The following is a 71,688-nucleotide window of genomic DNA, read 5'->3' as shown; positions in this document are numbered from 1 at the left end:
CCGCTGGGGAGCAGTGCAAGCTGGGCTTGAGCAGGTGCTTGGATCCTGAGGCTACACTGCTGAGCACAGTGTTGCATGATGTTGGGGTTTGGGTTTCTAGGGTCTGCCCTTAGGTTCCTGGAGAGCGGACCACAACGCCCCTAACTTGTATCAGTAGATGCTATTTTGTCAGCACACCCACCTGCCCAGGAACTGTGGTCATCAACAGAAATAGGGGGCTCTTGAGTGCTTAGATCCGAACCCCAAAGTACCATTTGAGGAACTGCCCCATGTTTGTGTCCGACAAACACCGAGATTCTGATATCCACCAGGGCCTGGTGGCCAGGTGTGCAGAGTCTCTCCCTTGTCATATACATTAATCATTTTCCCGCCTGTCTTGCCCCTCATCATGAACATAAGCAATGTTAGTGGTGTCTAACGTAACAGTATAGTTTATAGGTAACAGAAAATTCAGGGGGGATTGGTGACTGGACTAGAAGAGGAATCCACACGGCCCAGAGACAAGGCAGTGACGAGTGGAGAGGGCAGTGTGTCCTCATTCGTATAAGGTTGCTTCCTGCGAGGCAGAAACATGGGGCGCAGTGATCTAGTCACTTGGGAGGTTACATATGGGTGGTCTGGATGCTGAGGAATTAAAGGGGTGGGCTGGGCTGGGTCATGTCTGTGTCTCCCACTTCCAGCGGTTCTCAACTTGTGGGTCGCAACCCCTGAAAATACATCCTGCATATCAGATATTTACATTACGGTTCATAACAGTAGCAAAATTACGGTTATGAAGTAGCAACGAAAATAATTTTATGGTTGGGGTCACCACAACATGAGGAACTGTATTAAAGGGTCGCGGCCTTAGGAAGGTTAAGAACCACTGCCTAGACCAGTGATGGCGAACCTATGACACACGTGTCAGAGGTGACACGCAAACTCATTTTTTTGGTTGATTTTTCTTTGTTAAATGGCATTTAAATATATAAGATAAATATCAAAAATATACGTCTTTGTTTTACTATGGTTTCAAATATCAAAAAATTTCTATATGTGACACGGCACCAGAGTTAAGTTAGGGCTTTTCAAAATGCCGACACGCCGAGCTCGAAAGGTTCGCCATCACTGGCCTAGACTGTGGGGGTTGCAAGTCTGAAAACTATGTTCCTAGACTGTCTTGTCCTGCTACCCGTTAGGTTCTGCCAATGAGAGGCAATGGTTGGAGATAGGAAGGGGGTATGGGAGAAGCTTTTGGGGGCGGGAGGATGGGGTATCTGGTAGCAGCCCTCTCTGTCGCAGTGGTAGCAGGGGGGCAGCGGTGACAGCAGCAGCAGCTGGTGAGTGTGGGCTCTCAGTAACTGCTTCCTTTTTGTTTCCTGCAGGTACCAAACTGTAGGTGTCCTGACCTTCCACCTCTGTTCCTACAGCAACTCCAACTCCTGTATCACTAAAGCTCTGTGCTCAACTCCCTCTGTTGAAAATGTTTACAGTGGTTTCTGTTTGGTACATGGGAAACTGGCTGACAGATCTCATCCTCTCGTTTGCTTTTTGTGCTCAGTTCTTGGGTTTCAAGATCGACCCATGTTGCAGCATCTGTGCTAGGTCTGTCCCTCCTCCTCCTCCTCCTCCCCCTCCTTCTTTTTCTAAGGACTTGTTTTCTTTAATATATTTTTTATTGATTTTTTTACAGAGAGGAAGGGAGAGGGATAGAGAATTAGAAACATCGATCAGCTGCCTCCTGCTGGGGGTGTGCCTGCAACCAAGGTACATGCACTTGACCGGAATCAAACCTGGGACCTTTCAGTCCGCAGGCTGATGCTCTATCCACTGAGCCAAACCGGTCAGGGCTAGGTCTGTCACTTCTAACTGCGGGGTATCAAAGGGTGTGCATCGACCACATTGCACCTGCCCCATCCCCAGGGTTGGCACCCAGAGGGCCACCCCACATGCTGTGTTAAATATTCTCACACCTGCCCCCCTTCTAAACCTGTGTGAAGATTTCTCTGCAATAAAAGTATATACTCAGGAGTGAAGTTGTTTTGCCAAAGATCACAGGTATGACGACTGCATTTGACTAGGTACTGTGAGACTGTGCTCCTAAATAGCTGCACCTCCCCCAATATCCTTCTACATATGCCATTTTGTAACTATTTCTCCCACTTTACATAAGACAAAAAATGTAAACCGTTTCCACTGCGGTAAATGAAGGTATGAACTATAATCAGCTCCTATTGAAACAACTCAAACCATGTTTAGGATAAAGCTTCTGGAACGAGACTGAAAATCCCAGCGCTACCGTGCACTAGCTGTGTGACCGTGGGACAGTGGCTTAATGTCTCTGTGCTTCAGGCCACCCATTTAAAAACGGAATAATAATAGCACCTACCTCATGGATGGTATGAGAATTAAATGAGATCACGCACACAGAGCGCTCAGATGTTTCCTGGCATTTAGCAGGAAGCCAAGGAACGTTGGCCATTATTGTTGGGTATTTAGGTAATTTCCTTTTATTGCTATTTTGCTATTTCTCAACAATGTTTCCATGGGGTTTATGCTTCTATTATTATTATTATTATTATTATTATTATAGGCCCAGTGCATGAATTTTGTGCACTGGTGGGTTGGGGGGGTATCTCACAGCCCGGCCTCTGCCCTCTTGGGGGATGTCTGACTGGCAGTTGGACATCCTTAGTGCTGCCACGGAGGCGGGAGAGGGTCCCGCCACCACCGCTGTGCTCGCCAGCCGTGAGACCAGCGCAGGTCTTCTGGCTGAGCAGCGCTCCCCCTGCAGGAGTGCACTGACCACCAGGGGGCAGCACCTGCATTGAGTGTCTGCCTGCTGGTGGTCAGTGTGCATCATAGCAACTGGTTGCTTCGCCGTTTGGTCAATTTGCATATTAGCCTTTGATTATATAGGATTATTATTATTATTATTGTTGTAAAAGACACATAGCATTACATTTACCACTCATGTTGGGGATTCCCAGCAGCCTGCCTGACTGCTGCGCAGGAGCTCGGCGGCAGTGCCAGCCTGCGCCTGACAGCCTTTAACTTGGGACACCTGCTCTCCATAGAACCACAGGCCCGCCCCAGGCCGTATGATCAAGGCCAGTGGATGGGCAAGCCCTTCCTCTGAATTCCTATTTCTGCAGATCCAAGGTCTTCCCCAGGGTTTCCCTGGGATTGATGAGACTCAGAGATCCAACTTCAGGTCGGGCAGGGGAGTACCTGTGCATCGAATCCCAGGGCTTTGCCAGTTTGTGCGGACCTGTGCAATGATGCCACCTCTCCGGACCATTGTGGCCTCACCTGTGAAATGAATGCTGGCCTCCAGACTCATCAGCAGTGTGGTGTGAGTAAGCCTTCATTCCCCTTGGGGCTTCAGTTTTGCTGTCTGTGAAGTGGGGGACATCACATACCTTTACAGGGTTATCGTGAGGACTGGTGAGGTTTGCAAATTGCTTGGCCCAGTGCCTGGTAGAGATTTTTATTCAGTTTCAATGCTGAATGTTCCGTCTGCCTGATCCTGTAAGTGCCCTGTGCATTCTGACTGGTTGGCATCCAACCTGCACACTGAACGTAAGGCCCCCAGCGCCCTCATGCTTGTGTCCCAGAGTCCTTCGGAGTCTGTACATCCTCTGTGGGATGCCCTGTGGGAACACCAGGCTGCCTTCTGTCCCTGCCCTGAGGCTGAGACCAAACCCAGGCTCGGCTGCCAGCCACTGGAAAGCCAGTAAGTGAGAGACATGGGCTGGCGGGAGGGGAGTGGGTTTCATCAAGAGCCAGCAGCCTGAGAAGATGGCGGGCGAACGTCACAAAGCTGGTCTTAGCAATTTGACAGGGGCAAGGGTGTTGTTATTCCTCACCTGAGGGCATTTTTTTGGACATTTTTTCCATTGATTTTTAGAGAGAGTGGAGGGGAGAGAGGAAGAGGAAGGGAGGAGAGAAAGACAGGGAGAGAGAGAGAGAGAGAGAGAGAGAGAGAGAGAGAGAGAGAGAGACATCAATTGGTTGCCTCCTGCAAATGCCCTGACTGGAACTGGGGATGGAACTTGCAACCCAGGTATGTATTGGTGCCCTTGACTGGGAATCGAACTCGAGACCTTTTGGTGCACGGCCCAAGCTCTGTCCACGAAGCCACACCTGGCCAGGGCAGAGCAGGGGGTTTTATAACGAGGGGGGAGGAAGAAACAGAAACAGACCAAAGGACTCCAAAGGAGGGGGTTGATATCCCACTATTGAGGGGACTGCGTGCAAACCAGCACAGTCTGCTCAGGTAACGGGTCGAAGGTCGGCAAACCTCCCAGAGCCGGCATGTCTGGAGGTCGGAGTCTGCTGCTTCTGAAGTGAGTTCCTAGAATTCTTAGGCCAACAGGCTGCTTGTCTGCGGCCACGTACTAACGGGCCATTATTTACAGGAACAATGTGGAAAGAATGGCGAGTGGGTCGCAAGGCCACAGACTCGGGTCCCCGTAGAAACTTCTTCCTCCTTCTCGGTCCCTCGTTCCATCCTATCTTTATTTCTCACCCTCGGAAGGCAACCTTTTCCCTCTCCCACACACACGATGGAGACATTGCCTCTGCCCGCATCCTCCAGGGCCCCCCAGGGCTGTCTACACTTTTCACTTTCTTTGTCACTCCCTTTGGCTCAAAAAACCTACTGGAGGATTTCAGCTCCAACATGTAAAGATCCTAGAAACCATTTCTCTCATCCTTACAAGGGGAAAGCTGAGCCGACTGACAGATGCAGAGGGCAGAAAATCAGTAATTACATGTTCTGAACACACTGTACTCAAGCTCACACAGAATACTCACCGTGTCTGCGTCCCCCCACATTCGTAGGTTGAAGCCCTAGTCCCGTGCGACTGTATTTGGAGTTGGGGTCTCTAAGGAAGTAATTAAGGTTAAATGAGGTCATACCAGCGGGGCCCTGATCTGATACACTTTGTGTCCTCATCACGTAGAGGGCACGTGAGCACACGGCAAGGAGACGGCGGTGGGCAGGCCCAGGGAGGGCCCACACCAGACACGTACCCGCGGGCACTTTGATCTTGGGCTTCCAGTCTCCGGAACTGTGAGAAAATAAATTCCTTTTTTCTAAAGCACTACACCTATGACATTTTGTTATAACAGCCCACGCAGGCTAAGACACCAAGACACATTCTGGGCAATAAAACACACCATAACAAATGGAAAGAAAATAGATACCGTACCAAGGGCAGTTTAAGATGATAATGGGATTGGAAAGAGCCAGCAAAATGCGAGGTCTCTGGAGCTTACGCTCACTGACTTCAGGCAAATCTGCTTCTGCTGTTGACCCCACTTCAGGCAAGAATGGTCAGCCCACCTGGGGTGGGTAGCCCCTGCAAACCTCTCTCTCTCTCTCTCTCTCTCTCTGGCTGTGGGGATCTAATGAGGCAGCTGACCCGGCCTCCGGGGCCCAGCCAAGGCTGTGACCTGGTAACAGAGATGTCTCTAGCCAGGGATGAGGGGAAGTGGAAATGGGGCTCATAGGTGGTCCTGGGGAGGCATCAGAGTCCTTCCTCTGGCCTTGGGGGCCCCAGGCTGGCAGGTGCACGAGCCCTTTATTGGGTTAAAGAGATGATGTCATCTCCACTGGCCTTTGGCACTTCTTTGAGTCCGCAGGCGAGTGTCCACTCAGCCTCAGAGTGGCAACAACATCGGACCAGACTGGAGGACATTCCCAGGGTCGACCATTGGCAGCTGTGCTGTGGCCTCTAGTTGAGATATAATTCACGTACCATATACTTTCTTATTCATGTTAGAATGTACAATTCAATGGTAGTATTATCATAGAGTTGTGCATTCATTCATCATAACAGTTAATTAGAACATTTTCATCAATAAAAAACAACAACATCACAACACTCAGCACCTTTCAGGCATCACTCCCAAGCTCTCCGTCACCTCCAGCCCTGGGAAGCATTCATCTTTTTGTCTCTCTGGATTTGCCTGTTCCAGACATTTCACATAAATGGAATCACACGATACGTGGTCCTTTTTGACTGGTGCCTTTTACTTTACATATGTTCGTCCACGCTGTATCAGTACTCCATTCTTCATGGCAATATAATAGTTCATTGTATGGCTGTACCATATGTTATTTGCCGGTTCATCACTTGATAGAATTTGGGTTGTTTCTGTGTTCTGGTTATCATGAATATTGCTGCTATCAATATTTGTACAGTTTTATGTGGACACCTTTTCATTTCTTTGGGGTATACAGTTGGAATAGAATTGCTGATCATATGGGAATTCTCTGTTTAGTCATTTGAGACACTGCCAGGTTGTTTTAAAAACCAACGGCACCATTTTATATTCTGCAGCACACTAAAAATATATATATTTCTGGCCAATCTGACCAAAAATAGGTATAATTTTGTAAACTATCATTTACACAGCGCAGTTATTGATATGTTGACTGTTGTCATTTTTTAAAAAATATATTTTATTGATTTTTTTACAGAGAGGAAGGGAGAGGGATAGAGAGTTAGAAACATTGATGAGAGAGAAACATCAGCTGCCTCCTGCACACCCCCTACTGGGGATGTGCCTGCAACCAAGGTACATGCCCTTGGCCAGAATCGAACCCGGGACTCTTCAGTCCGCAGGCCGACGCTCTATCCACTGAGCCAAACCAATCAGGGCATTGTTGTCATTTTTTACGTGACAGCCTAAAGGAAAAGAGGTCAGGGCCCCTGATTAAATAGTCAAGTTTGCATGTTTTACACATTCTTGCAGCACACTGATCAAAATCGCTGCCTTAGGGCAATTTCCAGACATTTGACATTCTTTAATAATGTCAAACAGTTTTGCTTGTTTTACTGGGGAGGGGCTATGGAGCTTCTCATGCTTTCAAGTGGAACCAAAGAATTTTTTTTAACATAAAAGTGGTCTTATAAATTATTAAGAACAAGATAAACACCCCCCACACACACACACACACAACATGTGCAAAGAGCAATGGGCAGTATACTTTAGAAAAACTAGAAATGGTCCATTGACATAAAATATATTGAGCTTCAAAAATATTTGAGACAAAGATATTTAACTCAAAAGAATGTATCATTTCTCTGTTACCAAATTGTCGACAAAGAGAAGTAACAATACACAGGATTGTCAAGGCCATGTATAAACAGACATTTTCCTACCTAGTTGAGGAGGGTATTAATTACAATAACTATTTTGGAGGGCAATTTGATAATATATACCAAGATATTTTAAAACTATCACTTTAAAAATTACTGGAAATTTACCTTAGGAAAATTATCTAACAAGAACTCAAAATATATATAAAAATTAATACAATCCAATTGTCTTTTCTTAGGGGATTGGTTGAACAAATTATGGTGTATGCAAACAAAGCTATGAAAATGATTAGGTAGATCTCAATGAATTAACATGTATATTAAAGGTGGGGGTTATATCAGAGAAGTATGGCCCATATGATTCCCTTGGGAAAATCTACTCTCTGTAATCACTCTGTCTAGGTTATATGTATGGCCCTAGCTGGCTTGGCTCAGGGGATAGAGCGTCGGCCTGCAGACTGAAGGGCCCGGGGTTGATTCCGATCAAGGGCACATGTCCCGGTTTTTGGGCTCAATCCCCAGCAGGGGGTGTGCACAAGGCTGCCGATCAATGATTCTCTCTCATTATTGATGTTTCTATCTCTCTCTCCCTTTCCCTTCCTCTCTGAAATCAATAAAAACATATTTAAAAAAATAAATTATATGCATGCACATGCATAGAAAAACACCCTCAGAGGGTATATCTGCAGGGGTGGGCGAACTTTTTGACTCGAGGGCCACAATGGGTTCTTAAACTGGACCGGAGGGCCGGAACAAAAGCATGGATGGAGTGTTTGTGTGAACTAATATAAATTCAAAGTAAACATCATTACATAAAAGGGTACGGTCTTTTTTTTTTTTTAGTTTTATTCATTTCAAAGGGGCCGGATCTGGCCCGTGGGCCGTAGTTTGCCCACGGCTGGACTAGAGGGTACCTCCGGGTAGGAGAACACGGGTGATTTTCATTTCCTTACTTTTGTCTTTCTGTGAGAATATATGTTTAAATGTATATCCAGTGACATGTATTGTTTTAACCACAAAGAAAACCCACCAGTAGTGTTTCTTTCTGACGGCAGGCCAAGGAGCTGGGCCTGAGGGTGGGCAGAAGGCAGCCGGGGAAGTCGGTGTCCAGGCAGAGCGGGGCCTGCAGGGTCTGTGGGACTCCATGCCTTTGGAGCCTCACTCTCCCAAGCCATCCATTTAACAAGTGACAGGCTGGACGTAGGAGACACTGCAGAGGGAGGACCCACCTGGCCTGCCAGCAGGGGGACGGGACTGGGTCGTGGAGCCGGGGAGACGCTGCCCGTCAGAAAGAGCTGTTCTGTGTCTGCGCCAGGCAGGGCCCAGCATCGCTGCCCTCGGAGTCCGAGGTTGGGCTCAGTGGGTAGCAGGGGAGGAGGCAACGTCCTGGAGGCGGATACCTGGGCTGGGGCTCTGGGGACGACGGGAGGCCCCCTGCAGACCGGGGTATGAGGATTAAAAGGGGCAGTAACAAGGCGGGTAGTTTGACCCACAGGAGTGGCTGAACTCCCAGGAGAGATGATAGCAAGCAGGGGAGAAAGAAGAAAACGGGACCAAGGGCAGAGGCAGGGGAGGAGGGAGGGAGCCCGCAGAGAAGGGGTCAGGCCGAGTGCAGGAAGGAGGGAGCGCCCAGCAGCCAAGGGGGACCTGGCCCCAGGGCTGAGGCTGCCGCGCCCCCGGCACACTCCTGGGGGCACACTCCGCACCAACACTAGGTGGCACTGTGCCCACTCTAATGGCCACTCCTTCTAGCCTGGGCCATTCCCATTTTGTTAAGGAGAAACCCACGTGTGCGGAGGCAGGCCCTGCAAATGCCCTGTTTAACAGAGAGAAGCCCAGAGAGGGCAGTGGCTTCCCCAGAGCATGCATGGGGGTCATGGCAGAGGCAGGTCCACCTCCTCGCCTCCTGGTTCCCGTCTCAGGGCCTCTCTCCGTCACCCCCAGAGACAAATCCAGAAAAATGCTGGCAGGATCCCGAACAAAGGAAGCCTGGTGGTCCCAAGGCCCACCAGACCGAGCCTCCAGCACCACCCTCGCTTCGGTCTTGCGCAGGGAATCACCTTCCTTGTTTTAACCCATTCGTCGCACCCCCCATTCTCTCCCCACCGGCAGCCACCGGGATGTTTCTCAGTGCCAGCCGGACCAGATCACTCCCGCATCACACCCCCAGCCGGCCCAGATCACTCCCCCATTCACACCCCCAGCTGGGCCAGATCACTCCCCCAATCACACTCCCAGCCGGCCCAGGTCACTCCCCCAATCACACCCCCAGCCGGCCCAGATCACTCCCCCAATCACACCCCCAGCCGGACCAGATCACTCCCCCATTCACACCCCCGTGGCTCCCAAAAGCTCTTTGCCCTGGCATTTCCCTGAGCCCGGCCTGGGGGCTGTCCCTCTGGAAGCCACGCCTGAGCCATCTGAGCCGTCTTGCCTTTTGGGTTCGGCCTGACAAAGCTGGTCATACTGGGTCACCTCGCAAACTCTCCTCCCGCTCTGAGTGGAGGAGGACCTTCATGAATAGAGCCACAGCTGTCTGTTAATTATTCACCTTACTAACCATAGACAAGAGGTTTTCTTACAGACCCTGGGAAACTGAAGGGTGAAACAAGGCTGTAAAAAGATAACTCTCTATCTCTCTCCCTTCCTCTCTGTAAAAAATCAATAAAATATATTTAAAAAAAAAAAAAAGATAAGATGCCTTGATGGGTCCATGACTCAGAAAAGAAATACATGTGGAGAGCAGACCAAGGACAGGACATGCTTTGATCTGGTTGCTGCACCTGGACTCTGACCCCCTCCGGGAGTTTGCCACGGAAACGCTGACCGTTCTGAGGTCCCAGGAACGGGCTGAGCTGTTTGTAACATCATAGAAGATTAGCCACTTGTTATCAGACTTTGAGCTCCTGAAAGCTGACTGCAGACTCTGCCCGCCCCTTTCCCTGTTACACTTGTAGCTCACAGCTGCAGGTAGCTAGCTTCTCCCTCGTGTGTATATAACCAGCCAACTGGCAAGGGAGGGGTCAGAGCAGATTTCTGTGGGTGACCTGCTGCTCTCCCATTCTGCTGGCAGTATTGTAATAAACGCTCATATATGATTCAACCCTGTCTCTGCTTCATTGGCTCAAGTGGTGACAGACAGCCCAGGCCCCTTGGTGGTCTGGTTACAGCTCCACCCCCCAGCCCCTCTAACCCCTCTTATCCCCACGGCACACTCCCCTTTGCTCTAACACCTTCCAGCCTCATGTTTACTTCTCTTCTCCTCTATCCTGAGCTGCAGGCGGGAGGTAGAACGGGCCCATTTTGGTAGCAGCCTGTCCGTCGGGGTCCAGTGGTGGCTCTCGGACTAAGAACAGCTGTGCTGGCTGAGCAGGAGGGCAGCTGGTGCCGGTGTCACAGGCCAGTGTCTTTGGGACAGCCCTACCGGGTACGGCGACGTGGCCACGTGTGTCTGTCTGGCACTGTGGGCAGAGCATCAGCGTTTGGACACATGGCGTTCGGAACAGAATGTCTGCCAGGTGGTCAGGCAGAGCCACGGAGCGAGTCCTGCCCCAGGGCCCCCCTGTTAGCCTCACGCCCCCGTTCGGAGACCTGGCATGTCTGTTCTCTAACGCGTTTGAGGACAGAGCATCACGGGGCTGGAGCTCAGTTCCAAGTTCTGGAAAATGAGGGGGTGCATCTGGAGCAGGTGGGCCCAGCCTGGCCTCTGTCCTGAGCTGGTCAGAGCTCCCCCAGAGTTGGGACCTACAGACCCCTGAGCCAGACAAGGAGGCAACGTTCCGGGACCCACAAAGCTGAAGGTGGAGCAGCGCCCCAGCACGGCACCCCTGTTGGCGCAGCTGGATCACAGAACCAACACTTCAGAACGTTTCCCTCTCCTCTCTCTCGTACAACGCAGCTGCATCGGTGCGTCAACTGAGGTTCGTCAAAAAGGCTAAATAAAGGAAAAATGATCTAAAATAAGCCTCTCTTCATTCCATTTCATATTTCAACTAGAGGCCCGGTGGACAATATTCGTGCACTCAGGAGCGTCCCTCAGCCTGGCCTGTGCCCTTTAGCACTCCGGAAGCCCTTGGGGGATGCCTGACTGTGGGGAGCGGGCCTAAGCCACAGTCGGACATGCTTAGCACTGCCGCAGAGGCAGGAGAGGCTCCCGCCACCGCTGCTGCACTCGCCAGCCCTCAGCCCGGCTTGTGGCTGAGCATCGCTCCCCCTTTGGGAGCTCACTGACCACCAGGGGACAGCTCCTGCATTGAGCGTCTGTTCCCTGGTGGTCAGTGTGTGTCATAGCGACTGGTCGTTTTGCTGTTCGGTCAATTTGTATATTACCCTTTTATTATACAGGATGCCGAGTAATATTTTAAATCTTACCTTTTTTCAGGAGTGTTCGACATTGGACAAAAGGAAGGGGCATCCTCTGTCTGCAGGAAGTTCTGACGTCCGACAAATTGGAACAAGGCAGTGGTCCTCGCCCCAGGCCAGCCTCTCCCGCCTGCAGCCCATCTTGCCGTCTTCCTAAAGAGGAAGGATGCTTCTTGTTGGAGGGAAGCTGAACCCGTGTTCACGCTCCCGCACGGAAGCAGGGGTGGAATGGGCAGAGGGAAAGGAAGGGAGAAAGCCAGGACGAGCTCTGGATGGAGGGCAGTCTGGGGAAAATTCTGGAAACTTTGAGGTAGCTCAGGCTGCGATGGAAGTGGTCAGAAGAATCTCTCCTAAAAGTGACTCCAAAGGTCTCTGAATCAACACTTTAAAAGCACACACAGCCATAGCGGGTTTGGCTCAGTGGACAGAAAGTCAGCCTGCCGACTGAAGGGTCCTGGGTTCGATTCAGGTCAGGGGCACACGCCTGGGTTGCAGGCTCGATCCCCAGTAGGGGGCGTGCAGGAGGCAGCCCATCAATGATCCTCTCATCATTGATGTTTCTATCTCTCAAAATATATTTTTTAAAAAAGTAAATAATAAAATAAACACACACACAACATAGGTCACCAGAAATTAGCATAGAAAACAACAAGTAAGGGCGCTATATCATCCAAAGTAAACATCAGAATACTGACCTGCTGACTGGACAGTGTACTTGGAACCGAGACTGCCACCCCTTCCAGACGAGGGGTGCCGGCTAACGGGCATGAACCCTAAAAGGAAATGCTTGTCTGTGAAGAAGAGGTTGCACCAGATGGTTCCTCATTCCCTGTCCATCTTCCGTGTGACCGGCGGTGGAGAGTAGGAGAGGTTAGCAAGAGGACAGGGTGTCCCCTCGGACCTCTCCTTGGCCCCTGGGGGTCATGGTGCGCCCACCCCTGCTCCTACACTCAGCTCAGGTCTGCAGAGACAGGTGACACAGGTCAGCCACAGGCCAAAGACGGGGAGGGCACGCCGCTGCTGTGACGTTCCTCTCAACCTTTCGTTTCGGACAAGACTCTTGGTTTAGATGAGAATCTAGTTTTGCTTGTTCGGTGTCATGTGTGTGTGTGTGTGTGTGTGTGTGTGTGTGCCCCTGCACACGCATGTGTTGAATCTCCCTCATTCTTCACACTGAACGCTTCACTGGAAGAGAAAGCAGCTCCAAAACACAGCCTGTCAGCAGGTATTCCCTCCACCAATGTTTTAAAGACAGGGCTGCATACTTCACAATGATCAGCTCTTCAGCATCCCCCTCTTTTAAAAATCGTTTTTATTGAATAAACTATGTATAGCAAAACAACAACAACAAATCAGACAAATGGATGCCGCAGTGATATGTTAAATTCCGCATAAGAAACTCGCTGACGGCCTTGAATATAAAACAGAGCCTTGAATGCAGGAGCTACCGTTACAGTCTGAAACCCCAACCCTCCCTGGGGATCTTGGCAGGTCTTTTGTGTTTGAGGACCCAATCTCAATGTGTGAGTGTGTGTGTGTGTGCATGTGTGTGTTGGGGGGTGGGGGTCTCCACACCTCCAGCAAGCAGCGCTCAGACACCAGCAGGGTGGCAGAGAATTCAACTCAATTCTGACACTATCTACCCAGGGTAGCGCCAGCTTCCACAGGGTGAGGGCTCCGTCCTACAAGACTCCCCCCCGCCCCCCCCCGTGTCAGATGCTAATTCCAAGGCCAGGCTTGTACTTCTGACCAATGGGCTACACGCTGGAGGTTCCAAGGACTCCCCCCAGCTCAGGATGCCAACCACACATCCAGGTTGTCGCCCGCACTCCTGACGGACTGCTCTCTATCCGAGGTTCCCAAGATCCTCTCCTTGGGTTCAGTTAACTTACTAATTGAAGAGTGGCTCCCAGAACCAGAGAAACATGTTACTAGGCCACTGGCTTATTGTGCAAGGATGTAACTCGGGAACAGCCAGAGGGAAGAGAGGCATGAGGCAAGGCATGGGGCAAGGGTGCAGTTCTTCTCTGTCTCTCCCATGCAGTGCTCCTGCATCTCCACATACTCACCAACTGGAAGCTCTCTGAACCCCATCTTTTTAGGGGCTTCATTACATAGGCATGATACAACCATTAACCATTGGCAACTGATTCAATCTCCAGCCCCTCTGCCCTCCCCAGAGGTTGGGGGTGGGAGTGAAAGTTCCAACCCTCTAATCACACGTTTGGCTCCATTGGCAACCAGCCCCCATCCTTAGATGAGTTCCAAAAGTCATTGTTAGCATAGCAACAGAAACTTTTATCACTCTCACTACTTAGGAAATTCCATGGGTTTGGGGGGCTCTGTGCCAGAAAAGGGAGGAAGACCAAATAAATATCCTATATAATAAAGAGGTAATATGCAAATTGACTGCCACACCCTCGCATAAGATGGCCGCCCCCATGTGGTCAAAGATGGCCACCACAAGATGGCCAGCAGGGGAGGGCAGTTGTGGGCGATCAGGCCAGCAGGGGAGGGCAGTTAGGGGTGACTGGGCCTGCAGGGGAGGGAGGGCAGTTGGGGGGGACCAGGCCTGCAGGGGAGGGCAGTTGGGGGCGACTGGGTCAGCAGGGGAGGGCAGTTGGGGGCAACTGGGCTGGCAAGGGAGGGCAGTTGAGGGCAACCGGGCTGGCAGGGGAGGGCTGTTGGGGGCAACCGGCCAGCAGGGGAGGGCAGTTGAGGGTGATCGAGCCGGCAGTGGAGCAGTCAGGCGTCAATCAGGCTGGCAGGGGAGTGGTTAGGTGATGATCTGGCTGGCAGGCAGAAGCCATTAGGGGCAATCAGGCAGGCAGGCGAGCAGTTGGTAGCCAGCAGTCCCGGATCGTGAGAGGGATCTGATTGGAGAGGATGCAGGCTGGGCTGAGGGACAACCCCCCCAACCACCCCCATTGCACGAATTTCATGCACTGAGCCTCTAGTTTCTTATAAATTACAACACAGCAGGTCTTTGAAAAGATAAGGTACACACCTATTTTGGATACTTTAGCAATAAGTTTTTTTTTCCCCTCAAAATGTATGGATAATATATACAGCCATTAAACAGGCCTGTTCACCTTTTGGCATATTCTTTTAAAATATCATTTAAACCACTAGGACAATCACACACAGGAAAAAGTGGCTGTGTTCATTTATTGCTTTAGTTACCTGTATTCTGTTCCTCTTAGCAAAAGACACGCTTCACCCAGCTTCGAGATCCAAGAGCTCTCCATGATAGTCAAGCTTAGACTATCAGCTGCCCATCCTTAAATTCCATTGAAGACAGCAAATGAAATCAAAACATATTTAATACCTACAATAGGCGATGGCTTGTTATAAGTTCTATAGATGGAATAAAGTATAAAATCCTTTTGGGAGAGTTTATAACTTGGTTATAGATGTACTCTCAAATTCTCATTGCTGTAAGGCTGATGGCCAAGTTCTTCTCACCCCAAATGAGCTTGCCTGATAGCATATCTTTTTTTTAAAAATACATTTTATTGATTTTTTACAGAGAGGAAGGTAGAGGGATAGAGAGTTAGAAACATCGATGAGAGAGAAACATCGATCAGCTGCCTCCTGCACACCTCCTACTGGGGATGTGCCCGCAACCAAGGTACATGCCCTTGACCGGAATCGAACCTGGGACCTCTCAGTCCTCAGGCCAACGCTCTATCCACTGAGCCAAACCGGTCAGGGCCTGATAGCCTATCTTGATATGTTATGGGTCACGACTTGTGTATTTGACTATTGTTCTTTTTTATTGTTGTTGTGAATCCTCCCCGATGATATTTTTTAACATTGATTTTTAGACAGAGTGAAGGGAGGGGAGAGACAGAGAGAGAGAAACATAGATGTGAGAGAAACACATAGATTGGTTGCCTCCCACACATGCCCGGACCAGGGCCAGGGATGGAGCCTGCAACCGAGGTACGTGCCCTTGACCAGAATCAAACCCATGAACCTTCAGTCTGCAGGTCGACACGCTATCCACTGAGCCAGACCGGCCAGGGCTAACTGCTGTTCTTAATTGCCCTTAACTGGCCCTCGCTGCACGTGCTCTGTCCTCAGTCACCGTCACATTCATGTCTGGGAACGTAGAGTGCTCTTTTCAAATCAAGGATCTAACTCACCGTTTTTAATATCAATTTCTCTTGGAACTGGTTTTCTTCAATAAGTCAAAAAACACCAGGCAGGTAACAGAAGGTAGTGGAAACATTGCTCCTTTAGAAGCTACAGACTTTTAGGGTACAGTTACTAGCATTGCTGCTATGCGGTGTCAACTGAAAAGTCAGTTTCTCTAATATTTACATTTTCTGAAGATTCCCTGCCTTACATCCTCATCGGCACAAAGGCTACAGCGGCTACACCGGCCAAGTCTTGGATAGCAGGCGGCCTGACACCAATGCAGCCCTTGCCACCTCGCTTCTTCCAGACAGAAGGACCTTCACGAACGTGTCTCCCTCCCCACGGGCCGTCTGGACACAGCTCCCTGGGAAATCTGTGCTTGAAAAGGTTAGAACTAAATTTCCTAGCACGCCATTTATTTACCCTTGTTGCACCACAGCCGACCACTGTGGGTGCTCTTCTTCTTGCTAAATGGGCTGAAATTTAATATTGGAAATTAGTCCAATCTAATCATTTCACTAATGAAGGTCAAACTACTCAGACTGTAATTTCCTTTGGGGGAACATTAATTTCTAGTCAATAAAATTTGAGTGTGTTTGCTTAATGAATAGTTCTCCTTCCCAATATACTTCAGTCTTATATTGAGTGTTGGTTGTAGGCAAATCCAGATAAATGCCATGTTTTGAGAAGACAAATCCATCGATGTCTAAAGAGAACTTGGGCAGTGGGAAAGGAGAGAACAGACCCAGAGGGTTGGGCCAGGTGCCTTGCCCCCAGGGGGGCCTGTTTTGGGGAGGGGGGTGCTCCAGGCACTGGGTCTGCTTCCCTTGTTGTCTGTGTCCTGGGCTGAGAGCTGAGTGTTGGTCACGGAGGGTCAGTGCCTGTGAAGAGGGCATTGGTCACACGGGCGGAAAACACGGCCCTTTGAGGGAGGTTTTGCTGTCGTGCGTGTGAGTGACAGCAAGCCCAGGGTCACGTGGTTCTTGCTCGCTACCCAAGCATACTAACGCGAGCACTTCACTCTGCGGGGAATCTGGCTACGTCCCAGGTACCGTTCCTTTCCTCCTTCTCCTTGGACACAATGAAGTGTCCCAGGCGACCTCGGGCGCCGTAAGCCTGACGAGGAGGAGGAGGAGGAGGAGGAGGAGGAGGAGGAGGAGGAGGAGGAGGAGGAGGAGTCACCGTTTCTCAATCTTCCTCCCACGCTGGTCTGAACGTTTCTCGGGACAATAAGGCAAATGCGACAGTCCCGTTGCCATCAAGTCCCAGAGCGCTGGAGACCGAGGCGGCTAAGACAACATGGTCCTTGGTTTTAGAAATCTTTAATAACGGGGGAGACTGAGGTGTGACCACTAATTTGCTATTTCTCTTACAGGGAAGCCTGCCCACCCCACAAACCGACGGACAGCTGATGGCCATGAGGTTCAACACGAGCAGTCCGGTCCAAAGCTGGTTTGACAGCTCAACTGATGGGTCCAACAGGTGATGAGACACCCGTACCCCCCAGTTCTGTGGAAAAAGACATTGTCAAGGCCTTATTAATACATTCTTTGGAAATGGAAAAAAAATCAGTGTGACACAAAAGGAGCAATGAAGCAGGCATGGTCACACCTCGAAAAATATGACGTTGTCTAGATCCCAAATTAGCTTTTCCCTAAAAACATGAGCTATATCATTGGGAGGTGCCCATCCCAGGGACACAGCCTTTTTCTAAGGCTGGCCTAGGTTTCTGGAGAGACTACGCTTTCTGTAGGAGGAAAAAACCCACAAAATAAAGACAAAATAAAACCTAAAGTTCACTGGTATTTTCTGTGGCTCAAAGTTCCAGCAAGAAGTATGTTACGCCCTCGCCGGTGTGGCTTGGTTGGCTGGGCGTTGTCCTGTGCACCGAAAGGTCACCGGTTCGATTCCCGGTCAGGGCTCGTGCCAGGATGTGGGCTCGATCCTCAGTTGGGGCCTGTGCAGGAGGCAGCTGACCAGTTTTGCTCTTATATTAATGTTTCTCTCTCTCTCCCTTTCTCTCGGTAAAAAAATTACACACAGAAGAGCTGTCACAGGACAGCTGTGGACCGTCTGAGTCTCCATCTTAAAATCTCAAGTCATTTAACTGGGGAGAATTCAAAAGCATTCTCTCTTAAATAAACAGTACCTTATACAGCGGAAAGCAAAATCAATGGGAAATGGTAAGACACGAAGCCAGAGAACTATTATTTTGTTGCGCCTGCTCATCTGAGCCAGCCCAGAGCCCCGGGGAGCCAAAGGGAGTCTGCTGCAGCGCCACAACCTGGCTCCGACCTGCACAGGCTGCGAGGCGGCAGGTACGGAAGAAATCAGAGTGCGCGGGAGCCCATGCTGCATGGGAGCTGCAGACACAGGCGAGAACCGAGATCTGAGAGAGAGGCAGCAGCAGGAGCCAGGAGAGGGAGGGCGGAGGCGCAGGAGGGAGGATGGAGGCGCAGGAGAGGGCGGAGGCTCAGGAGAGGGACGACAGAGGCGCAGGAGGGAGGATGGAGGAGAGGGAGGACGGAGGCACAGGAGGGAGGACGGAGGCACAGGAGAGGCAGGACGGAGGCACAGGAGGGAGGGCAGAGGCACAGGAGGGAGGACGGAGGCGCAGGAGGGAGGACGGAGGCGCAGGAGGGAGGACGGAGGAGAGGGAGGGCGGAGGCGCAGGAGGGAGGACGGAGGCGCAGGAGGGAGGGCGGAGGAGAGGGAGGGCGGAGGCGCAGGAGGGAGGACGGAGGAGAGGGAGGGCGGAGGCGCAGGAGGGAGGACGGAGGAGAGGGAGGGCGGAGGCGCAGGAGGGAGGACGGAGGCGCAGGAGAGGCAGGACGGAGGCACAGGAGGGAGGACGGAGGCGCAGGAGGGAGGGCGGAGGCGCAGGAGGGAGGACGGAGGCGCAGGAGGGAGGACGGAGGCGCAGGAGGGAGGACGGAGGCACAGGAGGGAGGACGGAGGCGCAGGAGAGGCAGGACGGAGGCGCAGGAGGGAGGACGGAGGCGCAGGAGGGAGGACGGAGGCGCAGGAGGGAGGGCGGAGGCACAGGAGGGAGGGCGGAGGCACAGGAGGGAGGGCGGAGGAGAGGGAGGACGGAGGCGCAGGAGGGAGGACGGAGGCGCAGGAGGGAGGGCGGAGGCGCAGGAGGCAGGACGGAGGCGCAGGAGGGAGGACGGAGGCGCAGGAGGGAGGGCGGAGGCACAGGAGGGAGGGCGGAGGCGCAGGAGGGAGGACGGAGGCGCAGGAGAGGCAGGATGGAGGCGCAGGAGGGAGGACGGAGGCGCAGGAGAGGCAGGATGGAGGCGCAGGAGGGAGGACGGAGGCGCAGGAGGGAGGGCGGAGGCGCAGGAGGGAGGACGGAGGCGCAGGAGGGAGGACGGAGGCGCAGGAGGGAGGACGGAGGCGCAGGAGGGAGGACGGAGGAGAGGGAGGGCGGAGGCGCAGGAGGCAGGACGGAGGCGCAGGAGGGAGGACGGAGGCGCAGGAGGGAGGACGGAGGCGCAGGAGGGAGGACGGAGGCGCAGGAGGGAGGACGGAGGCGCAGGAGGGAGGACGGAGGAGAGGGAGGGAGGAGGCGCAGGAGGGAGGGCGGAGGAGAGGGAGGGCGGAGGCGCAGGAGGGAGGACGGAGGAGAGGGAGGGCGGAGGCGCAGGAGGGAGGACGGAGGCGCAGGAGGGAGGGCGGAGGAGAGGGAGGGCGGAGGCGCAGGAGGGAGGACGGAGGCGCAGGAGGGAGGGCGGAGGCGCAGGAGGGAGGACGGAGGCGCAGGAGGGAGGGCGGAGGCACAGGAGGGAGGACGGAGGAGAGGGAGGGCGGAGGCGCAGGAGGGAGGACGGAGGCGCAGGAGGGAGGACGGAGGCGCAGGAGGGAGGGCGGAGGCGCAGGAGGGAGGGCGGAGGCGCAGGAGGGAGGACGGAGGCGCAGGAGGGAGGGCGGAGGCACAGGAGGGAGGGCGGAGGCACAGGAGGGAGGGCGGAGGCACAGGAGGGAGGACGGAGGCGCAGGAGGGAGGACGGAGGCACAGGAGGGAGGGCGGAGGCGCAGGAGGGAGGACGGAGGCGCAGGAGGGAGGGCGGAGGCGCAGGAGGGAGGGCGGAGGAGAGGGAGGACGGAGGCGCAGGAGGGAGGACGGAGGCGCAGGAGGGAGGACGGAGGCGCAGGAGGGAGGGCGGAGGCGCAGGAGGGAGGACGGAGGCGCAGGAGGGAGGACGGAGGCGCAGGAGGGAGGACGGAGGAGAGGGAGGGCGGAGGCGCAGGAGGGAGGACGGAGGAGAGGGAGGGCGGAGGCGCAGGAGGGAGGACGGAGGAGAGGGAGGGCGGAGGCGCAGGAGGGAGGACGGAGGCGCAGGAGGGAGGACGGAGGAGAGGGAGGGCGGAGGCGCAGGAGGGAGGACGGAGGAGAGGGAGGGCGGAGGCGCAGGAGGGAGGACGGAGGCGCAGGAGGGAGGGCGGAGGCGCAGGAGGGAGGACGGAGGCGCAGGAGGGAGGACGGAGGAGAGGGAGGGCGGAGGCGCAGGAGGGAGGACGGAGGCGCAGGAGGGAGGACGGAGGAGAGGGAGGGCGGAGGCGCAGGAGGGAGGACGGAGGCGCAGGAGGGAGGACGGAGGAGAGGGAGGGCGGAGGCGCAGGAGGGAGGACGGAGGAGAGGGAGGGCGGAGGCGCAGGAGGGAGGACGGAGGCGCAGGAGGGAGGGCGGAGGCGCAGGAGGGAGGACGGAGGCGCAGGAGGGAGGGCGGAGGCACAGGAGGGAGGGCGGAGGAGAGGGAGGACGGAGGCGCAGGAGAGGCAGGACGGAGGCGCAGGAGGGAGGACGGAGGCGCAGGAGGGAGGGCGGAGGCGCAGGAGGGAGGACGGAGGCGCAGGAGGGAGGACGGAGGAGAGGGAGGGCGGAGGCGCAGGAGGGAGGACGGAGGCGCAGGAGGGAGGACGGAGGAGAGGGAGGACGGAGGCGCAGGAGGGAGGACGGAGGCGCAGGAGGGAGGACGGAGGCACAGGAGGGAGGACGGAGGTGCAGGAGGGAGGACGGAGGCGCAGGAGGGAGGACGGAGGCCCAGGAGGGAGGGCGGAGGCGCAGGAGGGAGGACGGAGGCGCAGGAGGGAGGGCGGAGGCGCAGGAGGGAGGACAGAAGTGCAGGAGGGAGGGCGGAGGCGCAGGAGGGAGGACGGAGGCGCAGGAGGGAGGGCGGAGGCGCAGGAGGGAGGACGGAGGCGCAGGAGGGAGGACAGAAGTGCAGGAGGGAGGACGGAGGCGCAGGAGGGAGGACAGAAGTGCAGGAGGGAGGGCGGAGGCCCAGGAGGGAGGACAGAAGTGCAGGAGGGAGGACGGAGGCGCAGGAGGGAGGACGGAGGCGCAGGAGGGAGGGCGGAGGTGCAGGAGGGAGGACGGAGGCGCAGGAGGGAGGACAGAAGTGCAGGAGGGAGGGCGGAGGCGCAGGAGGGAGGACGGAGGCGCAGGAGGGAGGGCGGAGGCGCAGGAGGGAGGACGGAGGCGCAGGAGGGAGGGCGGAGGCGCAGGAGGGTGGACGGAGGCGCAGGAGGGAGGGCGGAGGCGCAGGAGGGTGGACGGAGGCGCAGGAGGGAGGGCGGAGGCGCAGGAGGGAGGACGGAGGCGCAGGAGGGAGGGCGGAGGCGCAGGAGGGAGGACGGAGGCGCAGGAGGGAGGACAGAAGTGCAGGAGGGAGGACGGAGGCGCACGAGGGAGGACAGAAGTGCAGGAGGGAGGACGGAGGCCCAGGAGGGAGGACAGAAGTGCAGGAGGGAGGACGGAGGCGCAGGAGGGAGGACAGAAGTGCAGGAGGGAGGGCGGAGGCGCAGGAGGGAGGACGGAGGCGCAGGAGGGAGGGCGGAGGCGCAGGAGGGAGTGCGGAGGCGCAGGAGGGAGGACGGAGGCGCAGGAGGGAGGGCGGAGGCGCAGGAGGGAGGACGGAGGCACAGGAGGGAGGGCGGAGGCGCAGGAGGGAGGGCGGAGGCGCAGGAGGGTGGACGGAGGCGCAGGAGGGAGGGCGGAGGCGCAGGAGGGAGGGCGGAGGCGCAGGAGGGAGGGCGGAGGCGCAGGAGGGAGGACGGAGGCGCAGGAGGGAGGACGGAGGCGCAGGAGGGAGGACGGAGGCACAGGAGGGAGGACGGAGGCGCAGAAGAGGCAGGATGGAGGAGAGGGAGGGCGGAGGCGCAGGAGGGAGGACGGAGGCGCAGGAGGGAGGACGGAGGCGCAGGAGGGAGGACGGAGGCACAGGAGGGAGGACGGAGGTGCAGGAGGGAGGGCGGAGGCGCAGGAGGGAGGACGGAGGCGCAGGAGGGAGGGCGGAGGCGCAGGAGGGAGTGCGGAGGCGCAGGAGGGAGGACGGAGGCGCAGGAGGGAGGGCGGAGGCGCAGGAGGGAGGACGGAGGCACAGGAGGGAGGGCGGAGGCGCAGGAGGGAGGGCGGAGGCGCAGGAGGGTGGACGGAGGCGCAGGAGGGAGGGCGGAGGCGCAGGAGGGAGGGCGGAGGCGCAGGAGGGAGGGCGGAGGCGCAGGAGGGAGGACGGAGGCGCAGGAGGGAGGACGGAGGCGCAGGAGGGAGGACGGAGGCACAGGAGGGAGGACGGAGGCGCAGAAGAGGCAGGATGGAGGAGAGGGAGGGCGGAGGCGCAGGAGGGAGGACGGAGGCGCAGGAGGGAGGACGGAGGCGCAGGAGGGAGGACGGAGGCGCAGGAGGGAGGGCGGAGGCACAGGAGGGAGGACGGAGGCGCAGAAGAGGCAGGATGGAGGAGAGGGAGGGCGGAGGCGCAGCAGCTGTCTCACACTAAGACTGGAGCAATTAAGATACAAGAGCTTCACAAGCCTGTCCTCTGGGAGAAGCCACGACCCACCATCTTTCCGGAAGAGCTTGCAGCTGCCTGAGGCGAAGCCCCTCACAGGAGCAGGCAGCCTCCACCCTCGGCCTCTCACTGCCGGCATCCACAGGGAGGTGTCCCTCTAGCACAGTGGTTCTCAACCTTCTGGCCCTTTAAATACAGTTCCTCATGTTGTGACCCAACCATAAAATTATTTTCGTTTTTACTTCATAACTGTAATGTTGCTACTGTTATGAATTGTAATGTAAATATCTGATATGCAGGATGGTCTTAGGTGACCACTGTGAAAGGGTCGTTCGCCCGCCAAAGGGGTCGCGACCCACAGGTTGAGAACCGCTGCTCTAGCAGCATCCAGAAAGGACATTTCCGGTAGACTTAGAGACTTCTAATAAAAAGGCACTCAAATTAACTAGACTGTGAGAACTTGAAAACTTTTATTCTTTTTCCTCCTGACCAGCACACTGCCTGGTACATACTGCCGGGCAGGCATTCAAAAAAAATTTTTTTTTAAATAGGCAATTTATAATACTGGGAGAATGTCATTTTAGTGTTTCAGAAAACGCGTTATTCTTGGAAAGGGCTTGTTCTCTTACGACTCTGGGAAACAGAGGTTTTGTCCTAACTCTTGGAAGCCTCCTGGGAAGGACAGCGTAACACCTTGGGTGGACATGGAAGTGCTCTGGAAGGGCCCTTAAAAACTCTCAAGAAATTCAAAGTTGTCCTAATTGCAGGGAAGACGGGGGCCTCTGCAGCCCAGGGCGATGTGCAGTGCCGCCAGGACACGGGAAATGTCTTGTGACTCTCCCTGACCGGGACCTGCAGACAGCCCCCCTGCTGATCCCCGCAGGTCGCCTGGCGGGAGGCGGACCAGCGGAGGGGCTGTCAACGTCTCCACCCGCCCAGGCCAGAGCGTTAGCTCCTGAGCACGCCCTCCTGACAGGGCCTCTGACCTCGTCCCAGGTGTCGGGGTAACAAGAACCAGAACCAGGTGTGCAGGGCTCTCCTCAAAGGCTGACTCCCCTCTCCTTCCACGGACTGCCTGGTATTCCGTGTGCACTACACTTGGCAGCGTTCTTACAAATTAAATAACGTTCTTAAACTATAGTAAAACATCATTACACCCAGTTCTCTTCAAAAAGTCTTTCCAATTCAATTCCCAAAATTAACTTACAAAATTTTGTGCAAAAACACCAACCTCAAATAAATACGGGGGTGGGGATGGAGGGGCAAGGGGAGGAGTGGGAAGAGCGAAACTGGTTTTCGTCTTTTAAATTAAAAGTTAAAAACACCAGCTGCATCTGCAAGTATTTGTAGGAGAAATGCCCCAAGAAGGCCAAGAAAAGCGGCCCTCCGCGTCCGAGGTGCATTTCCGGTGAGGTGGTCTGTGTTCAGAACTCGCAGTGGATGCCCCCGCTGAGGTCCTTCACCACGCCCTCCTTGACCAGCTTCAGCAGCAGCCTGGTCTCCGTCGTCACGTTGTGCATGGTCTGGAAGTTCATGGCGGCCATGCAGAGATTGTCGAAGTAATGCAAAGGCGTTCTGGGCTGGCTGAGGTCATAGCCAAAGCCGGCCAAGCTGACTTCATCACACAGGTGTGTGGCTAAGACAACGGCAATGACGCCAATCGTGGGGACGTTCTGGAAAAGAAAAAAGGCCCCACAGGCTGAGCGCAATTCGCTGCTCCCCACGTAGCACGCACGCTGTGCCAAGTAATAACGGCGGCGATTTTAAACATCCCACAATTTCAGCCTGCAGTTTATTTCACACCCTGTATGACAGCAACTTTGCAGAGTGCCCTCTCGCACTCTGGGACCCCTCAGGGGATGTTGGAGAGCCGGTTTCGGCCCGATCTCTGCAGGCCAACCCAAGGGACCCCACCTGCTGGAGGTACCCAGCTCACTCCGCAGACGCCCTTAGAGCTCAGGTGCCACCCCAGGTGCGGCCGGCCGGGGAGGGACCCCAGGAGGTTGGCTCCAGGGCGTGTCTGGCCCGTCTTGCCCAGTCCCGCCCCACCGGCCACCTTCTACTTAATTTCCTTTCAATATGCATGAATCCGTGCACCAGGTCACTAGTCCTAAATAAGATCTCAGTGACCTAAGTGCTAATGTGCTGACTATACTAAAGAGATGAGTCACCAGGGGCAACCAATGCACACTGAGGAGCCCTGAGTCAGGGTGCAGAGTGGTGAATGTAGACTCAGCTTCTCATCGTGGCCTAGGTTTCCCCACTGGAAAATGCCTCTGTGTACACAGCCGAGCCTCAGTGAAACATGTACAGAGGTCACCCCTCAAACGCAGACAAGAATCGTTAACTCTCAGTAGAAAAAAAAATACCTTATCTCGGCCCCAGAACCTGGACTGCGGCTCTGAATACTGAAGGATGTCAAAGGCAGTCTCTTTGATAATAACTGGATTCAAAATCCTGAAATGTTTTGGCTGTAATGGGATTTTTTCTGCCACCTGCTTCCAAAAGAAGAGTCGTACCCAAAATGGCTGAGGAAAGGAAACAAGAAGCAGTCATTAAGGATACATAATAGTCATCGATCAGTGGAGGGGGGCACGCATCCCCCGATAACCGGGCCAAACCGTGGTCGTGACCCCTGGCGGGCACGCGTTCTGCGGCAAACTCACAGCTGTCTGCAAAGTCACTCTCTCAAACAAACACCCAACTCCAAAGGACCTGGTGTTCGAAGGTGGCATTGGACAAAGAGAGAAGCCACAGACCCAGCTCTTGTGTGGGGAAGAAACTGCTTAGGGAATGACCAGAGGAGGTACAGCCTTTGTAGGATCAAAAGCCACCATTTTGCCCAGGGAAGACTAAGCACACAGCACCAATTCAAGGGTACTAAGTGCTGTGAGTGCCGGCTCTGTCAGGCCCTCACCCAGGGTCCTCTCTCCCTCCACTCACTCCTTTTCCCAGTCCCGTGAAGTCTCTTGGAAACTGACTGAGTCATTTCGTATGAGCTTCATGTCCCAACTAGAACAACTTCTATTCCACAGAAAGCCCGGAAGACCACGATAACCCGCACAGAATCAAGCGCCGGAGATACAAGTCTCCACCACAGGAAGCTTCCGTGAAAGGTCTCATAGCCCTGGATGTCCTATAGCTTGTGTGGACCGCTGGTCCGTGCAAGTGAATATGAATGCACTCGCACTCCACGCCAGCTGGCCTCTGACGTTCATTTCAGCACAGTGGGAGGGACTAGAGAGTGGTGTGATTGATCACCATAAAGACAAGAAGACCACGACCCAGACCCGGTGAGGCCCAGACCCGGTGAGGCCGTCTCCTCCACACCCGCCCTCTGGAATGCTGGGAATTTACTCCTGTGAATTTGCACCACCCATCAAAGCAGTCTGGGAGAAGCTCATTGAGAATACGCCCCCGAGGTTTTATGTACATTCTTTTCAATATCCCCAATAATGGTTTACATTAACCCAGGTAAACCTAATTTCTAGAAAAAGCCAAAAGCCACGTAAGTTCCAGTCTAGTGAATCCATTGGGTCATCAACCTTAGTGATAACCGTTTTTGTCCAAAACTTGATATTCCCATTAAGTAACGATCTTGACCTCCACCTGTGAATCGATCATGTTCTGAAAGCCATTTCCAGCAAGGAGTTCTGAGGGGTTTCCACAGAGGGAGAGGTTATTTAAAACACAACACGGAAGTGAAAGTATGCATTCCACCGAGTCTGCTGAAAAGTAAAAACCTGCATCACAATTAGAGACCCCAAAGACACATCTGGAGGCTGGATTTCCATGCTTACCAGGGTTTCATTCTTTACCATTGCCTGCAGCCAGTTGAAGTCAACACTCTTAAATAAAACAGCCACAAACAAGTCAGTGGAATAATATTCGAAGTCAGACAGTGGGGCACCCTCTGGATAAGTCATCCTTATAGTAGTTTTATTTCCAACATGCTCTGAATATCCCTCAACAGGTGCACTGTTTAACCTATTAACACAAAGGACAAGATAAAGAGACAAAGCAAGCCATTAGCTACCTTATCACACCACAAAAGAATTCCCTCCTGTGTTCTCTGCACTTTTTTAGGCCTGGGAACGGGTAGTGGTTGGGGCCCGGGTGTCCCTTCCAGCAGCCTCCCTGCCCCCACAGGTCCACCCTTTCCAGGTGCCAGATGCATGCAGCCCTCCTTGCCCTGTGAGAGGTGCCCCGTGAGGGATGCCCCCAGCTCATCTCTGAATGCCAGGCAATTCGCTCTCATCCCGCCATTTCCAGGCAATTCAAACAGAGTATATTTTGGGCTTTTTCTGGGCACTGTTTCCTTGAAAGCCTCCCATTGTGCTCAGATACCAGTGTCTCTTGTCAGAATTTCCAAAAGGCAGAGAGGAAAACCTAGAAACCAGGGCCAGGCAGACACGGCGACAGTTACATATGGACAGGGCTGAACGGGGGTGGGCCATGGGCCTAGGTGCAGCCTGGTCGTAAAGCAAAGCAAGGATTTGGGACACGAACAACTGTTCGATCAGTGAAGGCTTTGCCAGGGTGGCTGCTGGGGAGAGAAGTCTAAGAATTCTTCCCAAAGCAATACTACTGCTCACACTGTCATTCAGTTTTGTAGTGTGTTTGGTTTTTGGCCTGTACTACGTCCCCTGCATCTAACATTTCTCTTCTATTCCACTTCCTCTTCTAAATCTCAGACACCTACCTCTGGATTATTAAAAGATATTATTAGACAGGACAACACAATGGAAGACATGAGCCTAGACCAGCTATGTTTTCCTTTTTTTCCCTGGTCCCCCACCCCCTTCCTTTTCTTTTTTAAAATAAAGGACATTAGGAAACTGGTGGAATGTGAATCAAGACTGCAAATAAGGTGTGATGTATCGGTGCTAGCTTCCTGATTCTGAATAATGCTCTGTGCTTCTGTAATAGAATGTCCTTGTTCTTGGGAAACACATACTAAAGTACTTAGGGGTAAGGGAGCTAGATGTTTGCAACGAACTCTGAAAGGGTTCGGAGAAGAATAATCGCATATGTAAAGAGAACATGCCATAGCCAATGTGGTGAAGTGTTACCAAAGGGGAATCTGGGAGAAGGGTGAACGGGAGTTCTGTGCACTATTTTTGCAACGTTTCTGTTAAGTTTAGAATCACTTTCAGTCTAAAAGTTACTCCCCAGCCCTGGCTGGTGGGGCTCGATTGGTTGAGTGTCATCCTGGGCTGACTCAATTCCCAGTCAGGGCACATACCTAGGTTGTGAGTTCAACCCCCAGTTGGGGTGTGTGCGGGAGGCAACAGATGGATGTTTCTTTCGTACATAGCTGTCTCTCTTTCCCTCTCCCTTCCTCTCTCTCTAAAATCAATTAAAAAACATTAAAAGTTACTCCCCCAAAGCTTCTCCCTCGTAATTATGCTAAGTCATCCTTTCTCTGGCCCTAAGGCTCAGTGGCCTCCCAGTGCCTATGCAAGAAGTCCACGCTCACCAGGCTGACGCCCGCCATCACCAGGCACCTTCCCAGCCCCCTTCCTGCTCTCCCAGGGCCTCTTCTTCCTCCTCCTGCCCAGTGAGGCTCCTCACCCAGATCCCTCTGCCTGCCCTCCTCCTCCCTGAAGAGCCAGATACTGCTGCTCTCCTGCTGGAGGCCGCCCCTTCCTCCACATCTCTTCTCCGGTTTCTTACCTCCTCTATCAGCACCCCTGGTTTCTTACCTCCTTCCCCATTTCCCAGTCCTGCACCATTCGATGGGCACAGGGTCCTGTTTGCCTCCCCCAGCGCTGCCTGTTGAAGGCCAGGGTTGAGGTTCTGGAAGCCTCAAAACCCTGCATGTGGAATGCTGGTGCCTGGCATGGACCCGGGGCCCTATGGTGCCCTCATTTCTGACACTGGCCAACTGTGTTGGTTTCAGCGAGGACTGGGATGTCTAAAGCACATGACACACACTGTCACATAGACATCAGCCAGCGAAAGGCAGTGACGTGTCTGCCCTCACCCCAGCCTGCACACTCCTGCTGCACACCATCCTGCCTTCTGCTCACGGGGGCCTACGGGACCCCTTTCGACCTAAGACTTGGTTCTTAACTTTTTTCTTCTCTCCCTTAGAACTTAAAAATGTCTGGTTCTTGCCTACCACACCTTTTACCCTTGCCCTTTTCTCCTTAGCCCCCACATTCCTGCACATCCCCCCCCGCCTCAATCTGATGCTAATATTTACTGAGCATTTACCATAGGCCTGCCACTATTCTAAGTACTCTAAACCCACTCATGCCTTTGACCTTCACAGTAACCCGCTCAGGGATGTGCCATCACCGCCTCCACTTACAGATGAGGAAACGAAGGCACAATACAGTCAGGACCCTTGCCCGAGACCTCGGCCGCCGGGATAAAGGCAGTGTGTGTACACGCTATTGCTTTTAGTTCAAAGTATCTGAACTAACCAGAGATTTCTCTCAACGGGTCTATTTTCTTAAGCAGTTCCACTACTGCCTCAGACCCCAGATTAGAAATCTTGGTGTCCCCTGCCAGAAAATCCTGTAATTCACTTTTCCAATATACCTCATATTTGATCTTTAAAAAATGTATTTTTTTAATCGATTTCAGAGAGGAAGGGAGAAGGAGAGAGAGATATAGACATCGATGATGAGAAAGAATCACCAATTGGCTGCCTCCTGCATGCCCCCCATGTGCCCTGATTGGGAATCGAACTGTGGCTTCCTGATTTATAGGTTGACATTCAACTGCTGAGCCAGGCTGCTCGGGCTATTTGATCTCTAGCCTCTATTTCTTCTTTCTCCATCTCACACCCGGCCCCACACTGCTCGCCCTGATTGCAGCCTCCAAACCCAGGCTCCCGCCCTATTGTCTCCTGCCTTCAGTCAAATCCACATCCTCCTCTCGATGAGTTTAATTAAGACCCAACTTTCATCATGCTCCCTGTTTTGCACACCCTTAAGATATAGACAATTCACTGGAGTATATCAAGAGCCTTAAAAACCATTCAAGTATCGTTAACTCAACAATTCTAGGGATTCTTGGAATTATGTCCAAGGAAATAAATCAGATATGTACATAAAGACACACGCATGAGAATGTGCAAAGCATTTTCACAATCACAAGGAAACTGGAGATGTTCTAAGTGCCCAGCAATGGGAGGGTGGCTAAGTAACGTACGATACCTCATTTAAAGGAACAGTAAACGGTCAAGTTAGTTTCCCCAAGACAGAGAATGACCTCAGAAACTATTCATTCATACCATGATGTTAAAAAAGCAAAACACTTCATAAGAATATAAATGCACTCATTAATATGTATATAGAGCAAAAGTGAAAAAAACACAGCCAATTAGCAGTGGTTGGTTTTTGTGCCATGAGTGGCATTTTCTTCCTTATATTTTCCTGTATTTTTAAATCTTCAAGAATAAACGTATTTTACTTTTATAATCAGAAAGCCTCTTAGCCAGCTACGCCAAGAAGAATCCAGGCAGGCTCCTTACAGCCTGTTGTGTGTTTTCCACAGCCCAGCCAGCGGCCTGCAGGGCGCACCCACACCAGCCCAGCTCCCAGGCCAGGCACCCCACCCACTCAGGCTCCCGTCCTCCTGGCCTCGCCTGGCACAGTCTTCCTCCTTTGCTGGCTTAGCTGAACCTCCCCATCCTCCTACACCTCACCTCTCCTGAAAAGCGTTTTGTCAAACTGGGTCAGTACTGCACAGTTAGGAGCATCTAATCACATCATGTTTTTGTTTTGGTTTCTTCAACAGTCAACTCCCCCGATGGCAGCGGGGGCGTGCAGGGGACCAACAGCAGTGAGCCAGCTCTGGAGGAGGAAGGTTGGTCTAAACCAGTGGTTCTCAACCTTCCTAATGCCGCGACCCTTCAATACAGTTCCTCATGTTGTGGTGACCCCAATTTCATTGTTACAAATTGAACATAATTAAAGCATAGTGATTAATCACAAAAACAATATGTAATTATGTATGTGTTTTCCGATGGTCTTAGGCGACCCCTGTGAAAGGGTCGTTCGACCCCCAAAGGGGTCACGACCCACAGGTTGAGAACCGCTGGAACCAACGTACCTTATCACCACGTCAAACTGGTTCAGGGCCGGGCCCAGCTCCAGTCCGTGGAGTATCCCGCCACTTCCGATGACCACGCAACGTCGACAACTCTTTGCTTTCAAGTGTTCAGGAAGGTCGTGCTCAGGCAAGAGTTCCAGGAGGCTCTGCACTGTCCCGGAGAACTGCCGGAATCCGAAAGGGGGGTCGTACTTGGACTCGGCCTCGTTCGCCCGGGGGCCCTTCTTCACGAAGGGCGGCAAGTCCACGCTGTACCGGTGCTCAAACAGCCGCGCCATGGACGTCCTGGCAAACCGGGGCCGGCACTCCTGTTGCAAGACTTGCTGCGCGTATTTCTGAGCTCTCTGGAATGGAATCACACCAACCCGCGCTTACAACGCTGTCAGGCATTAGAAATGTACACCTAGAGGTGACACTGTCGTCTGTAAGGTGTCTGACGTAGCTCCCCTTCTGACGGCTGTCTTTTCACACAGAACATCTGCTTTTAAGAGTTAATTTATGCGAGAAACTTGAAGGAAAAACCTGGGAGGGTCACATGACATGAGATAGACTCAACCAGAGTGTTTATTTCATAAAGGATTATTTACTGTTGTACAGAGTTTTAAATGTTGGCCCCAGCTGTGTTTTTTCTCAAAGCAGGAAGGACTCTCCATCTCCTACCACCCCCAGCTTAACCTTGTTCAAGTAAATTTGGGGGGCGGGGAGATATACTTTGAGGTGTTTACGATTTCATAAAATCTCGTCACACCTTACCACATGGATGAAGCTTGAAGACATTATGCCCAGTGAAATAAGGACACCTTATACAATGGAATCATGCACAGAAATGCAAATAGTGCATGATTCCATTATATAAGGTGTCTAACATAGTCAAATGTATAAAGCAGAGTGGTGGTTACCTGAGACTGGGGGGGGGGGGGGAGGAGGAAACGGGAAAGAGGGTGTGTTTCATGGGCAGTCCCAGCCTTATAGGATCAATCTGTTTCACAACGTGAGTTTCAACTTTGTAAGATGAAAAGTTCTAGGAGTCTGCTTCACAATGTGAATATACGTCGTGCTTAAAAAACGCCCAAGAAGGTAAATGCTACGTTGCGTGTTTCTTACCACAATTACAATGTTTTCCGTATTTCAGGTTCTAATCTGTTCAGGGTGAGAAACAGGCTTACTTATCAGTTGGGGCAATGAGCTTCACGAGAGCCTGGAAATTACTCTCAGTGTAACCAAGGAATAATGTCATGTCAACACAGAAGTTGCCTTGGTGTCGTATACAATTTTCCCTGTAGATTATCATGTTGCATCGACAAGGAACAGCGATCTAATGCCAAGTACACTAGCCCAGCTGAGCCCACAGGGCCTGGACGAACGTGGTGCCACTTTCCATGCCCACGGCCTTCCTCCTGGCTTAGTCTGGCCACATGCTGCCTCAGGCTCAGCTGCTTGGCAGAAAGTCCTCCCTCGTCACAGAGCTTTTCGTTCTCAAGTCCACACTCGGCAGCCTCGGCCCTGCCTTACCCCTCCCACCACCGAACCACCTTCACATGTGTGTGTGCGTGTGTGCGTGTGTATAGTCCTATGTTTACTGGAATATTTTTAGGATTGAACATGTCCTTTGAACTATGACCGTACTATTACAAGGATTATTTATTGCTGCATATAGTTTCAAATGTTTGCCCCAGCTATGTTTTTTCTCAAAGCCTTGTTATTTTTATTAGGTTTTTGTGTAACATATTTTTGGCATGGCTGGTATTTTTTTCCTTCAGTTATACTTGGCATACAATATTGTTAGTTTCATCTATACAACACAGTGATTAGACATTTATATAACTTATGAAGCGATCCACCCCAATAAGTCTAGTACCCACCTGACACCATACAAAGTTATTACAATACTAGAGGCCCGGTGCACGAAATTCGTGCACTGGGCCGGGGGTGGAGGGGGGGAGGGCTCAGCATGGCCTGTGCCCTCTCGCAGTCCGGGACCTTGCTCCTGCATTGAGCGTCTGCACCCTGGTGGTCAGTGCGCATCATAGTGACCTGTCATTCTGCCTTTCTGTTGATTTGCATATTAGGCTTTTATTATATAGGATTATTGATTATGTGCCCTGTGCTGTACTTACATCCCTGTGACTATTTTTATAACTGCTAACTTGTACTTATTAATCCCGCCACCTTTCCACCAGCCTGAGACTCCCTCCCATTCAACCGCCAATGTGTTCTTTGTATCCATGAGTTTGTTTCTATTTTGTTTGTTCACTTATTTTTTTAGGTTCCACATGCAAGTGAAATCATATGTTACTTGACTTTGTCTGACTTATTTCATTTAGCATAATACCCTTTAGGGCCATTCATTCTGTCACAGATGGCAAGATTTCATTCTTTTTATGGCTGAGCAATATGCCATTGTATGTATGTACCACATCTTTACCCAGTCATCTATTGATGGACACTTACATTGCTTCCATTCTTGGTTATTGTAAATAATGCTGCAGTGAACACAGGAGTACATATATCTTTTTGAATTAGTGTTTTAAATTTCTTTGTATAAATACCCAGAAGTAAGATTGCTGGGTCACATGATAGTTCTATTTTTAATTTCTGAGAAACCACCATACCCGTTTTCCATAGTGGCTGTGCCAATTTACAATCCTACCAAAAGTACACGAGGGTTCCCTTTGCTCCATATCTTCACCAACACATGTTGTTTGTTGATTTATTGATGAATCATTCTGACAGGTATGAGGCGACATCTCACGGTGGTGTTAATTAGTATTTCCCTGATGATTGGTGACACTGAGCATCACCTATATGTCCTCTTGGGAGAAATGTCTATTCAGGCCCTCTGCCCATTTTTTCAATTGGGTTGTTTATCTTGTTGGTATTAGATTGTATGAGTTCCTTATATCTTTTGTATAATAATCCTTTACTGGATATATCATTGGTGAATATCTTCTCCCATTTGATAGGTTATCTTTTGGCTTTGTTGATGGTTTCCTTTGCTATACAAAAACATTTTAGTTTGATGTAGTCCCATGTTTATTTCTTCTTTTGTTTCCCTTGCCCAAGGAGACATATCCAACAAATACTACTAAGAGCAACGTCAGAGAGCTTACTGCCTATGTTTTCTTCTAGGATTTTTATGGTTTTAGGTCTAATGTTTAAGTCTTTAATCCAAAATGTGCTTTAACTTTAACAAATTGTTCTTAAAAATCCTCCTCCCTTGCCCTAGTCAGTTTGGCTCAGTGGATAGAGCATCAGCCTGGGCACTGAAGGGTCCTGGGTTCGATATCCAGTCAGGGCACATGCCTGGGTTGCAGGCTTGATCCCCAGTAGGGGGCATGCAGGAAGCAGCCAATCAATGATTCTCTCTCATCATTGATGTTTTTTTCTCTCTCTCTCCCTCTCCATTCCTATCTGAACTCAATAAAAAAGTATTTTTAAAAAATCCTCCTCCCTGACTTTATATTAATAATCCAAAGGTAACTGCAGTTTAGAGATGTGAGATAATTAAAAAACATCAGAGGCAAATGGTTAGTGTTAAATAACAATAGGTTCTACTACACTAAGATTTTACTGGACTCCCTGGTAAACTAAACAAGCCAATGAACTATTAAAAACATAATTCTTAACCATCATTACATGATATTGTGATTTAAGATGCATATTTTCGATCCAATACCTGTACATCTTGACTTAGCTTCCTGTATTAGCATCATCTACTTCTTGGCAAACTTGGTAAGATCTTCCTTGGACAATGTTTCCAGCCTTCCCCTCCTCAGGGATCCTGCTGGTCAAGCATTCTCTCCACCTTAGATTTCCCTGTCCCAGGGGTGGCTGGTGAAGAGCCCCTCCCTGCTCCATTCTTGAACAGATCCCCCATGGTCACCCTCGGCTGTGCATCCCACAGCCTGGCCACCACCACATGGGTACTCTGTCTGCAGCTGCTATCCTATATAATAAAAGAGTAATATGCAAATTGACCCTAACGGCGGAACGACCTGAACGACCACTGGACCAGTCACTATAAGGTGCACTGACTACCTCTTGGTCCCTTTCCCTGGCCGTCAGGCACTGATCACCCGATAGCGAACGGGAACCGGGGGCTGGATGCAGGCTGCTGGGGAAGATAGCGGTGATCGCAGGCCAGGCCTAGGGACCGTACCCACACACGAATTTGGTGCACAGGGCCTCTAGTAATAACATATTTGTAGACATGTATCTATCTTATAGCAGAACCCCAACTTTTAAAATATGTTTTTATTGATTTTTAGAGAGAGGAAGGGGAGAGAGGGAGAGAGAGAGGCTCTGGCCCTGGATTCTGACAAGGGAAACTGTTATTCTTGGAGTCTCAGATGAGGCTGCAGACACCATGCGTGATCACTGGTCACGTCGTGATGCCTGAGACACCTGGCAAGACTGGCGCTTGTATAGGCACTTTGTGGGCTCAAGGTAGCATCACGATAAGGGCAGAGCTGGTATGACCTGGGCTAAGGATTACCTCCCCAACTCCAAAAGCCACAGCCTCCACACACAGAGAGCAGCACACAGACGCCGGGGGACAGGAGCCTGAACACGAACCGAGAGCTGCATGAACAGTCAGTGGGGAAACCCGAGAGGAACTGGTCCCTCCCGGAGCAGCCCCAGGACTGAGGGCCAGCCCCGACCCCACCTGCTACTCAGCAGGGCCTTAAGGCCCAGCCAGAGGGGGCAGGGCAGCGGGGCTGCGCACACCAGACAAGCTTGTCTCTAGACTCTGGGTCTGAAGGTTAGAAACAGCAATTTTCCGAGGACAAAAGTCTAGTTCCTCACTACAGAACGACACCGCGAGCATCTGGTTTTACAAGCCTCCCGGGACAGAGCGCCACGGGAGACCTAGAGAAGCGGGTGACTGCCGCGTGACTGGAAGGAGAGGTGGGTGTTCAGGCTACCTGTGCCCGAAGCTGCTGGGCAGCCGCATTTTCTCTGCAGAAGTTTCGTTCGGAAAGAGTGAAATTTCATTCTATTTCCATGTTGGCCGAGTTCCACTGCAGGCTTCAAACTTAATTTTCTAGACCGTGAGCAGAGCACAAGGCTCAGCCTCACCTTCTGACCGTGACCCCTCCCTGGCCTCGTTGACAGTGGGTGCAATAACCAACCCCTGGCAAATGAATGCTCCCCATGCCACCAGACATGCTGAAAGCAACAGCAATTCTTTTTCTTCTTTTGTTTTAACTCCTTCGAAGACACACAACCAGCTCTGAGAAAGCCCCCAGGGACAATTTCTTCTAACCAGGAACTCTAGACTCTCTCCACCTTCTTCCAAGTTCTAAAGCCTTGGAGGGGGTGAACCTCATCTTTCTCAGAGAGAATCGCCTTTCGGAGCTGTGACAGAGAGGAAAGCTTTCCCCTTCTCTGCTGCAGACAGCTCCAAAGGATGCAGAAGGGTCTGGATTGCATGCACCCAGGGTAAGCAGAGAAGGGGTGACTCTCAGAGACACAGGATCTCCCAGGCCCTTCAAATCAAGGCATGGGAATGAGGGCTTCAATTTTTAAGGTAGTCAGGATGCCAATTTTTAAGTTTAACCTGGCTGGATAGCTCAGTTAGAGCACTGTCCTGACACACCAGAGGTGTGTGTTCAATCAGGGCACACACAAGAATCCTATATAATCAAAAGGCAATATGCAAATTGACCATCACACCCTCACAAGATGGCGGCGCCCAGTGAGGGCAGGGCCGGCTGCTCAGTGCACCTGCCACTGGGGCCACAGGTCCTCCTGCACCCACCACTGATTGAGGCTCAGGCAAGTAGGGCCGGCCGAGGTGCAGGTAACCAGGGCTGGCCGAGGCTTGTGCTGCCGGCAGTGGCAGCAGCAGAGGTGTGATGGGGCATCGCCTTCCCCTGATCACCAGGTCACCTCCTGCCCCTGAGGGCTCCTGTACTGTGAGAGGGGGCAAGCTGGGCTGAGAGACCCCCACTCCAGTGCATGAATTTTCATGCACCGGGGCCTCTAGTTAACCAATGAATGCCCAAATAAGTGGAACAACAAATCAATGTTTCTCTCTCTCTCCCTTCCTTTCTCTCTCTCTAAAAGTCAATAAAGTTAACAACAAAAACCGTCTTCCAGGATGAACTTGCTGGCTGCCCACAATTAAGAATAAAGAGACACCTGGTTGATACAAATGTCAATGACGATTTGCAATGGAAAACGAGGGTATTTCTTAAAAAAAATCCAAGTATATTGCTTTTTGCTTCATATCCCGCATGTAAGTGAGATCAAACAGCATTTGTCTTTCTCTGACTTATTTCACTGAGCATAATGCCCTCAAGGTTCATCCACGCTGTTGTAAATGGAGGGGTTTCCTTCTTTCACATGGCTGAGTAGTATTCCCTTGTCTGTATAAATACCACATCTTCCTCCAATCAAACGTCAGTATGGTGGTTACCAGAGGGGAGGGGTTGAAGAGGAAAGTGCAATTGCCCCTCTCAACCATACTTTCAAAGTGTCCGAGCATTCCTACAGAGACCACTGTTAGCAGCCTTTAAAAAACAAAAACAAAAAGACCACAAGTGGCACACTAAGGGCCATCTTTAAATAGGAAATATAAAGCCCACAACCAACAGAGCCACACACGTCTGAGCTACTGCAGGCCAGGTCCAGTGCAACCAGAACTCGCTCAGCCAACAGGGTCTGCAGGGGCCCCTAACACTGCGAGTTGCTGAATGTCATCAACAGAGCGAACAGCGCCCCACCCTCATGGCTCTGAGACCCTCTTCAGCTGATACACATCCACAGTCGTTCAGATTTGTCCAAACGCTTTGGCATCACTCCACCAGTAGCCTGGAGGCAGGGCTGTCTTTGTGGGGAGCTCTTACTGAACGCCATCTCCCAGCCACTGAGAATACCATGGCCGCACCAGCCAGCTTCCTCCACCATTTCCTCTACTTGGGGTTTCTGTTCTTCGTTTAATGATGCATGACTATAATCCAACTTAGGAGCTGCTTAGAGCGTGGCATTTAAGGCCTTGCACTCAGGACCTATCGCATTTTAGTCTCACCTTCTGCCATTCCCACCCCAAGTCCTCAGCGATTTCCAACTCTGGCTTTCCTCTAATTTGGAAGGCCCTGTGAGGCATCTGTCTTTTGCTCCCTCTGCATGGGATGAAGCAAGACAAGCTGTGAGGACCACTGTGGCATTTCAACAGGGTCAACAATGCTAAAAAGCTACATTAAAAAAAAGTCTCAATAGAATAAAAGACACCCCTCTTTCCACCATTGTTACAGGGTGGTTTTACTTTTTACTTTATTCAATTTCTGAACTGAGACTCACAAACGTGTGAATTATTTAACTGCCCTCCTATGCCTCCCTTTTCCCACAAATTACAGGGGACTTTCCACTGTATTTATTTCTGTATCATCTGAGTTTTGGGTGTTTTCATAATTGTAAAAAAATATTTTAGACCTGGATTGATGTGGTGGTCACAGTGGGCTGCCTAGGGGGTTTCCACACCTTCTCTGAGAAACCACAGTTTTGTTCCCCTTTCTCTACATAGGCAGTGGCCTTGGGAGGCTGGCCCTGCCCATCAGGTACCTCCATCCTCCTTGTCAGTGATTGGTCAGGAACCCTCACTGGAGCCAATCAGGGCAGGGCACTGGCAGCTATGAGTCAGTTACTGGCCCAGCAGTAAACATTGGCCCCATAAGCCTAGATGGAGGACTCATATTCCATGTTTCAGGGGGAAGGTGATGGGGTGGGGGGGGGGGGGCTTTTTTCTGTCTACTGTCTATTGGTAGACATGGAGAGTTGGACAGGAGGTATCTGTCCTACTTCTCAAAGGAATTTTAAACTTAATATGCATTCCTGAAATTTACTGTTGTTTAACTGTGGATTTTCTGTACAATTTGGAATTCAAAGATGAGAAAACAAACTGTGGTTTAAGGAATATCTCCCCCTCCCTCTGGAGTTTAATATAGATAAGTACATATTAATTAGTGTAAAATGTTAGCACACAATCCCTATCTCTCAAGGGCTTATTTGTTGGAAAGTGAGGAAGACAAATAGTCAAAATACCACAGTGGTGCCCTGGCTAGGTGGCTCAGTTAGTTGGTGCATCTTCCCATACACTAAAAGGTTGTGGGTTCGATTCCCAGTCAGGGTACATACCTAGGTTGCGGGTTTGATCCCGGTCAATGTGCATGGGAGACAACCAATTGATGTTTCTCTCTCTCTCTCTCTCTCTCTCTCTCTCCTCTCTCTCTCTCTCTCTCTCTCTCTCTCTCTCTCTCTCTGTCAAATCAACAATAATAATAAAAAAGAGTGTACATCCACACATTAGATTAGTGGGGCATGGCTGCATGCAGAACGGCAGGTAAGGAGCCTTCCCCGCTGAAAATGGCAAAGGGGCAGGTCCCGTGCTCGATGGCTGAGATCATCTCCCAGGCACCCGGTGGCCACCATGGCCAAGCAGGTACTGCTGGGCCAGAGGGGGTGGTTGTGCACTGTGAGGGCATCAACATTTCTGACAATTTCTACAGAAACCAGTTGAAGGACGTGGCCCTACCACTTCCGAGCCCCCAGCCCCATCTTTCATCAGACCGAGACTGTGTGGGGCCTGCTCCTCTGCAAGACCAAGCAGGCCAGGCCAGCCCGGAGAGCCTCAAGGTGTTTGACGGGATCCCGCCTCCTGCAAGTAAAAGCGAAAGGTGGTTCCCGCTGCCCTCAATGTTGTGCTTCTGAAGCCCACACAGAAGGCTGCCTGCCTAGGGCGCCTGGCTCATGAGGCTGGCGGTCACAGCCGCGCGGGAGGAGAAGAGGAAGAAGGCCAAGACCCATTACCAGGAAGAAAAGCAGCTCATGAGGCTACAGAAACGGGCCCAAAAGAATGTGAAGGAGAACTGACAAATACACAGACGTCCTCGAGACCCATGGACTCCTGGTCTGAGCCCCGTTAAAAAAAAAAAAAAAAAAAGTTGGGCAAGGAGACATCAATCTGGGGCAACGGGTGAGAGCACACAGTCCCAAAGGGCAATCTTAGGCCATGATTCCTTTTCCTGAAACCCCAGAAACTATGTATTTTCGTAAACACCATTTCTGTTCTCAAATTACTTGTACTTTAGATAGGACAACGAAATGCTTGCATAAATTATTACAATACCAGGTGGAGAGTGGCAAGTTTCAGAGGAGCTTCAAGCAGCGCTGAAGTCCAGCGGGGAAGTCACGGAGCTGGGGACGAGTGGTGCCATGCACCTGCACTCAGGCCAGGGAAAGCCCCAAGTCCCGACACCAGCCCACACGCTGCAGCCAGGTACTGGCCCAATGTCGAGAACCACAGTCTCAGGGCTAGAAAGAACCTAAAGGCCCCTGAGCCACCGCTGTCTGATGCCTGAATTCTACCTACTGAACAACAGGCATCCTGGCTTTGCTGAAAGACCTCCAGAGGTTGCCACAAAGGTGGCCCATTTATTCCACCTTTGGACGCCTGGGACCGTCAGCCCCTTCTTTCAGCTTGGCCGCCATCGCCTGGTCTGCATCTCTGACACCGAGGCCACCCAGGGGGGCGACCTTCCCTGGCCCGGGACTCTGGCTGCTGACAGTAGCTGCTATGCGGCCTGTACCAGGTCTTCCCTCCTTCAGGTCCCCATTCCTTCCGAGGTTCCTCAGGGACATGGTCCTGAGTCTCTCCTCTGGTCATTCGCATAAGTTATTATGATTCCTGGAGGGAACCTTAGAGAGTGACGGCCATAATGTTCAGAGCACTTATCTGAAGCAGACCTTTCCGCTCTATCACTGTAGCTTACGGGAAACGGCTGCAGGCAGCCACGGCACAGGCCGATGCAGACGGTGTTGGCTCGGCAATAACACCACCAAGTTGATTTTCACCCCAGGTGTCCCTACACCACATGCATCTTCCCCATCTTGAACTTCTGAAATGGTGTGCCTGACCCTTGCACAAGAGAGCTCACCTTTCTCAGTTAATCCCTGCTCAAGAGCCATTCCCTCTGCAGCTGGTCAGCAGTGTGCAGAAGGAGGCACAGAGGATGTGGAGAGTGCAGCAAAGAAACAACGGGGAGAGCTCACAGATACAAGCATTTAGGCCTTTCCCAGGGGACAGAAAGAGACCGGACGTCTAAAAACTATCCAAGAGAACTGTGAAGGGCCTTGGAGTGGAAAGGGACTCGGGGATGTCCGCAAGGCCAGCTGGATCGGAAGGAGAGGGAAGGCCCGAGCAGTGGCTACTGGACACATCCTACTCCAGCGAAGCACACAGGCTAATGCTGATGAAATGCTGAGTCAGCGAACGTCAGAGGGCGGAAGCAGGGAAGACAGGAAGGCTCCGTGATCAGTAAGACCCCTGAGACACAAGTGTCTGCACAGGCCAAGCTGTGCGTTTAACTACTCTCTCCCCATTTACTTCGGTGTCTATACCACCAAAAGCTTGAGGCACTTAGGATAGACAGATTAAATCAGACCATGTGAAGAAAAATCAGAATTAGAAAAGGAGCATTGTGGGTATTATCTAACTCAACTTGGATGACTACCTGCTACACAGATGCTGTTATTCACACTGCATAGCTAAGAACACTGGTGTCTCAAAACAATGAAGTAACTTGCCCAAGGTGACCTTGTTACTGACATTTACATTTGATTCTAGGTCAGGAACTTCAGCTCTCTCCTCTCTGCATCGCACTGTCTATGTCTTCTGGTTTCTTCTTCGTGGACTCCCTACCCAGGCAGAGAGCAGGGTCACCAGGAGCTCAGACTCTGCAATGACACTGCTGGGTCCAAGCCCCGACTCCACCCTTACTCGCCATGGTGACCTTGCCCGGGTGACAGTCTCCTGTCCTCCACTCCCCAGCTGTGAGATGGGATTACTAACAGACCCTCCATCCCAGGACTGTTCAGAGGGTTAACTGAGTCTACGCTACTAAAGCACTTTTAGAACAGTTATTACACAGTACACACTAAACTAGATGTGTTAACTAAACTAGATGTGAACCTGGGCAAGCAGCTTAACCTCCCAGGCCTCCTGTGTAAAATGGGGAGAATACAGGGAAATCTCCCAGTCACGATAACTAAATACCACATGAAAAGCACCTATACATGCTTGGTTATCATGACGCTACCTTAGTTAAAATCACCTCTTTCATCCAAGGCTGGACGTTGCTGGATAATTTAAGCACGCAAATAATCAGTGAAATAAGCATTTAATGGCTCAACAGACTTAGAAAAATAAAAATAAATTTAAGAAAAAATCTTGAAATACAATGTGAAATCATTAAAAAGATGAAATGCAGGAATGACAGATGACACTAAAATAAATTCTTCCCATTCTGTTTTAAGAACACGCACACTGACAGCACTGTGGCATGTTAACCACATGACAGGTGGTTAACCACATGACAGGTCCTGGAGTTCGGTGAGCGGAATTCCCCCGACCCCGTGACCTCAGTAACGAAAGAATGCTGTGGGCTAGCGGGCAGAGTCCGTTGTATTTTAGGGTGGGTTGTCCCTGATTCTGGCTTTAGAGTGCTAAGTGTTTTCCCCTCTATTTATAGTTTTAATGAACGTTTACTTACTATACTTTAGAGATGATTTTACTGTTTAAATGTATGTTTGGAAATGTTTTAATTTAAACCACACCAGTGGGATATCTCACCTTGACGCGGTCAGGATCCACATAATGCACTTTTTTAATATCACATTCTTCAGTAGTATAATTTAACTTGAGGATATAAAGGATCCACACTCCGAACACAAGAAGTATACACCTAGAAAAAAAAATCAATTAGTTATAATGATGCGGTCGCGTGACAATCAGGAGTGCTCATGGGAAACAAGTGAAAACCTAACCCAAATTCAGTCTGTCTGCTATGCAGTACTGTCTTTACAGCTGACCTCAGGGTGACCCCTTAAGGCACTACTTATTCCCTGAGAAGATAAATTAATCATTTATCTGGACTTTGTTAAGTCCAGGTTACTGAACTTAACAAAACAAAATAAAATCAAGTAATAGATTTTTTATTTTTATTAACAGTGAGGTTCTGGGTAGGTCTCTCTCTCTCTCTCTAATCTATTTTTTTATTGATTTCAGAGAGGAAGGGAGAGAGATAGAAACATCAATGATGAGAGAGAACCATTGATGGGCTGCCTCATGCATGTCCCCTACTGGGGATAGAGCCTGCAACCGGGGTATATGCCATGACCTCCTGGTTCATAGTTTGATGCTCAACCACTGAGCCACGCCAGCCAGGGTTGATGGTTTGATTTTTAATGGAAGGGGAAAAGGGTGTTAAAAGCAGGCCGTGTCTACAACCCTGACCCCCCGTCCTGTAACTCCTGGTCATGAGTCTGTCTTGCCCACACTGTGAGGAGCATGGGGTGCAGGTCTTGTCTATTCTATTTGCTGCCATGTGGCCTGCACCCAACACAGTGCCAGGCATGTGTAGGCCTCAATAAATATTGGTTAATGACTAAAGGAAGTTGGAAAGTGATACAAGTATTTATGGATATACATTTCCTTTTCTCACCTTTTTAAATCTATACCTTCTAAATTAGAAAAGTGAGATGTGAAAGTAGATTTCAGAGCTCTGTTTCTGTATTTAGACATGAAAAAGGGGTAATTTTCAACTTGGTTCAGCTGGTACTATATAAAACTAACAAGTTCCTCCTTTAACAATTCTAACACTTATTAGGATGTAAAAGTGACCTGGCTGAGACACCTGTCATCCTTTTTAGCTTTCAATATTTAATGATATTCAAATGCCTTTAGGGGCCTTTAATTAATCATATTTTAGATTAACTTAAATAGCTAAGGGACAAAGCCCTCTTTTGTTATATAACAGCAGGAAGAGCCGTGCGCTGTCAGAGCTGCCCTCGTGGGCCTCCGAGCTCAGGTGCAGAGCCTCAGGGCCCCTGGCTGGGCACTGCCCTCTTACCAAGTGCAGTTTGCTGCACGAACCCAGGGCACCCGCACGGACGCGCCTTTACATGATCCTTTGACCAAGTGTGATCAAGAATAAGAGTCGTCGTTCCCAATTCTACACAGTTGACCCACATTGGGGGATCTTTGGGCCCAAGGGCTCACACTTACTTGAAAATGTCTTTTAACAACAAGTTGGGTCTTCGCATCTTGTTCTGAGCTCGGGTGTACCATTGCAGGGAGGGTCTTGAGCAATCGCTTCTCGGTTTCACACAGTGATACTCGCTTGGCATCGCTGTGAAGCGGGGGGAAGAGAGCAGGAGGAGGAAAAAGAGGGACCATTTAGGTGAGTGATATTTTTAAAGAGCCTTTATGTGGACTACTACTCAGTCATAAAAGGCGTGAACTACTGATACATGCAACAACTTGGATGAATCTGGAAAGAATTATGCTGAGCCAAAGACTTAAGAGGTTACATATTGTATGATTACATTTATAGAACATTCTTGAAATGACAAAATTATAGAAATGGAGAACAGATTAGTGGTTGTCCCAGGAGTTATGTAAGGAATGGTGGGTATGGCTACAAAAAAGCAACAAGAAGGAACCTTGTGGTGATGAAAATGTTCTGTAACTTGCCTGTATCTTCGTCAGTATCCCAGTTGTGATATGTACTATGGTTTTGCAAGATGCTACCATTGGGGGAAACTGAGTAAAGATTACACAGGACCTAAAAGAAAAAAAAAAGACCTAGCCAGTTTGGCTAAATGGATAGAGCATCAGCCTCCAAACCAAAGGGTCCCGGGTTCGATTCCTGTCAAGGGCACATACCTTGGTTACAGGCTCCTCCCTGGCCCGGGCCCTAACTGGGGTTCATGCAGAAGGCAACCAATTGATGTGTTTATCTCACATCGATGTTTCCCTCTGCCTTTCCCTCTCTCTTCACTCTCCCTAAAAATTAATGGAAAAATATCCTCGAGTGAGGATTAACCAAAAAAAAAAAAAAAAAAAAGATTACACAGGATCTCACTGTATTATTTCTTACAGTTGCATTTGCATCTACAATTATCCCAAAATAAAAAGTCTACTTTTTTAAACGAGTCTTTACCTTTTAGAGGTACATGTGGAAATATCTATAATAATAAAAGCATAGTATGCTAACTAGACCGGACAGCTGGACGACCTTCCGGACAAAGCCAAGGCTGCGAGGGTCAAGGGCAGCCACCTCAACTGTGAGGGCTGAGCCCCTTTCACGAATTTCGTGTATTGGGCCTCTAGTTTATAGATAAGAGAATAGAAATGAGATTTGCTTCCAAAAAGTCAGGAAGGGAGTAAGTATGTGGTGGGAAGCAAAGGACACAAGACTAGCCGTACACTGATAACTGCTGAGGCTGGGTGATGCGTGCAGGGCTCACATAAATCTCAATACTCTCATACTTTTTTAAAAATCCTCACCAGAGGACTTTTCCCCTATTGATCTTTAGAGAGAGAGAGTGGAAGGGAGGGAGAAGGGGGAGAGAGAAACATCAATGTGAGAGAGACACATAGACTGTTTGCCAGCTGCAGGCACCCCAACGGAGGTACATGCCCTTGATCAGGAATCAAACTGCAACCCTTCAGTCAGTGGGCCAAGACCCTAACCACTGAGAAACCACCTAGAGCTCTTATACTTAAATTTGTTTTCATCTTTTTAGAGGGGAAGGAGGAAGGGAAGAGGGAGGGCGAGGGGGAGGGGAAAGGAGAGGGGGAAGGGGAGAAGGAGGGAGAGGGAGCAGGTTAGTGGAGCAACAAGAGAAAAGGGGCCTGGGTCCCTGGACAATCCCAACGGCAGAGCCGCCATTCCACCTTGGACTGCCTGCCTCTGGACTGCTACATGATGGAGAAATAAACTTCTGTCTTATTTAAGCAGTTAGTTAAATGCAGTGTCCAGATCTTAACTAATATAGGCACCTATTGCTATAATAAATTTATACATCAATTTAAGAAATGTCTTTACTATACTTAGTCCCTCAGCCAGGAGGAAACTCTATCTCATTATTCACTTCATTTTCCCCATTAGTGTTGTGCCATTTTGTTTGGGGGGGGGGGAAATATATCAAACTGACATTCAAGTATTTAATTTTTTTGTTAGTATAAACAACCTCTCCCTCAACACCAATTCTGTGTAGCACTAGAGTGTAAGAGTTTTCACAGATATGAATGATTCTACTTGAGCAGTGTCAGAAAAATGGTGCCAAGGACTTCACCAGGAAACCCTTGCTGGAGAATCTACCGAATTCTTCAATGGGCAGTTAGAACAACTGAGGGCCTGGAAGGTTTTCAAACACGGCTACGTTGTGGTCACTGACATACAGGGTCAGCCGAGTGGACCTCCAGGCAACGAGGCTGACGATGGTTCCAGAAAAAACCCGTCTCCACTTCCGCCTGTGGTGGTGCTCTAGGCTCTCTACTCTGCCGCTCGGGCTGTACACCCGTAAATGACATTTCCCAGATCCTCTCTGGCCAGCTGGCTGCTGCTACGCTGTGAGGTGGGACAGACATCCTGGCGGAAGAGTGGTAGACAAGAGGAAAGAAGCAGCCTCTCCACGCCCCTGATTTTGGTGGCGCTCCTGATGGGGCAGCCACCGTTGCGGGCGCCGGAGGCTGAACATGGGACTCCAGCAGGGGTGGTGGGCGCCTGGCTTCCTCGGTTTCTACTTGACGCAAGTCAAGGCACGTCCGGGAGCTCTTTGATAAATGCGCGCGTCGGCCCAGGGTGGCAGCAGCTTTTCGATCGGGGCTCACACTTCCTTCTCACGTTGGCGGCTGTAGGCCTGCCCGCGTCTTTGTAATCAACGCCCCGCATGAGCGCCCTCTCTGCCTTAGGTGTCCGTGTGGTTTCTGGTTTCCTGCTGGACATGACGGGGATATCAGGTGATCCTCTTCTGCACTTTCAGGAAGTGACTCGAGCAAGGAAAGGAAGGGTTCTCGGGGTGACAGACAGGAGGGTCTACAGTCCTGAACACCCTCTTCTTCTCACCATCACTGCCACATAACATGCCCACACAATGCATTCAGATGCTGGGGGGGAGGGGGGAGTTGTGGGTTTTGGAGTTTGTTTTCCTGATCACACTGGAGAGGATCTCAGGCGAGTGCAGCATCTATAGCCTGACCCCTGGGCTTGGCTCCTCCACCTACCAGCCGGGAAGCGCTAACTCTTGCAGCTCAGTTTCCTCATCTGAGAAATGGGTGTAACATTACGTACCTCAGAGGATTTACTATGGGGATATAGTAAATTGGTGGCACATAACCAGCGCTACCTAAGTGGTGGCTGTTGCTATTATTATTGTACGGAAAGGCAAGTTACGGGCAGCACCCAGCTCTGTTTTTGACAACGCATCTGACAGGACTTGAAGGCACCTGCCGTCCTGCAGCTACCCTCAGGGCTAGCCACAGGCGTGGCTCTAGCCCTGTGGCAGAGTCCTCTCTCCAGTCGGTCCATTTCCTTTCCTGGATGTCTCTGGAGCAGCAGCATCCTCTGCAAGCCGCTCATGCCCTCAGCCTAGGTCAGGTCTCGGTCAGTAGCCTCTCTACCCGCTAACGCCTTGGTAAACATTTGGCTTCCGTCACCGCCTCTTCTCCCCAATGTCAACGCTGACGGCCTGAGTCTTGTCTTCCTTCATGCAGTCTGCACACCACGCCTGGGATGCCGGGGACACACTTCCTTCACGACCTACAATCTCCGACTCCCACATGCACATCTTATGACTACAGGGTCCCGGTTTCCACCCTCAGCACAATGTTCTCTTTGTCCCACACTATTCACTAAAGATTTAATCATTTGCCTTTCACGCTCCTCCTCCAGGGAGTGCACCCCCAAATCCATATCTCTATGCAGAGTCCTCACCCCAGCTCAGACCTGTGTATCTATCGCCCTGCCTACTATCTTCATCTCAGATGCTATTACCAGCCAGCACCTGGCATCTTCCTCAATCCCCCGCTCCACCTTCCCTCAGCCATCCAAGCCGAAAACCTGCAGGCTAACCCCAGCCTTCCCTCTTTCATCCCCAGCCCCAGTTAATCCCCAGGGCCTCTCAATCATACCTTCTAGAACTCCCCATGCCCACTGACACTCCCCTAGTGGAGGTCACGTACCTTGCTCCCCATCTCAATGTTGTCCCCTCAAAGCTGTCTTTCTGAAATATATTATCCAGTTGGTAGTTTCCAGCTCATCTCAGGTCCTAGGACTCCTGGTGACAAACTTGTCTGTCACACTCTACCCACAAAGTACCGTTGGAATCCTGCACGTGCCCAAGTATGGCCTCAGTGCCTTTGCACATGATCTGCAACCCCAGTGGGCATCCCTGCAACAATCTGCCTGGTGAACTACTTTTCTTCCTTAAACACTCTCCTCTGTGAAGTCCATTTTTCAAGACCACAGCTGTCGCCAGGCAGTCGCTATCTGTGCACCACAGTGAACTGGATTTTCTGTTAACGTTTTAGGTCTCCTCTATCTTTTCACCAGCAGCTGGTGGCTGAGCTGCCGGGCCAGAACGTTGTTCGTCTTTGGATCTCCAACGTCTAGGACAGGGTGTGGCACATATCAGACCCTTAAGAAACATCCCACATTGAATGGAATGTGTATTGCATGCCTATGGCCTGACATCAGATTGGATAAATCCCCCCACCCCCAGTCCCCAAAGTGTATTTTCCCAATTATATTTAAGATTACAACTGAAATTGAATGTTAAGGGAAATTATAATAGCAAAGAATAAAGCATGTGCTCTACTGAAACATCTAAAATACCCAGAAAGAAAGTAAAGTATGGTACAAACCATATGGAACATGTCGTAGTCCCTAAAGCCTGGCTGCACCAAGCTAGCGTCTCAGGAATCATACATTTGAGCCTTCGCCACTCAGACTGCCAGGCTGAGAGCCTCCACACCATTGCTTCACTAACCATCTTTATGCAGAAGAGACCTGGGGTTCAGGATTACATATTTCCACTTGCACATAAAAATGTAACCCGTTCTTCCTAGATGCTTGCATGCCTGAAGAAGACACAATTCTTATCAAGACCCTGATGAAGAACGGTAAGGGCAAGGCCCCGGCTTCCAGTCCAGGTGCAGCACTAGCACTAACATTTTCAAAATTAAGAATTAACTATTCAAGGCCCAACCGGCGTGGCTCAGTGGTTGATTATCAACCTATGAACCAGGAGGTTCGATTCTGGTCAGAGTACATGCCTGGGTTGTGGGCTCAATTCCCAGTGTGGGGGAGGGGTGTGCAGGAGGCAGCCAATCAATGATTCTCATCACTGACATTTCTATTTTTCTCTTCCTCTCCCTTTCTCTCTGAAATCAATAATATATTTGAACACACAAAAAAAGAATTAACCATTCCAGGCAAGAGTAGACACTACAAAGTAGTTCATGATGAATTGCCAAATTTACTGTATACACCTTTACTAGTGTATAGGCAAGCATTACATTTGGGGGGAGGAATAAGCCTACACATGGTATCACTAAGCCTTAAAAACAATTACTTCATTGGCTTGCTAGCTGCATTTAACCTGCCAAAGGCCACACATGACTAAGGAGCTGAGAATTCCAACCCACAGCCATCCACCTCCAAGGCCACGCCCTTCCACCTGTGGGTGCTTAGGAAAGGTAGGTCTTAGAACAGGTGGATATACATATATGTGAAGGGTTTTTTTTGTTTGTTTTGCTTTTAATAATGAAGGCATGCCAAGGTACAGATCATTAGAAACAAAAATGTGAAGCTGAAAAACAGTGACTGGGTAACTCTTTGTTGTAGGCCAGTGATGGCGAACCTTTTGAGCTCGGCGTGTCAGCATTTTGAAAAACCCTAACTTAACTCTGGTGCCGTGTCACATATAGAAATTTTTTGATATTTGCAACCATAGTAAAACAAAGACTTATATTTTTGATATTTATTTTATATATTTAAATGCCATTTAACAAAGAAAAATCAACCAAAAAAATGAGTTCGCGTGTCACCTCTGACACGGGTGTCATAGGTTCGCCATCACTGTTGTAGGAGGTTATCTGTGCATTATAGGATGTTTAGCAACATCCCTGACCTCTATCCACAACATACCACTAGAAACTCTGGTCCTCCCAGTTGTGACAACCAAAAATGTTTCCAGATATTGACAAATGTCCCCTAGGGGGAAAAATCACCCTGACTTGACCCACTGGGATAAAGTCATCTATATATATAAAAGGCTAATATACAAAGTGTCCCCTTGGGAGTCTGACCAGGTGACTGGGAGTTCGATAGATCACTATGACGTGCGCTGACCACCAGGGGGACAAAGAAGGCCCTGACTGGCAGAAGGCCCCAGCCAGCAGCCGGAAGGCCCCAATCAGCCCTGATCACCAGCCAGGCCTAGGGACCCTCCCTGTGCATGAATTTCATGCACTGAGCCTCTAGTTGTATATATATTAAAATCCCAACACTGCCATATTTTTAAAGTATTGAAAGTGTAAAAAATAACAAAAACAGAGCCACTTTAAAAATGGAGTCAGAGCTGCCATCCCAGAGAAACTGCCTCAAACCTTAGAATGTTAAAACTGGGCAAAATAACCTTCGGACTGGCCTAAAGCAGTGCGGTATTCCAAACTACTGTTTTGACTAAGGGACTGAAGATCAAAGACATTCTTTAGTATTAGCATCACTATGCTAGCTAATCTACACCTACAGACATTCCTTCTTTCTATTCTCTTAATTATTCCCCTTCTCTTTCTCATAAATACCTCTGGCCAGTCACCTAATCAAAACACTATTTGGGTTTCTGCCTGAATCAGCCCTTCGGGAGTGAGTAGCTATTCCTATGGACCTCAAATGAACGCTTGTTGCCTCTCATTTTGGCCTTCTGCTTACAGGTTACCAAAGGTAATTAAACTTAATGCAAAAATTGAAAACCAAAGACTGTGGGTTAACACTTGTGATACCTGAGCTTCAGTATCTACCTAACCAGAAGCCAACAGACACGCACAGGCCTGCATTCACACGCCACCTGGCAGGGAGAGCAGGTGTGCAGGCGGTGGAAGGACAACAACGTTCCTGGATCCATGCAACTCAAGCAGAGCCCCTTTATCCCCTTCCACTTCCACCACCTACGGGGGAAAGGGGGCACTATTTCTCCGTTTCCACTGTTTCACCCGTCTTTTAAGACTCTGGGATTTCACCCATGATATCAAGTGCTGGCCAGAGAACTGGCTGAGACCACACCCAGTCAGTTCTGGTACCTTATGGTACTTATTCGCGCACCAATGCCTCCACGGTGGTCTCAGTCAGTGATCCTCCGGTCTGACCACACACAAGAACCTACTGGAGGAGGCTGTGATGTATTCAGATTCCCAGGCCCCATCCTCAGAATCTCCCACTAGTAGGACCAGGTAAGGACAGGAAATGAGCGATGTAAGCCAGTTTCCCCGGGGTTATGTGGGTGCAGCACTGTGAGTAACCCTGCTCGCTAGCCAGCTCCCTGCAGCTGTACGTACAACAGATTTTAGCCTAAAGACTTTCAGATCCTACATACCATGCAACATTATGAGGACCTGTTTCCTGCAACTAAAAATAAGAGTGTTGCTCTGTGAATGCGCAGTCTACATTCCACTAATTTTGGCCACCAACCAAGATGCAAGCACTTCAGTGATTCTGAGGTATGCTGTTCAATTTACTTCTAATCAACCAGTATTCCTCTAAATGTTGAGAATACATCATTACTAAGATTCAGCTGCCTGCTTTTTACATGTTTGAAAGTGTTACGGCACCCTGACCGGTGTGGCTCAGTTGGTGGGAGTGTCATCCCGTGTAGCAGAAGGTCACAAGTTTGATACCTGGTCGGGGTATGTACAAGCAGCAACTGATAGATGTATCTCTCTCACATCGATGTTTCTCTCTCCCTTCCTCCCTCTCTAAAATCTTTTTTTAAGTGTTAAGACAATTAATCCTGAGTCCTCAGAATAAAATACATTCTCCAAAACTAGATCACGCCCAGAACTACAGATGGTATCGCTAAGATTTCACTGAAGTGGCAAAGATGTTAAGATGGCAGCAACCCTTGCAGGGTCAAATCCAGAGCCATCTCCCCTCCCCACCTTTCTTACACTCTCTTCCTCCTCACTCCACTTCAGCCTAGCAGGCTTCCTACTGCTCCTCACATCAACATCCCCCCTTCCCCATCTCAGGCCTCCACCTGTTTCCTCTGCCTCCCTCAGCATTTTTATTTTGGTCTTTGTTGAAGTCACCTTCTTTGACCACCCTCTGTAAAACAGCATCCCCACCCCCCAAGCCCTGTTACTCACGTCCCTTCTTTACTTCTGAGCACTCACTGCTACTCATACATATCTACCTACTGTCTGTTCTCCCCACTAGAAAATTCCTAGAGAAGGGACCTAGAACAGCACCTACCACGTAAAATGCACGTAAGAAATACTTGTTGAAGGAATGAACTGAAGAATGAATAAATGAATGAATGCACTGACCAGTGGTCTGCACCTAGATCCCCACAAAAAAGCTAATCCAAATTCAGTATGGTCCTAACAAGAGGCAGACATGAAGACAGAACCTTTCTAGGGGTGCAGGTATCACAGCTACTGGGTGTGTATGGAGTGTCTACAGTATGCCCGGCACATGGAGAACAGGGATATGGATCCTTTTTCAAACAAGAATCACTGCGTGTATGTTGAGGAAGGAGATAAATGAAATCAAACGACTGCCCCTCCCACAACCACGGGGGTGGGAGGGGGCGCAACAGAACAACTGGATCCACTGCTCCTTTCTTTTCTTTTTTCCAATTTATTGATTTAGAAAGAGAGAGGAAGTGAGGGAGGGAGGAGGGAGAGAGAAACACTGATTTGTTGTTTCATTTATTTATGTATTCATTGATTACTTCTTGTATTGAAGGGGAAAATAAGACATTTGGGGGGCTAGCTATCTGAATCGTGCCAGTAACCTGCCTTCTGACGTACACCCTTGCTTGCCAATAAACTCCATTCTTATCAAATTCCCTTCTTATCTGTGATGCCCTGCAGAACCTGTTTCCTGGAATACACCCATCTTACAGAGGCCATAAACCATGAACCATATACAGTCCCCGGAGGGGCCGGTGCCAGTGCTGGCAAGCCTCTGGGTGTGGTCTCACTTACCAACTCACAGAGGTGGGGGTAGGGGGACTGCAAAGCCCACAAAGGATCCAGAAGCCTGATCCATATTTTGGGGACAAAGGAACTAAGAGTATAAAGGGAAAGCTTCGTGCATATCCATCACTCAGGATTTGGAGACTGACTCCCGAGTCATAGCAATAGTGCAGTCTGCAATAAAGGCAACTTTGCTGAATTTTCTCTGAGTGCCCGGCTGACTTAATTCTCCCGCGCCGCCTGGCAGCTTATCTGCAACAGTAGGTGCTCTTGAAACCAAAATGTGGGGTGTTCTGAGTCAGAATTTGTTGTCTTGAAAAACCGAAGAATGGATTCGAGGACAAAAATGGTTAGCGGGAGCAAAGTTTATTGAGAGAAGGCAGTCCTGGAAAAGGTGCAGCTGGGGTTACAGGAGCAGCCAGCGTCCGGAGCTTCGGTTCCATGTTACAGTCGAGTGTAGTTCAGCATCCAAGTGGATTAAAGCGTATTAGTCCATGTGTAGAGTCCCACAGGGCCATCAGCCATGCGGGCACAGGGGAGCCTGGAACCTAGCACACTGGGGAGAGAAAGCATGTACTTTTTTGTATATATGCTTGCTAGCTTTTGATTGGTTCTTTCCAAGAATTCTGCCTTAATAACATCAGGCCTCACTGCCTTGTGGTTGGTTAGCTGCAAGCTGCTTGTCTTACATTTTAAAGTTCACAGCTCTCAGGCACACCCTTCTTTCCCTACCCAGATGGGTTGCCTTAGTAGCTTCCACCTTCTGAGTTCCCTGGTTCTACTTCCACCTCCCATGGTCCCAACCCTGTCTACCTAGCTTCCTTCTGTTTCTTCACCCGAACCAAAGATGGAACCCACAACCTTGGCATATCAGGATGACGCTCTAATCAAGTGACCTGCCCATCCAGGGTGTTATTTTGCTTTTTAAGAGAAGAGGAAAGAGGTAAAATACTCAACTGTCCCGCTGTTGGCTATTTGACCAGGGCCAAGTCACCTCTGAGGATGTTTGCTAATATGTAAAGAGCAGGGTTGGGTGAGAACACTTTTATTGCCCCTTCCTCCACTAAAATCAAGTCTCACCTACCTACTTTTCAAAGAACAGGAAACATAAAACTTAGCTTATGCTAACACTTTATGGTCATGTAGGAGTCAGAAACAGGAAGCTGGAATAAGGAGAAGATAGATTTGAAACGATAAAAGGGAAGACACAAGAGAGGAGAGAATGGAGGGGCAGGATGTGAAGGGCAGGACTTTCTGGACAAGAAGAGCTGGAAGGGAAAGAGAAAGGAGGAACAGAAACTTTGCCACCGTTCTTACCATATTCTGTTCCCTGGGGTGACAAGTTCAGAGGAACTTGCAAATTCAGATAAGCAGACCCACCCACAACCAACCTCAGCCCCCAGCTTACAGCTACCCTCCTGACTCCAAGAACTGTCCCTGCCACCCCGACCCCACAGGGGAGATTTCAGCCAGAGCACAGAAGGCTGCCCTCACGTGGATAAAAACGAACTGGAAGCTGGAAAGGGACCACCACCACCACCCCCTTCCCTCCCCCGCCTCCCATGCAGAACACAGTACCTGCAGGATTTCTACCAAAACATACAATATGAGGTTCTGTCAGGCAGGAGAAGGGGCCATCTTTAACTGGCCAATGCCAAGCTCTGGGCAAAACGCACCCTCTGAGGCCCTGGGCCATATTTGCTGGCAAGGGCTCTTCCAAAGCACCTTGTTGCGGACGAATAAAAGGGGTTCTTTAGAAAGTAACCTCAAAGGTGATCTGATCATAAATTCCTCACTGGGCAGGTCATGGTGGTTAGTCACACCCCAGGCCTGTAAGTTCTTCAGCGAAAGGTTTCGAGCCAACCCAGCCACTGTTCCTGTGCGTCTAGGTTAACACACCTTAGAAATATCGAAAGTAATAACCCTTTAAGGGGTGTTAGCCCTCAAGAGAGCACATAATTTTGTTAACTATCCTATAACCCAATCCCTGCCTTGCTTTCTCCAAGGGTCCTTATGTCCCCTCCTTAATTTCAAATGCATAAAAGAAGCTGCAAAACTGTTATTCTCCAGAGCATTTGAGATCTTGCTTTCCTGGCATGCACTGTCAGTTTGGCTCAAGTAAACTCATTAAAATTCTCTACAGGTCTGGACGCTCCTTACATTGACACTGGTGAACTACACTGAATTCATGCAAGAGCACCCTCAGCTGCAACTAAACGTATTTTCAAAGTCACATTCTGCCTGGGAAGCCACTTTCACAGGACAGTTGTAGGCCTCGCCTAAACCCGGTCAATGCGTGGCTCAGAGATGGTTGACCAGATACCTGAGGATGACCAGCAGGAGTGGTCTTGAACAGCAGCCGCCGCCGCCGCCACAGGCAGCTGAAGAAACCTTCCCGTCAGCTGAAGCCACACTGTCAGTGGTTGCCCATCCTGCTTTCTGCCGATGCCAGAGGAAGCAGAGCCCGTTCTGGAGAGAGCTCGGGTTGTGGGAAATGACTTCAGAACCCACCACCGGAAGGGCGGGCACTGAGAAGCCCCACCGAGGCCCTGATGCTAGACTGGCTGCAGCCCCATGAGCCGGAGGCTTCTGAGTGTTTAAACTTCATTTTTTGACAAAATCTCACACTTACGGAAAGACTGCAAGAAGAGTATGAAAAATTCCTTTACACCCTTTACCCAGACTCCCCAACTGTTAACAATCATCACATTGGCCCTGTTACCATGTTGTATATACACTGAGTGGCCCGATTATTATGACCACCTGACGTTTGTAGGCAATTAGCCAGTCACTGCATTGTATGGGATATGGGAGCCGAAGGCCTGTTCGAACACCTTTGCTGTCTGCAGTTACCAAGATAAAACGTCTCCAATTCGCACAGGAACACAAGGATTGGACAGTCGAGCATTGGAAAAAGGTCATGTGGTCCGATGAATCACGTTTCCAGTTGCATCATGCAGATGGCAGAGTGAGAATTTGGCAGAAACAGCATGAAAGCATGCATCCCGTATGCATGAGTACAACCCTTCAAGCTGGTGGGGGCAGTGTTATGGTTTGGGGCATGTTTTCCTGGCATGATTTGGGCCCTTTAATTCGTGTGGAACAACGTCTGAATAGCACAACATACCTAAGCATCGTTGTGATCAAGTTCATCCTATCATGTTGATGGTGTATCCCAATAGAGATGGCTTCTTCCAACAAGACAATGTGCCATGTCACGGTGCTCGTATTGTGCAGGAGTGGTTTCAACAACATGAGGGAGGCTTTACCTTGCTTAGGTGGCCCCCACAATCACCAGATTTCAATCCAATTGAGCATTTGTGGGATGAAGTTAAAAGAGCCATCAGGCAGCTGGTTCCACAACCATCAAATCTCACAGAACTGGACAGTGCTATTCATCAGGCATGGTGTCAGATTCCTCACATCACTTTTCAACATCTTATGGAGTCAATGCCAAGAAGAATCTTGTCGCAGTATTGAAGGCAAAAGGTGGCCCAACGAAGTACTGATGGGGTGGTCATACTAATCTGGCCACTCATGTTCAAATATAACCCACGTTCAAAGGCTGTTAAATCGCGTTGTTTACCCATATCTTCAGAAATAAATCACTTCTACTGTTGTGGTAAACAACCTGCTTCCCTATTTATAATGGTCTGGCCCTTTAGCAACTTCAGCGCGAAATTATAGCTAATTAGCCTACAAACGTCAGGTGGTCATAATAACCTAGCCACTCAGTGTATAACCCACATATTACTTTATTTTTTAAAATATATTTTTATTAATTTTGAGAGAGAGAGAGGAAGGAAGAGGAATAGAGAGATAGAAACATTGATGACAGAGGAACGTCATCCATCAGCTGCCTCCTGCACGCCCCCTACTGGGGGTCCAGCTGGCAATCCCAGCATATGCTCTGACCAGGAATGGGACGAACAACCCTTAGGTTTCTGGGTCGACACTCAACCGCTGAGCCACACCAGCCAGGTCACATATTCCTTTTTTAACCATTTGAAAGTAAGCCAAAGACATGATATTTACACCTAAGTATTTTAGCCTTCCCTTATACAATAACCACAGGCTATCATTATACATAAAAATCGGGAAATTACTTCTTCAGGAGTGTTATCTACTCTAAAGATGTTACACAAATTTCCCTTGTAGTCCCCCAGATGGCTTGCGAGCGAAAGCAGGGTCACATGTGGCATTCAGCTGTCATATCTTTTCAGCTTCCTTTCATCTGAAACAGTTACTTTATCTTCCATGACCTTGGCATTTTTTGAAAAGTACAAGCCAACTGTTTTGTGGAATGTCCCTACTTTGAGGTTTGTCTGTTTCATCATGATCGGATTGGAGTTGCCCGTTTGGGGCAGAAATATCACAGAAGTGATTCTGTGACCTTCTTTGTGCATTTTTCCCAAAGACACATGATGTTGATCTGGTGTTAAATTGGACCGATTGGTTAAAGTTGTGGTGTAAGGCAGGTTTCTGCTCTGTCAAGTTACAATTTTCCCTTTGTAATTAATAAGTAACTTGATGGGAGATACTTAGAGACTAAGCAAATATCCTGCTCCTCACCAAACCTACTTGTTTTACCACCCACTGGTGGATTCTTGCCTGGATAAGGATAAAATTCTGTGTGAGGTCAAACAAGGTCAAACTTCAGGGCAGGGAAACAGGAATGGTCCCAGTGGTAGCTGATGAGCACACGAGACTCCTCTATCGACTTAATTCAAATAACTCCAGGTTGTGTCCACCGTTAGCTATTAAGAAAAAGCACCACCTCTGGATTTGTTTGAGAGCAGCCACAGATATGCCCGTTGCTCTCACGGTGAGTCATGCCTGCTGGGAACTCAGCCCTTCAGTTTACAAAGTGCCCAGTGGCTGCAAAAAGGGCCACCTGAGCGCTAACCATCCTCGCACCGAAGCCCAGGTCTCCCGGGGCAGCGCTGAGGGCCCAGCTCCGTGATTCCTGGCCCACCGCGGCAGGGCACCGGGAGCCGCATTTCAAAACAAAACCTCCAACTCTCCACCACCTTATACTGAGGCACAACCAAGCTTGGGAGCTCTGATTTGGCTTATTCGAGAAACGTGTTTTTAAAACTCTGTTACCACAAAGCCAGAAATTATGTAGAAGCAGAGAGAACACTTTGAAATCACATACTGGTTGTTACACTGCAGCCCAGGGATGTCCAGTTAGCATGCCAGTCTATATTCTAGGGTCTTTTCTCTTTGCACACGCATACTTTATCAGGATGGAGAGCACGCTGTCCCACCAGCCTTCTTCAGGCGGGTCTGCACTGGACAATGAGGAAAAGGATCTGAGAGTCTCAATTCTTCCAGGGATGGTCTGAATTGAAATTCATTCCAGAGGCAAAGGAGAGAAGTTATTCATAACATGCAATGGCTGCCGTAGAGTATCAGGGCTAAATTCTCTTGTAGAGCCCAACTCTACAAGGGCTGGTCTGTACTGTTCTGTAATTTGTTGTTTACCTAGTAATCCATTAAATAAGCATTTAACGAGCACTTTCCACACACAGGCCCTGGGAGTATAAAGATAAACAAGACAAGGCTCCCTTCCTCTATAAATGAAGAATCCAGGCAGGGAGAGTGAAAAGCACCTAAATACCCCAAATACTGACTGACGCTGCGCTAGGGGAGCGGCGGTGCTCCTGGGAGGCCCTGGGCAAGGACCCACTGGCGCCAGCTCAGGAAGCCAGGGCGGCTTTGCTGGGGTGCTGTGTGAAAGGGTCCTCGAGGGACTGAAATAGAAGAGGCCTATCTGACGGTAGGAAGGGCATGTCCAATGCCCAGAAAGGTGTGCTCAGGCCAGATCACAGGGAGATGCGACTAAGAAGGAACCTGGCCCTCCAAACTGGCCCAAAGGAGGCCCGGAGCAGCCGTAAGTGGTGAGCTCAGGACAAAGGTGACCAAGGGAGAGTGGTGGGCAAGGGGCTGCTGAGATCACTGCGGCCAGAGGGGCGGGGGAGCTGAGCCAGAGCAGGGACGGCAAGAAAGGGTACAAGAGACGTCAGGAAGAAGATGCCGCAAGGACTTGGTGACTGAGCTGGCAGCGGCTGTTCTTATAGCACCCAGTCAGCCGAGATCAGCTGCATAATAACCAATTCAGGCCACTGATGGCGGGGGGGGGGGGGGGGGGGGGACACGACGGACATACTGCCACCATTCTGAGACGGTTTAACAGCAGAGGAGGGGCCAGAGGAAAGAAGGCGTGACACTGAGGTAAGCTGAGGAAACTGCTCACTGAACTGCCCCTCCTCTTGGGTCCTCCAAGCTCTAACGGAAGGCCTTAGCTTATAGCTCTCTGGCGGTAGCCCCGTAACAGCAAACTGCATATGCAGGGCATGCTACAGGAGAACGAGTCTGTGGCAACCCCATGACAGCCACGAAGAAAGCAAAATCTGGGAGCTACCTCTTTCCCGAGAGATTTCACTCTTAGCTGGAGGGAAATACAAGCAGTCGGGCTGAATAAATAATTCTTAGTGAGAGAAGGTGAATGTTAGTAGAATTAAGAATTAACAAAAGCCACCCTGGGACCCAATTCAAGCAGCCTCCACCGTAGGGACCTTCCCCAAACCTGAGTTTAAGGGGACACACGGGGAACGAGATCATGGGACAGAATGTATGCAAACTCTAAAACAACCAAGTGTGGGACTAGGAAGTGACGTCACTACACAGGCCCTCAGTGATACTCCTCAGGGATACCTGGCTGGGTGGATGGCTGAGGGAAGGGGGAGCACTGGACAGGCAGTCTACTGGATAATCCCATTTTCCTATAGGAACAGAAGAACCAGACTGGTCCTGTCAAACCCCAAGTCAGCACGTGGTAAGGACCCAGCAAAGGGACAGGCCCTGGCAGTTGGGAGCCTGCAGGAGAGGCAACCATCATATAAGAGACAAAGCAAAGTCCTGTTCGGGCCACTTCACGCATGTGCTTAGGTCTGCAGAAGGTACGGCTGAAACATCCCATTTCCTCTTACACCCCAAATATACAGCCCTTTTACTCTCTGCTCCACACATTTGGGGAAAGCAGCATCTGGGCAGGCTCCCAAGCGGGCAGACCCTCACGCACACGCCCAGTTTTTACTCCCGTGTGGAGCATGCCGCTGGGGATACAGAAATAAGCCACACGGACGGCCTCTTCTTCAAAAAGCTCCCACAATCTCATTGTTAAAAACTGGACAAGTAGATTTATGACCAGTGTCATTATTTTCATGGCATTTCTTCTCCACTGACTCTACACAGGACAGGAAGGCAGTGTCAGGAGATGTTTTAGATTGGGGTGCGTGTGTATGCATGTGTCTAGGAGGGGGCTTAGAAAAGGCTCGGCCCAGGGAGGAATGAGTAGGACTCGAAGGGGGTGGGCAGGAGAGGCAGGTGCCACCTGAGCAAGGACAGCAGGCACAGGGGATAAAAGTTCCCGACAGAGTGTCTGCAGGTCCAGCTCAGGAGGACACAATGTACCGAGCGAGGCTAGAAAAGGAAGCAGTGCAAGGGCGGGAGGGGATTTTATCCCGAAAGGAGCAACGCGGGGAAGGGAGAATGGAAAATGGAATTGGATTTTGGAGAGACTTTTCTTGAGGCTGGACCGGTGACGGAGAACTCCTCTTGTGCGCTGAGATGAGTCCGGAGGTGTGCCTGGGAACGCGAGACCTGCACCAGGAAACAGAGCCATCTCACCGCCCTCAGCTACACCCTCCCAGGAATCTGCACAGGAGCCTTTCTGAAGGGCGGGGTGGAATGCACTAGATGCTACGAAGATGGCATGCATTTACCTCATCTACCCGCTGCAGGCCAGACTGCCCCCGTCGGAATCCCAGCTCTCTCCTCTAGAGTTTCTTAAGCTTTCTGAACCTCAGTATCTTCATTTGTAAAATCGGGGGTGACAATGGTATCAAACTCATATGGCTTTTGTGAAAATTAAATGGGCTGACATATATAACATGTCCAGAACAGGTGAGGATAAAGTGAGACAGTAATTTACCCCTTTTCCTGTTCTACCTATGTTTTGTAGCATGTGCGTTTGTGGCGGGGGAGGGGTTGTTTAGTATCAAGATTGTCACCAAGAGCCCACTCTCTTAGCCAACCACAAAAACACTGCCAGATTACCATTACTCTCTAGAGTCTCTTGGCAGACAACTGAATTCCACCATTGTTAGCTCTCACTCTTCCCTTTATCGAGACAAATCAGCTCAATGTTTACTGGCTAAGACTTAGAGCTGTGCTGTCCACTAACCACATGTAGCTGCTGAGTACTTCAAATAAGGCCAGACCAAATTGAAATGTGCTCTACATAAGTGTAAGATACACACCAATGAGGCTTTGAAGACGCAGTTGAACAAAAAATTGTAAAATAGCTCATTAACAATTTTTAGAACTTGATTTGGCAATATACTGAACATATTGGGTTAACTAAAATATATTATTAAAAATCAATTTCACCTGTTTTTTAAAAAATTGCTTCCTTCTCACTTACTGGATTTATTGTAGTTGCTATGTTCCTAACTTCTTAATTTAAGTGATTAGCTCATTAATGCCTTTTTTCTTGCTAATATGAACAATTAAGACTGCATATTTCTCTCGAAATACTGACTTAGTTGCATCCCACCGGTTTTTTTGTTTGTTTGTTTGGTTGATTTTTCTTATTAATCCTCACCTGAGAACATTCTTCCATTGATTTTTAGAGAGTGGGAAGGAGGAGAAGAGACAGCGAGAGAAACATCAATGTGAGAGAGACACATAGATTGGTTGCCTCCCGCCCTTGCCCTGTCGGGAGCCAGGGATCAAGCCTGTAACTGAGGTACATGCCTCTGACTAGAATTGAAGGCACAACCCTTCAGTCTGAGGGCTCTATCCGCTGAGCCAAACCCACCAGGGCTCCCACCGTTTTTAAGTGTACAATTCATCCAAAAGTTTTAACATCTATTTTCATTATTACTTCTCTATCTTTCAAATTCCAATTTTTTTAAAGTTTTAAAAATTATCTCTTAAAACGGTCATAATTTAGTTGCATTGTGTTCAGAGAACTTTGTACGATACTGATTATTTAAAATGTGTTAGAACTAATTTTATGACCTGGTGTGTATACTCCATTTTTGTGAAAGTATAATCTTCGCTTGCTATCTCTCTCCCTCTCCCTTCCTCTCTGAAATAAAAATACTTTTTTAATTGATGTTTTTATCTTCCTGAAAAATTCAAACTTTAATTTACTTATTTCTTTTAAAATGTTTAAATGTAGCTACTTGAAATTTTTAAATGATATGTGTGGCTTGGGTTATATTTCCATTGGACAGCGCTGGTCTAGGGGAGGATAAGCAAGAAGCCTGCACTAGCCACCAAGTCCTGGATGACTAAGGATTCTATTACTGAAAATGATAAGCCAAGAGGAGTGTATTGGCGGCCTTGATAAAGTACCACACTGTTCTCCTCCCTTGCTGCTGCCCTCTAAATAGGAAATGAGAACAAGATGTGAAAGCAGAATGGAGGGGAAGAACAGATAGAAGAGGATCAAAAAGCAGGATCAACACAGGCAGATGCTGAGAGAGGGAGGCCAGGGAAGAAGGAACGCTATACGTGTAATAGAAAGACTGCTCCAGCTCTAAATGGAACACATACAAGCCTTAATTATGAAAATGACACCTAATCTTAAAAAAAGCCTTCACATTCAAAAGACAGAACTACTATTTCATCAAAGTAGACTTTTAAAATTTAATTTGTTTTCATCAATTTTCCTTCTTTGAATGAATTGAATCATATCATACAATACTTAACTACTATGATTCCAGATATTAAAAACTTAAAGGGAAATTCATGGGTATAGGACTTGATGAACCATTCAATCACTTAATCCTGGCTATTTTTCCATGGCATGTAAGGAGAGAACAAAATGTTATGTCTTGTATGGCCTCAAAAGACAAAACAAGAAATGGGCTTTTTCTTTAGGACAGAGATTTTCAACTTTTTTCATCTCATGGCACACACAAATTACTAAAATTCTGTGGCACAAGCAAAAACTTATTTTTTTGTCAACCTGATCCAAAAAACGTAAGTATAATTTTCATTCACACCAGATGGCTATTACTGTGTTGGCTGGTGTACTTTTTTATTTGTCAATCTAAGGGAAAAGAGGTCAGAGTCCCTGACTAGTCAGGAATTGCATGTTTTAAAAAGTAGAAATTCAGAGGGGCAGGGGAGGCAGGTCAGAGAAGCAGGAACAAAGTATAGAAAGTACAACGTTATAAAAACTAAAGAAAAAGAGGTTCCCAGCAGCCTTTGCAGTAAGAGGCAAGTGAGCTGAGACAGAGAAAAGCAGTGTGGCCAGGAAATTCTTCCCTTGAAGACGGGGACTCTTGGAGCTCAAGGGTTCCCACAGCTCAGCCTGTGCTGCTGCCTGACCCAGGGGAGACTGGGCCTAGAGGTGACTGCCCTTGCCGAGAACACACAGGGTTCCGCCAGGTAGGAACTGATGTGATTCCTAATCCAAATCCGGCCTCCGGCATCTTGGTGAAAAGTGGCGGTGAAAAGGGATGTTGCGCTCATCATCTACTAGTGAGGAACTACTGTTGTAGTTACTCAAAAATTGGAATAAAATAGCTTTATCTGTAGCTGTCAAAGCTGAGTAAGCAGGCACCCATCCACCCATACATACGGGAGCCCCATAAAGACATGAGGGCTGAAAGGGCAGCCAGGTAGTTCGGATCCTCCTTGGTTGTCCATTCACTTCCCAAGAGCCAACCTGCTGGATGAACGTCCCTTATTGCCAACAAACAGCCCAGCATGGAAAGCAGGGAAGAACTGGAGGAGGCAAATCAAAGAACAAAGGGTTTGTTCTTACTCTGCCTTGAAAATATCCTTAAAATTCAATACCAATCTATTTTGGTAACAAGGGACAATTTGGTAGTTTGTGGCAAAATTACAGGCATTTTCAAAAGAAAGTCATAAATGTAAGTTTTTTTTTTAGAATTTATGCCTGTCAGCCTCTCTTTCTCTCTTCCATAAACCCCTTCATGCCTTCTTATCTCACCCACTAATTTTCTTGCCTAGAGCCGTGGTCGGCAAACTGCCATTCATGAGCCACATGCGGTTCTTTGGCCCCTTGAGTGTGGCTCTTCCTAAGCCTGAGGAGTACCCTAATTAAGTGAATAACAATGTACCTCCCTATATAGTTTAAGTTTAAAATATGTGGCTCTCAAAAGAAATTTCAATCGTTGTACTGTTGATATTTGGCTCTGTTGACTAATGAGTTTGCCGACCACTGGCCTAGAGGAAGGAACGGCTACCAACTATGAGCATGGCTCACTTCATCTCACAGGCTCAGCAGCGCTCACGGGCTGAACAGACATGTAAAGAAGACCCACGGCATCTGGGTACAGTAGGCTCTCCTAGCTCACCGCAGCCTCGCTGCCCAAGCACGCATTGGTGGGGATTTCGGTGATCCCCAGCTCTAGCAGGAGAGATGTAAAAAAAGCCTTCTTCAAAGCTGTCGACTTGCAGGATTATGCAAGTAAAACCACAACCCTTGTTGAGTCAGTGCCCTTCGCGCGACAGACAAGGATTCCCCTTCCACAGTTTCAGGACAGGCATCCTTCAGTGGAAGAAGAACAGCAGCCACAAGCTCAGGGAGCCGGCCGGTCTCCTTCCTCTTTATAGCCCCACACCCCGCACCAGGCTCGGCACGAAGAGCAGGCAACCCACAGGTGCCAGATAAAGCACGCCTGCGAAACCATTTTCTCTTTTAAACAAAAGAGCAGAGGTCACATGGCACGTGAATGAAGACACGAGGTCACATGGCACATGAATGAAGACACGAGGACATAAAATCAGTCTTTCCAATCGGCTGGTGATTCTGCAGCACCTTCCTCACTCCTAAAACACATTTTGCGGTCGGAACCATGGGACCACGGGCCTGGAAGTGCCCTCGACCACGAGCAGGTCAAGCCTCCCAGTACAGTCCGGGAGACTGAGCCCCGCAGGGACACCGATGTCGGCCAAGGTCACCCAGCTGGCGTGGGCTGGCGGTGGAACCCCGCCCCTGCCTATTCGCCCAGCTCCTCAGAGATGCTCTCCGAAAACCTGGCGTTACTTACACACTTAAAGGCGCATAATACATGCACACCCAGGTCAAGTCACCGCTTACAATTCAGAAGCAGCCAAAGATCACCAAAACATGTCTCTCCCGCAGGGCTGGGCGCCGAGTGGGGGCAGGAAAGGTCACCGGCGAGTTTCTACCCGCAGACATCACCCAGGACGCCTTCCCGGTAGGTGCCAAGGGTCGTTTCTCCGGGGCGACGACTTCCCTTGTAAAAAAGGGTCCCCCAATCCCGATCCCGGGAAACGAGTTAACTCGGCTCTGTTGGCTGGGAAGCTGCCAGCAATGAATTAAACGCCGAGCCGCTGCAGAACGCTGGGGGAGAGGGCGACCGCGGCTGGACTCCACACCCCCGCCGTCCACCCCTGCGCCTCCACCGCAGCGCCCCACGTCCGTCCACCCGGCCCGAGCCCACGTCTCCGGAAGGCGCGTCTGGGGGAGCCGTGCCCCGGGCGCTGTCCGCGGGGGCGGGGGCGGAGCCGCCAGACCCGGCCAGGCGGGGGCCAGGACGCACCGCCGCCGCCGCCCCCAGCCCGTGGGCCCCGCTGCGCCCAGGAGAGGGCTGCGCCGCGTACCTCGGCCGGCAGGTGCCGCCGCCGCCTCCGCCGCCGCCGCCGCCGCCGCCGCCTCGGCTCGCGCCTGCAGTGGCCGCCGCTTCGCGCCGCGGGCCGCCTTCGTGCGCATGCTAGGGAGGGGGCGCCGGCCCGCAGCCAGCCCCCGGCCCCGCGCGCCCGCCTGCCCCCGGCGCCGCGCTCGCGCCCATTCAGTGCCGGACCGACTGCTCGCCCGCGCGGAGGCGGTGGAGGGGCGTGGGGGCGGGATGCGCGTCACGGGGCGCACGGAAGCCAATCGGAGGGCGCGAAGGCGACCGCGGCGGCCCCGCCCCCGGGACGCACAGCCCCGCCTCCCGGCGATGTTTTGGGGAGCTGGGCACCCCTACTGGGACGCAGCCCGGGCGGTGGGCCGGCTGTCCTCCGGTCTGGAACTGTGCGCGGCGGCTGGAGGGTGGACCGAACAAAGGATGCGTTCGGTCTGCGTCTAGGGCAGGCGCTTACCGCGCGGGGGACTCGTGGGTGCGGAGCCAGCGGATGGAGGGGCTTCCACAGTCGCCCGCTTGACTCACCGGCCACCGCACCCCAGGCCCACACTGGCCCCGAGCTTCCGCGGCCCCCCAGGCCAGCACGGGCAGCACGGGCGCGGCTGGGAACTTTTGGAGCAGCCTTCCACGTGTGGGACAATGGAGAGAGACGACGCTGCAGCCTTGCAGACGGGGGATCGAGGTCCGGGGAGAGAGAAATGGGTCACCCTCAATCATTCAGAGCAGCGGCCTGGGTCAGCGTCAGAGCCTGTCCTCGGAGCGCCCACTCCCATGCCTCCGGAGTCCCCTTTGAGTCTAGACTTTTAAACAACATAAATATGAGTGACTCCTAAAATTAAGAAATGTAAAGGAGTTTAAAACGTTGATATGTTATTTCTGTAACTGTGTGTTATGTGCCCCATGACTTGACTCGTCAGTGAAGTTGGTCTGCTTTCCTCTCACGATGATGAATTCAAAGCATCGTGGTTGTGTGCCTGTTGTAATACCACTTCCTGTTTGAAAAGAAGCTCCTAGACCAGTGATGGCGAACCTTTTGAGCTCGGCGTGTCAGCATTTTGAAAAACCCTAACTTAACTCTGGTGCCGTGGCACATATAGAAATGTTTTGATATTTGCAACCACAGTAAAACAAAGACTTATATTTTTGATATTTATTTTATATATTTAAATGCCATTTAACAAAGAAAAATCAACCAAAAAAATGAGTTCGCGTGTCACCTCTGACGCGCGTGTCATAGGTTCGCCATCACTGTGACCTAGACTTTGATCCAAATATATTTGCATAGGCCCAGCGTCTTGTCACTCTTTTATTGCAAGGAGTTCTACATGATTTGCATTGCTCCAAACGGGGTTTGAAGGTGTGTGTGTGTGTGTGTTCTTCCCCGGGGACCGGGGTTCTGGAACAAATGTGTGGCTGGGTAACTGAGGTCAGGAGGGAAGCCTCCCAAAGCAAAGGGTGGGAGGATGGCCTTCCCACCTCCCAGAGAGATTCTGCCATAAAAATGCTTCTGCATGATGCTAAGGTGAGGACACTTGAGCATTTGGGGGAATGAATGAATGAATGAATGAATGAATAAATAAATAAATAATAAATAATAAATAAATAAATAAATAAATAAATAAATAAATAAATAAATGGAAAGCTGTCACTGAAGATCTAATCCAGAAGGTTGGCCAAGGCTGGCCAGGCAAGGCAGCTGCCTGGGTCCGCCGTGACAGCTGCGGGCAGAGTGCTGAGGGGCTCACCCCCTCTCTCTTGGAGACCAGCCTGAGGCCTGCCTGCTGGGTCAGACTCCTTACCTCTTTGCTTCAGCGTCTCTTCCCCTTTTCTCCCAGTTACTCCTTGTTCATAGAATGATGCCCTGAAAACACTTTGGCTGGCTTAGGGTCAGCAGTACTCTAGGGTGGAAGGTGGTGGTGGTGAGGAAGAAGGGGAGCTTGAAGCTGCCCCCCAACTAGCCTAATAGGACAGCTGTTTAGCTTCTCTTGTACCCACTGACATTTAGGAGGGAAATGGGCTGCCTCACTTGTGAATCAAGACAAGCCCTGATACAAAACATCCTTTTCGCTAGCCACAGACAGAGTCATCTTTAGCTGCTGTTCTGGATTAAAGCAGAGATTTCCCAAACGGTAGATTAGGATCAGCCATTAGATTTCAAAGCTTCACCTGGAATCTCTTAAAGTCAATGGCTGGTGTCAAAAAAACCTTCTGGAGACTGCTAGCAAGAAACTGTAAATCTGGGCCAGGAACCATGATTTTTTAATTCTTTAGTGCCTTCTGCTCCTCACTGTGGCCATTCTGTGAGCAGGCATTTGGTTGCCCTCAGCATCCATGCCGCCGTTCCCCTCTTAGGTAAATTTGCCCCACGCTTAGCTCCGGGAGTGGGGTTTAATTGACCTAAGTCAGTGGTTCTCAAGAGTATGGGCCGTGGACCTTCTAGTGGTCCCTGAGGACCTTCCAAGGAATCTCTTAAGTCAAAATTCGTCCATAATAATCTAAGGCGTTACTATTCTCACTGATGGTTCAACAGCAAAGCTGTGCAGAACTGCTGGTGCAGATCAAGGTACTTGCACCCAATTGTTACTAATATTCTCCACCACCACATACTCATGTGAAACACATGCAGTTTCATTTAAGAACATTCTTACTCACCGAAACTGGTTTGGCTCAGTGGATAGCATCAGCCTGCGGACTGAAAGGTCCCAGGTTCAATTCCGGTCAAGGGCATGTACCTTGGTTGCGGGCACATCCGCCCGATGTTTCTAACTCTCTATCTCCCTTCCTCCCTGTAAAAAATCAATAAAATATATATATTTTTTAAAAAGGACGTTCTTACTAGCACAGTAAAAACTATTAACTTTATTAAAACCTCAATTTTTGAGCATGCATCTTTTTAATGAATGACAAAATGAAAACTGCACGTAAAACACTTCTGCTACAAACTGAAGTCTGATGATTATCTAAGGAGAAGCGCTTGTGTAAGCATTTGAGTTGCAAGCTGAACTAGCTGTTTGTTTGATTTCATGAAACACCATTTTTTACTTGAGAAAACATCTGACAGATTATGGTTATTCTAACTTGGGTGTTTGGTAGATGTTTTCTTGGAAATAAACTAAGTGAGCCTGTCTGCTCAAGGAAAACAGTTGACTGTTGCCAAGGATGAAAAAAATTCCAGTTTTCAAAAGAAATTCAGAATTTTGGAAAACTTATATCATCATGAGTTAGACAGCATCTCAATATTTAAGGGCTTTTCTGATGGTGAGATTAATAAATGTGAGTTTTGGATAGTGGATAATGTATAATGTGTCAACATTCGGAAGAGCTGCATTTACTCAGTGAGTCAATGTTTTCCAAATGGCTAATGCATGATGTTCCAAAATCATTTATTTCACATGCAAGTCAGACAATGAATTTTCATTAAACAATATGAAAAGTTTATAGATAAGGTTTCAGATCCACAGTGCGAGCAACCTTTAAGAAATTACTTCTTGGAGAGTTTTGGTGTAGTATTAAAGAAGAATATCCACAATTTTCTTAAAATATTATTAAAATACTCCTCCCTTTTCTACTTACGCGTTGATGTGAAGCAGATTTTCTTCATGTACTTTAACGGAAACAATTTGCAATGGGTTGAATGCAAAAGCAGATATGAAAATTCAGCTGTCTTCTATTAACTCAGCCCTAAAGAGAATTTAATTACTCTTTAAATATTTCTTTTTAATTTATTGATTTGAGAAAGAGAAGAGAGAGAGAGTGAGAGAAACAGACATTGATTTGTTGTTCCATTTACTTATGCATTCATTGGTTGATTCTTGTATGTGCCTTGAGCAGGGATCAAGCCCCCAACCTTGGTGTATCCAGATGACACTCTAACCAACTGAGCTACTTGGCCAGGGCAGGAATTTAATTTTATTTGGTAAATATCAAAAGATAAAAGTTCCATTACAAATTTTCAGTAATTTTTAGACGTGTGAAGGGAACTTGTGACCAGAGTTTGAGACCTGCTGGTCTAAGCCACCCAGAGGCATCCCAGCCTCCTTGCCTCTAGGATTGGTTCATGGGTGGCCATAGAAACCAGACTGATCCAATCAGAGGGAATCTCAGAAATGTATTGGATGGTGGGAGAGAGATGCTTTCATTTCCTGGTAGACAGGAGCCAGGCAGTAAATGGCCTCAGAAGCTGCTGATAAGGCAGCAATTTTAAGTATTGGGAGAGGTTATCTTAGAAAGAGAATGTTGTGGGAAGCAGGGAGAGAGGTTAGGAAGAAACCATTTCCTTTTTGACATTTTTGAGCCACCAGATCAAACCACCCCACAGCCCATCCTACTGCTTGCTATACATTTCCGTTTTATGAGCCAATGAATTCCACTGTAGGTTAAACCAGTTAACCTCAGGTGCCCCAACTGCTGCATTGTGACCTGTTTGTGCATATTTCTACCTAAACCAAGTACCTAATGTCTTAGATAATATACTTTGTATAGTTTACTCATTCAGCCTTTATCATTAAAACACGAGTTAGCTTTTGAAGTAAAGTTGGAAGGCAGAGCGGGGTCTGTGAGGAAAGACTAGGAGAGACAAGTAGGGTCAAAAGTGCCAACAGCTTTTTTGAAAGCAGTAAGGAAGTGTGGCATATGATATTGAATAGCAAGATTATAGCAGATGTTTAAAAAATATATTTTTATTGATTTCAGAGAGGAAGGGAGAGGGAGAGAGAGAGATAGAAACATCAATGATGAGAGAGAATCATTGATTGGCTGCCTCCTGCATGCCCCCCACTGGGGGTTGAGCCTGAAACCGAGGCATGTGCCCTTGAGTGGAATCAAACCCAGGACCCTTCAGTCTACAGGCCGATGCTCTACCCACTGAGCCAAACCAGCTAGGGCAGCAGGTTTTTTTTAAAATTAATTGCTCTTATGTATTTCTCAAATTGGACAACGTAAGCATGTATTGCTTTTATTTTAAGGAAAAACTAGAACTATATTATTATTATTATTATTATTATTATTATTATTATTACTGGAGGCCTGGTGCATGACATTCGTGCACTGGGAGGGTGGGGAGGCGTCCCTCAGTCCGGGATGGGGAGTGGGCCTAAGCCAGCAGATGGGCATTCCCCAAGGGGCCTTAGTGCTGTGCAGAAGTGGAAGAGGCTCCTGCCACCGCCACTGCGCTTGCCAGCCATGAGCCCAGCTTCAGGCTGAGTGGCGCTCCCCCTGTGGGAGCACATTGACCACCAGGGGGCAGCTCCTGCATTGAGCATCTGCCCCCTGGTGGTCAGTGCATGGCATAGCAACCGGTTGTTCCACTGTTCAGTCTATTTGCATATTAGGGTTTTATTATATAGGATTATTACTGATTGATTTTAGAAAGAGAGGGAGAGAGCAAGAGAAACAGCAATTTGTTGTTCCACTTATTTATGCATTCATTGGTTACTTCTTGTACCTTTCCTGATCAGAAATGGAACCCCAACCTTGGCATAGCGGGATGACGTTCTAACCAACTACTCAGGCTAGAGCTACCTGGCCAGGGCTATATTATTATTTTTTTTAAATATATTTTTATTGATTTCAGAGAGGAAGGAAGAGGAAGATGGAGAGGGGGAGGGAGAGGGAGAGAGAGAGGGAGAGGGAGAGGGAGAGAGAGAGAGAGAGAGAGAGAGAGAGAGAGAGAGAGGAGAGAGAGAGAGAGAGAGAGAGAGAGAGAGAGAGAGAGAGAGAAAATCATCAATGATGAAAGAGAATCATTGATTGGCTGTTTCCTGCATGCCCTACACTGGGGATTGAGCCCGCAACCCAAGTATGTGCCCTGATTGGGAATTGAACTGTGACCTCCTAGTTCATAGGTCTATGCTCAACCGCTGAGCTACGCTGGCTGGGCTATGCTATTATTTTTTAATAGCCCACTGAATGGGCTTGGAGAGCAGGTTGGCATTGGGATATGCCAAGAGAACGCTTGGGCTAGAATTGCTAGCAGGGAAGAAAGAAGATCTGTAAGGAGTGCAGTGTGCCCAGAAAACAAAGTTCCTTTCATTTACAGTTTGCCAAGAGCCAACCTCAAAGATTTAAGGGGATGAGCAAGAATCCCAAGGGTTAAGGAATCATTAATTATGCCTCAGTCAAATCAGCTGGAATATTTGCAATTAAAAAAAAAAGAGGATAGAGGCCAATGTGAAGATTATATCAATACTGGAAAAGGCTTAAGATATAATATTAAGTAAAAACAAAAAAAAGGACAGACATTATATGCAAACTTATGTGGTCAAAAACTGGAAGAGAGCTTAAAAAAAAAGGAAACCGTTGTGGTGTTAGGATGGTGGGATCATGAATAATTTTGTCTTCCTTTTTAAGAAATGGCCTTTCATGTTGTTATAATATTGGTTTTTTACAATAAATAAAAATGAGTGGAGTCACTGGTTCAAATTACTGAAGTCGCAGAGTCCTCTCCAGATGGCCTGTTTCTTTGCGCCAGCCAAATGGCTCTCATC

At 49.7% G+C, this 71,688-nt stretch overlaps 1 protein-coding gene across 6 annotated transcripts; it reads right to left on the bottom strand.

Annotated features, from left to right (window-relative positions):
* Positions 1-22,836: 22,836 nt before the first annotated feature.
* Positions 22,837-65,376, bottom strand: ST3GAL5 (ST3 beta-galactoside alpha-2,3-sialyltransferase 5; the record flags this gene model as incomplete). 6 transcript variants are annotated; one of them, XM_081100723.1, is made up of 7 exons in its annotated part: positions 22,837-24,063; positions 24,760-24,918; positions 26,191-26,377; positions 30,458-30,801; positions 42,090-42,201; positions 43,524-43,647; positions 65,181-65,235. In XM_081100723.1, 6 exons carry the CDS (start codon positions 43,643-43,645, stop codon positions 23,815-23,817), a joined length of 1,173 nt encoding a protein of 390 aa, XP_080956849.1. In that variant the 3' UTR covers positions 22,837-23,814. The 6 variants fall into 6 exon arrangements, with proteins under 6 accessions (XP_080956849.1, XP_080956850.1, XP_080956852.1 ...); XM_081100724.1 differs by lacking the exon at positions 65,181-65,235 and adding an exon at positions 43,992-44,344; XM_081100726.1 differs by lacking the exon at positions 30,458-30,801 and having other exon boundaries at positions 65,181-65,376.
* Between the last annotated feature and the right edge of the window lie 6,312 nt (positions 65,377-71,688).

This window comes from Myotis nattereri (assembly GCF_964212035.1).
Source record: "Myotis nattereri genome assembly, chromosome: 10".
Classification (NCBI taxonomy): Eukaryota; Metazoa; Chordata; class Mammalia; order Chiroptera; family Vespertilionidae; genus Myotis; species Myotis nattereri.
Note: the sequence above shows the minus strand (reverse complement) of the source record. Positions and strands in the feature narration are given on the sequence as shown.